General features: G+C 37.2%; 1 long non-coding RNA gene across 1 annotated transcript; it reads right to left on the bottom strand.

Moving 5' to 3' along the window:
* Positions 1 to 38,239: 38,239 nt before the first annotated feature.
* Positions 38,240 to 58,929, bottom strand: LOC118900151. The gene is made up of 3 exons (XR_005021049.1): positions 58,761 to 58,929; positions 42,441 to 42,640; positions 38,240 to 38,319 (listed from the first exon to the last, which is right to left on the bottom strand). It is a non-coding gene; the product is annotated as an uncharacterized LOC118900151 (long non-coding RNA).
* Positions 58,930 to 72,089: the final 13,160 nt, after the last annotated feature.

Below are 72,089 nucleotides of genomic sequence, written 5' to 3'. Positions count from 1 at the left end.
GGTATGATAAATATAATTAACATGCTGTGTTATATATGAAAGTTGCTAAGAAAGTAAACCCTAAGATTTCTCATCACAAAGAAAAAATTATCTTTCTTTTATTTTGTATGTATATGAAATGAGATATGTTCACTAAACTTATCGTGGTAATCATTTCATGATGTATATAAGTCAAATCATTGTGATGTACACCTTAAACTTATACAGTGTTGTATGTCGATTATATCTCAAAAAAACTGGAAGGAAATAAATTTTAATAAAAATTATTTTAAAAATTTGAAGGACACACAGTTGTCATTAAACCAATTTTCACTCATCATGTTATATTTCATGTTTAAATTTTTTATTTTTAACTTATTTTACACTTACAGAAAGGTTGCAACAATAGCATGAAGTTTCCATGTAACCCTCACCCAGCTTCCCCTGTAAACATCTGACATAACCACAGTACACTAATCAGAACCAGGAAATTAACATTGGTCGAACACCATTAACTAAGCTACAGGCCTTATTTGAATTTCACCCATTTTCCCACTAATGTTGTCTCTGAGTTCCAGGATTTCATCCAGGATCTCACTTGAAATACCACATTGCAATTCTTATTTCTCCTTAGTCTCCTGCATTCTGTAACAGTTCTTCAGTTTTTTCCTTGGCTTTCATGACCGTGATACTTTGAAGAGCACTGATCAGATATTTTGTGTAATATTTTGTAAAAAAACAAAAACAAAAACAAAAACTTGGGTTTGTCTAATGTTTTCTTGTGATTGGAGTGAGGTTATGCATTTTTAGCAAGAATACCACAGAAATGATGTTGTGTCTTTCTCCTTGTGTCATATCATATCAAAGGGTTCATGATATGGATGTGTCTTTATTGCTAATGATGTTGATCCCGATTGCTTGGTAAGTTGGTGTCTGCTGCATTTCACCACTGTAAATTTACTATTTTCCTTTTGTAGTTAGTAAAAGAAGACATTTTGGTGATTTTCTATTTCCTTCCTCCCTTGGACATTTATTAACTATAATTCTACAGTAAGGAAGAGTTCTTCCTTATCCCTAATTTATTTATTTAACCAAAGACTTATTTATATCAGTGTGGACACATACATATTTATTTTATTCTACAGATTATAATCCAATACTGTCATTTATTTCGTTGCTCAAATTGTTCCAGCTTTGGCCATGAGGCACTCCTTCAAGTAGGCTCTTGAACAAAAGGGAAATTTCAATAGGCTCCATCTTTTATTGAGCATTTCCTTATATACCAGTACCATAAGATGTTCAGGTTCATCTTGTGTTTTTCTTGACTCAGGCCTGGAATCAACCATTTCTCCTTGGAGGCCTCATTCCCTTCATTGTCAAATGGTGCTTAGAAACCAAGATCTCTTTTGTACTTTGCTTTTTAATGTAACAGTATGCCCTGGAAATCAACAGTATATTTTAAAATATGGGGGGAGGGGGAAGATGCCGTGTCTTATCAATCAGCTTAATCCTCTGCACCTATAACCTAAATACATGATAACTCTGAATTACAGAAAAAATGTTTCAGTATCATGTGTCCTTTAAAGCACACTGTTGAAATTTAAACCTTTAAAATGTTCCTATTTTACATCCATCTGTATTTCTGGCAGAGGAGCAAGTATTTGAGATGAGACCACAGATGTGCATACTCTGGGCAGTGTTCACCATTGTCAAGCTCAGCTTTCCTTGAAGGTCAGCAGGCCTGACATCTGACATGAAGTCAAGCAAATTGTCTTTCTATTTCCGCAGTTGGAAACTATGCACACTGATGGAAAAAACTGGAAACGACTGGCTGTGTTTGGTTTGGACAACTCATTCGAACGAGAGAGAGCCCAGCACGAGTTCTGCCCGAGTGATGTCTGAAAATCTGGCTCTTGCGTCTACCTTAACAGCCTACCTATTTCACTTTGACTGAAGTTCAGATGCATAAACCAAATATTTTTGCTTTGGCTTCTCTTGAGTCATATCAATCTACACCTCATCAAGAGTATGAAGTTTGGAAGAACAAAGAAACGATTGAGCGTCCTAAATTCAGCTGTTAATTTTGGCCTCTGAGAATGTCAACGAAAGGACTTCTAGTTGTTTGTTTAATGGTTTTTCATTGGTACTTTCTGTGGTTAGAGGAATTTGAGTAAGAGGAGTTGTCTTTTTTATTGTCAATATGAAGAAATCACATCTACAAGTGCCAACTTTTAAATTTAGGGGTTTAAAAATTACACTTTTATAAAAGAAAACACTTATCCATAAAAGTAGATGTCAGTTAACATTTTAGGAGATTGATTTGTTTGAATATTGAGAAAGCCAATTATACTTTTATCTGTCAGTTAAAGAAATTTTTCTGTGTTTGTAGGATAATGTTTCAAAACCCAGTTTTAGCAGTGTATCTGCAAATGGAAAGATGAACAGCTTGAAAATTACATCTTCATGAAGAAAGAAAAAGGAGAGTTTAATTTAAGAGTTACAGCTTTTCAACCAAATCTGGAAATACTATATTCTTGTCTACTTCCATCAAGAACAGGGGAAATTCTCTCGATAGAAAGGCCTTATATAAAATATCTATATCTCTAAGGAAAGAGTGTTAGAAATTAGAAAACCAAATTAACTGGATGATCTCCTTTACTCTCTACCTGCCCTTTGCATGCAGATACCTTGGTGTGGTCAAGCTCTGACTTCTAAACCTATTTAAGATACCCGTTTTGGCTCCAGAACAAATTTATTGTGCATAAGAGTTTGTGAAGCATTAAAAGGGCAAGTGCCTGGGCTCCATCCCCAAAGACTTTGACTCAGTTGGGTCCTGAAATTTGTATTTTTAACCAGGGCTAGTAGTTAAGAAACTGTCTTATTTTGGAAGAGGCCAAAAAGATCATCTAGCTCACCCAGCTCATTTTACAAATGAAGATGCTGAGAGTAAGACAGAAGTTATTGCCAAATGCAATTTTTCAAAAAATTCATGCATTCAAAAGATATTTATGTATATGTATGGCTGAGTTGCTTTGCTGTGCACCTGAAACTATCACAACATTGTTAATCAGCTATACTCCAATATAAAATAAAAAGTTTAAAAAAAAGACATATTTAAGGGACACATGCTCAACACAGTAAGCAGTGGAAATACAGTGGCAAATTAGATAGGCTTGGGCCTTGCCTAGCGGGAAAATAGGGTTAATGGCAGAAGTAAGATTATGAGGTCTAGATTATGTCCCAAATCAGTGTTCCTGCCATTATGACACACAACTTTTGCCTTAATTTGGGTTGCCATTACAATCCCAGTAACTGAGAGAGACATAACATCATTGAAATGAGAGTTATCTTTCAAAATATTCCTGTGTTTAAGAAAGATGTTACATTTCCAATAGCTGTATCTCCTTACCCACTCTCACCCCTGGAAAGTTTCAGGGTTGCATTGAAATGTTAAGATCTGGAAAGCATCTGCCTCTTACCCACCTTCAATTTCTATAACCCACACTGGGGCTAAACTAATGTGAGCCCTAAATCCTAATGACGAGTTCATAACCTTTGCTGATAACCTTTGCTTATACTGAGGAAGGCAAGCCCTTCTGTGGTCAATTTTATGTAACTTTTACTTACAGAAAAATACCTTGTTCTGCTATCAAAGGGATAAGTACTGCAGAAACTGATGCTTAAAACAGTTCCTTCTCATTTTCCTTTGAAAGATGGCTTGGTTGATATATTCTGCATGGACTTGAAAAATTTGGGAGTGAAGCAAATCTCAAAATGAAGATTTTGGCATATCAAACCTCTGTTAGATATCAAAAGAGCTAAAAACTAAAAGCTGATTGTTTGGAGGTTAGTTTAAATTCCAAGGCTAAATATATGGTCTCACTATTGCTAACTCTAAAATCTGGACTAAATAAACATCCACTTTAAGGGTCTTTATCAAGACTCATTAGGTCCCATTTGTTTATTTTTGCTTTTATTTCTATTGCCTTGGGAGATTGACCTAAGAAAACACTGCTACGACTTATGTCAGAGAATGTTTTGCCTATGTTCTCTCCTAGGAGTTTTATGGTGTCATGTCTTATATTTAAGTCTTTAAGCCATTTTGAGTTTATTTTTCTGTATGGAGTGAGGGTGTGTTCTAACTTCATTGATTTACATGTGGCTGTCCAGCTTTCCCAGCACCACTTGTTGAAGAGACTGTCTTTCATCCATGGTATATTCTTGTCTCCTTTGTCAAAGATTAATTGACTGTAGGTGTGTGGGTTTATTTCTGGACTCTCTATTCTATTCCATTTATCCATATGTCTGTTTTTGTGCCAATACCGTGTTGTTTGGATTACTGTAGCTTTGTAGTATTTTTTGAAGTCTGGGAGGGTTATGCTTCCAGCTTTGTTCTTTTTTCTCAGGATTGCTTTGGCAATTCCTAGTCTTTTGTGATTTCATATAAGTTTTAAGATTATTTGTTCTAGTTCTGTGAAAAATGACATGGGTAATTTGATAAGGAACACATTAAATCTGTAGATTGCTTTGGGTAGTATGGCCATTTTAACAATATTAATTCTTCCAATCCAAGAGTATGGGATATATTTCCATTTCTTTGAATCATCTTCAATTTCCTTTATCAATGTTTTATAGTTCTCAGCATATAAGTCATTCACCTCCTTGGTCAGGTTTATTTCTAAGTATTTTTTTATGGGATTTTAAAAGGGATATTTTTTTACTTTCCCTTTCTGCTATTTCATTCTTAATGTAAAGATTCATTTCTTAACATGTATCCCTGTCTTCGAGGCATTAGGTACCCAATCAAATACTGTTGAATGAATGGTGAATTACAGTACCACAGTTTTCAGCAAATTTTAACAAAATTTCTGTTGAATGATTAGTTTAACATCTACCATTTAAGTTGTAGATTTCATTGTATGCTTATAGTGGAGATTTCTCAAGCATACTAATAATGGTATTAACTTTTAATTTCATATTAACGTAACAGATAATACAATCTATTAAAATAAATTTTAAACTTCAGATTGCTTCACTCTTTCCAATTAAATTGTCATTTGTACTTGAATACAATTTAGATGGAATTTCATACAAAACTTTTAAAAGGCCAAAGGCATGAGACAGTATTCCTTTTGGTATCATAAAGTTTCTTCTTAACCTTGCAAGTCTGATGAAAGTGGTATGGAAATTGTTCATGAACAGGCTTTCTCATTAGATTTTTGGCATCTCTACCTCAGTCTCAGCCAGAAGCCTGAAGAGCAAAGGCAAAATTGGAACACATTTATCTGAATATTTCAGAACATCCAATGAGGTTACTTCCAAAAGCTAAGGAAGGGTCATGGGGATTCTTTTTTCCCTGCTTCTTCTTCTTCTTCTATGAAAATCTTTCATTATCTAAATTCATTAGGAAAAAAATCGTTATCTCCAAATGTGCTTTATTTGTAGAATGTCAATGCAAAAACTTCTTGGTTGAGTTTCAGGTCCTGAAAACAATTGTGTTAAACACAGTGACCATCCAAGTGCAATTTAAAGATCCCATGGCAATTTTCAAAAGGAGCAAGGATTAATCCCCAATCCTGGCCAATATCAATAAAACTGCCTCTAATTTCCACAGTCCCGTTTGAGCTACTGTCAAGAGCATAATAGGTTTCTCCCATTAGCATACATAGTTTCTCACTACCAGCGTTTAACTCATTACTTTGTAAAGCACTTTAAAGTCCTTTAAAATACCCCAAGTATGAAAACTGCTATTTAAAAACAATTCTCCACTGTTCTACACTATATCAGAATAACCTAGCTAACCCACCTGAAATAACACTAATGACTCTTAAACTTGGGGTTTTACAAAAAGCCTTTTTTTCTCCACTAATTCCAAATAAAGTAGATGGCACCATGTAGATTACTTTCAACCCATATCTAATTAACATGCTATATCTTACACTTTTGTTTGAAAATGACCATGGGTGATGCAAGTCCCCTCCTTGACCACAAACATCTTGAGAGCGGGATCCACTTTTAATTTGTCTCCCCCCAGAGCCAACCATGGTACCTTAGGAAAGTAGATAATAAACCTTTGGTATAAACATTATCATTTACTTGTTAGTCCTTTCAAGCATCTGTCCATTCATCTATACTTCATACGTGGAAGTCATGAGTCAGGAACTAAGGATAAAGAAATTTTTAAAATAAGTCAATATAAGATAAATAAATTGGTTGATTGGTTTTGTCCTCAGGAGCTCTTAGAATAATGTTGGAAAACAGAAATGAAAACAGAGAATAAAGTTCAATCAAATTCATAAGAGTCCTAAGCAGAGGGTCTATGACAACACAAAGAAGGAGTAACTGGAGCTTTACAGAGGATTTCCTGGTTGAGAGACACCTGAGGTGAGTCTTTAGGGGTGAGTGAATAGTAGCGATTCCAAGTAGAGGAAGAACATCCCATGCGGAAAGAAGAGAATAAGCAAAGGCTGGCTGCTCAGAGAACTGCAAGTACTCAGTATGACTAGAGCAGTATTCTCAGTGGCTGCAGGGCCACCCCCAGGGGACACTTTGAAAAAGCAATGGGGATACTTTAGTACTAGGTCCCAATGACTGGTGGGTACTACTGGCCTATAAAAGATAAAGAACCAGGGATGCTAAATGTTCTGTAATGGGCAGGGCAATCCCGCATAATGAAAAATTGTCCCAAGTTCTACACAAGTATGGAATGTCCCTTCAGACATTCATGTCAATGAAAAATTTATAACTCTCTTGGCTTAGAGCCTAACCCCACATTACATATGATACAAAATATGTTTTGCAGAGTTTTAATGTACATTGAATTTTACAGAAATGCAATCATCATGTAAATCAAGGAAAGATTATACTTTACTTTGTTTGGAACTTTATCAAGAGTCATTCACCATTTCAGAAAATAAAAAATGATGCAGAACACTTCTTGGTATCTGAGTTGTCAATTCAGCAACCTGTATCAATCCATATCTGTAGTTATCACAGTCAAGGTGATGTTATTTATAAGCACAAGCGTCCGATGACTTCATTAAGTCCAAGCATTTTATATTATTTTATTATTTATTACTTTCTTTTTATTTTTCCTTCGTGTTATAATTAGGGCATTTAAAAAATTATTTGCACAGATAGATTTACTTTATGAGCTTCATTTCAGGATAGTAAAAGTGCGTTACAAAATGCTTGTTGTAACAAAGGGAGCTTTAGATTGCACAGAAGAGAATGGACTGATGTGTTGATCGCATCTCTTTCCCCGAAGACCTCAGTTGTTACACATGAACCTCTAATTGCCATGAGATGTTCCCAGTTGTAAGGGTCTGATTATGGTTTAATGCTTGCTGGAAAAATAAATGAGCAAAATCAAGTTAGGGGACCACTTATTTTTCCCTGCATGAAACATTTTAATGTGATTTTACACTTATATTTACCTGGCTATTTCAGCAACGTGAAAAGCCTATCCCATCTCAGGGCCCTAGTGAATAAATTCAAGAGCTGTTTTTATCTTAATTTTCCTAATTGGTCCTTCAGGATCATTCAGAGATGGTAGCAATAATACCAATACAAATAAGCTAGCATTTATTAAGCACCTACTACATACTAGGTACTATGCTAAGTATTTTCCATTGGTAATCTCCTATCCTCACAATTAACCTGTAAAGGTACATAATTTTATCATCTATTTTATAGATATGCAAACAGAATTAAGTGACTATTCTGAGGCCACACCAGATTTAAGTGGGAGAGGCAGGATCCAAGGCCAGATGTGCTGAAATCCAGAGCTCATAGTCTTTCCAGGAAAGTAAACTTTGCATATGCAAAAACAGTTTTTCTCTTCTGGATTTCTGTGGTTTCTCACATTTTAGACAGAGAAGATTTCAAATTGACAAACTGCAACACACAATTTGAGTCTATTCCCCCTTGAAGCTGTGGTGGGGAAATACCTAAGAAAGGAAACTTGACTACTCAACAATTGCTATATGACATCATGAGAAAATGACAAAATCACAGGCCACTCTCCGAAATGTCATGAAAGCATATCAGATATGAATATATTGTGTTGGATTTGTCAATGGATAATTAATATTACTCAGAATTTGGAATCACTGAATAGGTGTTATTAGGTCTAACTCTGACATTGCCCAATATTGGCTGAAATATGGGACATGATTGTGACATATAGAAAGAAGAGGCAGTGCCTGAGCATATTGTCCTTGGGAAGATAGTACTTTCTTCCTGATCTGTCATTGTTAAAAATGTATTGTAAAAAGAAAACGTAGCAGTAAAATCTTACCATGTGAAGTGACGGATTCCTTTACACCAGGAGTAAGTTACCCAACACATAGCCACTATGATAACTAGCTCCCTTTTCTGGTCAATAATGCTTCAAATAAAGATTTCAAGTTAGCTATGAAAGAGATCTGAGCAGTACTGGCTTTAAATTTGCTCTAATATACAGAATTTAAATGCCTGCTAAGTTTTACTTTGATTTCATTTTCTTTTGCTTAAAAAGAAAAAAAGTCTCCTGGTTCATCTTCCTCATGATCATCACCACTATTCACATGTGGAGGCAGTGGCATTGAATAGAAAGATGGCTGGTTTTGGAACCAGAGACATTTAGATTGCAATTCTGAGTCTAGATGGGAAGCCTGGAGCAAGTCACTTTTTTTTCTTGCACTTCATTTTCCATATCTGTAAAGGGAGGATTATGCCACATATATAAAAAAACCATGCCAGGCATATAGCATGGGTTTGATAAATAGTAATTATCACTGAATATGGTGAGTGCCAAGGAGGGGAAGAGGTATAAAACATGGTCACTGCCCTTGAGCAGCCTAAAGTCTATTTGGAATAAAATGACTCACACATAAATGATAATAGAATGTGGAATACACTAATTGCAAAATGAGTTAGACAATAACTATTGAAAGAATTCCCACAGACAGGAGCAGGAGGGCTTCATGGAGGAGGGGGGCCTGTGATAGGACTTAGAACATAGTCGGGAAAACAAGAAGGTGTTTCTAACAGCACGGCTGACATCCAGTGCTGGGGTCTAGAACCCCCAGTACTTTTAGGGATCCATGAAATCTTTTCATCTTAATTTCTTTTAAAATCAGAAGAACGAAATGAATATAATAACAATGAATGTATAATAATCAACACAACCTGGATTATATTTGTCTTTATATGAATACAGTCGTAAAATATTATTATTGAGATTTTTTTTCTTTTGGTGGACGAAGGAGCCCATGAAGGCAGATATGCCCAAGGTCCACGTAAGTCATAATGCAGCCCTGCCAGAGAGGGGACTGGGAAACTTTTTCCAGAAATTTCTCTCACTCTGTTATTAGTTTACTCTTTGCTATAAATTGAATGTATCCCCCCCAAATTCATATACTGAAACCTAAGCACGTGTTTGTATTAAGAGGTGGGGCTTTGGGGAGGTGCTTAGGCAATGAGGGTGGAGTGCAACTGAATGATATTAGTGCCCTTATAAAAGAAACCCCAGGTTTAGCTCCTTCTACAATGTGAGGTTACAGTCCTCTAGAAAGCAGGCCCTCAGCACTCACCAAATCTGCCAGCACCATGGTACTGGGCTTCCCAGCTTCCAGAACTGTGAGAAATAAACTTTCTTTGTTTATAAACCACCAAGTTGATCCAGAACTAACATAATATTCAGCAGTGAAAATCTGAAAGCCTTCCCACTAAAATCTGGAACAAGACAAGGATGCCCACTCTCACCACTTCTATTCAACCTAGTATTGGAAATCCTAGGCACAACAGTCAAACAACAAAAAGAAATAAAAGGCATCCAAATTGGAGGAGAAGAGGTAAAATTGTCTTTATATGCAGATGACATCATGCTATATATAGAAAACTCTAAAGACTCCACACACAAGAGGGAAGAGATATGGGAACATATGTATATGTATAACTGATTCACTTTGTTTTAAAGCAGAAACTAACACACCATTGTAAAGCAATTATACTTCAATAAAGATGTTAAAAAAAAAAAAGACTCCACACAGAAACTACTAGAACTGATAAAATAATTCAGTAAGGTAGCAGTATACAAGATAACATACAGAAATCTGTTGCATTTCTTTACACTAACAATGAAATAGCAGAAAGGGAAAGTAAAAAAAAAGCAATCCCTTTTCAAATTGCATCAGAAAAATAAAATACTTAGGAATAAATCTCACCAAGGAGGTGAAAGACTTATATGCTGAAACCTATTGATAAAACATTGATAAAGGAAATTGAAGATGATTCAAAGAAATGGAATGATAACCCATGCTCTTGGATTGGAAGAATTCATATTCTTAAAAGGCCCATACTGTCCAAAGCAATCTACAGACTTAATGTGTTCTCTATCAAATTACCCATGACTTTTTTCACAGAACTAGAACAAATAATCCTAAAATTTATATGAAACCACAAAAGACCCAGAATTGCCAAAGCAATCCTGAAGAAAAAGAACAAAGTTGGAGGCATAGCCCTCCCAGACTTCAGACAATACTACAAAGCTACAGTAATCAAAACAGCATGGTATTGGCACAAAAATAGACATATGGATGAATGGAACAGAATAGAAAGTCCAGAAATAAACCCACACACCTACAGTCAATTAATCGTCAGCAAAGGAGGCAAGAATATACAATGGAGAAAAGACAGTCTCTTCAGCAAGTGGTGTTAGGTAAGCTAGACAGCTGCATGTAAATCAATGAAGTTAGAACACATCCTCACTCCATATGCAAAAATAAACTCAAAGTGGCTTAAAGACTTAAATATAAGACACGACATCATAAAACTCCTAGAAAAGAAAATAGGCAAAACATTCTCTGATATAAATCATTGCAATGTTTTCTTAGGTCAATCTCCCAAGGCAATAGAAATAAAAGCAAAAATAAACAAATGAGGCCTAATCAAACTTATAAGCTTTTGCACAGCAAAGGAAACCATAAGCAAAATGAAAACACAACCTATGGACTGGGAGAAAATATTTGAAAATGTTGTGACTGATAAACAACCCAATCGAAAAATGGGCAGAAGACCTAAATAGAAATGTCCCCAAAGAAGACATACAGATGGCCAATAGGCACATGAAAAGATACTCAACATTGCTAATTATTAGAGAAATGTGAATCAACACTACAATGAGGTACCACCTCACACTAATCCGAGTGGCCATCATTAAAATGTCTACAAAAAACAAATGCCAGAGAGGGTATGGAGAAAAGGGAACCCTCCTTCACTGTTGGTGGGAATGTAAATTGATTCAGACACTACAGAAAACAGTATGGGGGTTCCTTAAAAAACTAAAATTAGAGTTTCCATATGATCCAGCAATCCCACTCCTGGGCATATATCTGGACGAAACTATAATTCAAAAAGATACATGCACCCCAATGTTCACAGAAGCACTATTTACAGTAGTCAAGGTATGGAATCAACCTGAATGTCCATCAACAGACAAACTGATAAAGAAGATGTGTATATATATACACTATGGAATACTACTCAGCCATAAAAAAGAATGAAATAATGCCATTTGCAGCAACATGGATGGACCTAGAAATTATCATACTAAGTGAAGTAAATCATAAAGAGAAAGACAAATACCATATGATATGACTTATATGAGGAATCTAAAATATGACACAAATGAACTTATTTATGAAACAGAAACAAACTCACAGACATAGAAAACAAACTAATGGTTACCAAAGGGGAAAGGGGATGGGGGAGGGATAAATTAGGCGTTTGGGATTAGCAGATACAAACTACTATATATATAAAATAGATAAACAACAAGATCCTAGTGTATAGCACAGGGAATTATATTCAATATCCTATAATAAACCATAATGGAAACAAATATGAAAAAGAAGATATATATGTATGTATAACTGAATCATTTTGCTGTACACCAGAAGCTAACACAACATTTTAAATCAACAATACTTCAATAAAAAAAATTTTTTTTAAAGACCACCCAGTTTTTGCTTTTGTTATAGTAGCCCAAATGGGCTAAGACTCTCTTCAAGGTGTTTGTGAATCAAACCAAAAGCAACAGTACGTTATATAACAAAACCGACTATTATTTTAAAGAAAGGTTTTAATAGCACACAAGATTCCCTCTCTTTCAGTTCATCAAACCTTACTTGTCAGTTTACCTCATAAAAATCTTCCACACTTATTCTGGATTCCCAAGGGCTCCAGAGGCAAGCTCTTCAATCCACGGGAATCCAGAAAGATGCGCCCCCTCTTTGTGCCTGTGTGTTCTTGGTCTGTCACCAGATGCTCACTTAGACTTATGTCACTAATTCCTTTCCCACAGAAAAAGTAAAGGGGCAGTCAGAGCCGCTGGCTGGAGTCCCTGAGCCCCTACCTAGATTATTTACTACCACTGGGAAAGAGACAGTCATATCATCCACTGGAGAAAGGAAGAAAAACTAAATTTCAGAATTCTTCTTGTTTTATGTAAAGAGCTCAAAGGTATCTATCTTGTTTCCTACTTGGTTTCAAAAAGGAGTATTATGCTTCCCCACTTACTGTTCCCAAATACAAATAATATCAATAAATTGATAAGTGGGTTGCATAAATCAGAATCTTGTGTCTGAATTCTTTCTAGGTAAGAATCATAGAATTTCAGAGTCAGATGAAATCACAAGCACTATCAAATCCAATCATTTTATTCTGTTTCTGTCTCTAAGCTTATAACTAACTAAATATCCATCACCAGATTTTCACCTCTTATTCTTCCATCCAACCTTGTCCTCTTAGGCTGTGATGATCTTCCTTAAGATATTTTGTGTTTTCTTTTCTTTTGCCTACCTTGTAATGATGGCATTTACCAGGTTTTTGTGTTTTTTCATTTTAAAAATAATTCTATCCACTTTTGAGGAGAACTTCCAAGTTGTCCTTGCCTCAGCAGGTCAGGGGATGTCAGCACATGACCAGAGTTTGGAGCTCATCTTAAAATAAAATTATTTTTTTAACTTTACTTTTTATTAATTTTTATTGGAGCATAGTTGCTTTACAATGTTGTGCCAGTTTCTGCTGTACAGCAAAGTGAATCAGCTATATATATATATACATATACCCCTTCTTTTTTGAATTTCCTTCCCATTTAGGTCACCACAAAGCACTGAGTAGAGTTCCCTGTGCTATATAGTAGGTTCTCATTAGTTATCTATTTTTCACATAGTAGTGTATATATGTCAATCCCAATCTCCCAATTCAGCCCACCCCTTCCTTATCCCCTGGTATCCATACATCTGTTCTCTATATATGTGTCTCTATTTCTGCTTTGCAAATAAGATCATCTATACCATTTTTCTAGATTCCACATATATGCATTAATATGCGATATTTGTTTTTCTCTTTCTGACTTACTTCACTCTGTATGACAGTCTCTAGGTCCATCCACATCTCTGTAAATGACCCAATTTCATTCCTTTTTATGGCTGAGTAATATTCCATTGTATATATGTACCACATCTTCTTTATCTTAATTTTATTTTTTATTTTTTTTATGTTATGAAACTGCAGGTCAACCTTCTGCAAAAGTTGTAGGTCAATTTTTTTTCTCCTAAAATTTTTATTTCTTCAATATAATCAGTGAAGGATGAAATTAAGAAACTCTTGATTTTATGAATGGTTGCTCATAGGCCCAGTCTTACCAGTGGATTTTACACTTTCTTTGATGATAGGTTTGGAATTTATTCTCTGACATAGGATGATTCACACTCTGCACACTGGAAGACTCTGCATTTGGGAGACTTTGAAAATGTCCTTCCATCCGATGAAAGAGCATTTTTTATCAATTAAATGTGACAAGGTGAGCTCTTCTGGAATACAACTAATTCTAAACCTCTAGTCTCTATAAAACTGCTATCAAACACATAATGGCTATTGAATGAACTGCATGGCTTTAACAGTTTGTAAAATAAAATATAAAATGCAATACATAATAAAATTCACTTTTATTTAGTAATCTGGTATGTGGTACAGTAAGATGGTATGATAAAATAATTATGGGATTTGGAGTTAAAAGATCTGGGTTCGAGCATCCGCTTCAGAAGACTTACTTCTTTGAGACTCAGTTTCCTTAGTTGCAATGTTGGAAGGATGATAATACTGATAATAATACATCATCAGTTTGGCAACAGAGAACTTTTCATATATTAAGTATAAAATGTTATGCAAATATTTCCCTTCTATCTCATTGCATAAGTAGCTCATAATTTTCTTTATTGAAGTGCTATAAATTCTTTGAATATGGGAAGAATACTGAGATAAGTGGCTCTATATCCATTCTGATCATTTCTATTATTTCTGACCTTTATATTTATTCACTAAGGAAAAAACTTATCTTTGTTCACTTGACTCAGTAAATTAGCTTGTCTCATCTCTACTACACTGGCACATAAAAGATGCTCAAAAAGTGTTTGCTGGAATGTTGACAAATGTTATGAAATTCCAGTGGAACACCCAGAAAATGTTAGTGATGAAAATAAACACAAGAAACTCATGGTAAAGAAAGTACTGAACAGAGGTAGATAATCTGGGTGAAAAGATGAAAACCAAGGCATTCATGAGATTTGCCAGGAAGGAGTCACTGCTCTCTAGAGGAGGCCCAGGAGAAGTCTCTCCATCCTCAGTAGGGAGTTATCTGGTTCTGATTTCCTCCTTCTTCTGACACAACATCTATGGCCAGCTTCTCAGCGGATCATTGATAGCTGACTTGCTTCCCTCTCTCTGTCCTGTTTAGTTTTCATTTCTCTTATTTCCTCCTGCCTCTTATCATCTTTCTGCTGCCTTCCTCTTATCTGTCCTTCTTCTCTCTTTCCTTCATTGTCTATGAGTGTGTGCATGTTCATCTCTGTATGTTGTATAGGGATACACATGCACACACATTCAGACAAACTACACTGACAAAGAAAACTTTTGAATTCAACCAAATTTCATTTAAGGAATAACTGGCTGATATTGCAATAAGATAATGTTTTATCTATGAACTATTGTTTTGTTTTTAATTTCTGGATACTTTTTCCATCCAAGCAGCTGCTAAGGTATTCTAGACTTCCTGCATTAGGGAAGGGAAAATACAGCTAATGAGTCAGGTTTTTGCAGAAGTCTTGGCATAGCTGGTAGATTTGGAAGAATACATAATCGGTCAAAGTTGGATTTTTCCTCCAGTCCAGAGTTGATAAAGGGCTGGGGAAAGAAAAGAGCATAAGAGGGAAAGTACAAAGTATAAGTTTTGGCAGGGTCCCAACATGATGCCATCAAGGGGACAAAATAACAGAATCTCCTAAGTTTTGTGATCTGAGAGCAGAAGTGACTTTTGCACCCTTTTTCTGTGTAGGGTTAAGCAAAGGAGCAAATGGGTAGAAAAGCCCTCCAGTCAATATTGGCAGGGACAGTAAAATAGAAATGGCTGAGTATATTAGTTTCATATTGCTGCCTTAATGAATTACCACAAACTTAGTGACTTAAATCAACGAAAATTTCTTCTTTTACAGTTACAGAGCTCAGAGTTTCAAATAGGGTCTCAATAGGCTAAAATTAAGGTGTTTGCAGGACTGCATTTCTTTCTGAAGGCTCTCAAGTCTTTTCCAGCTTCCCAAGGCTGCCTGCCTTCCTTTACTTGTGGTCCCTTTCCTCCATTTTCAAAGCCAGCAATGGCCAGTCAAGTCTTTCTCACACTGAATCACTAATGCCGACTATTCTACCTCCCTCTTCCATATTTAAGGACTTTTATGATTACACTAAGCCTCTCTGAATAATCCAGGATAATCTCCCTATTTTAAATTCAACTGATTGACAACGTTATTCCTCCTGCAACCTTAATTCCCTTTTGATATGAAACATAACATAAATACAGATTCTGGGGATTCAGACAGGGACGTCTTCAGGAAGCCATTATTCTGCCAACCACAGCTGTGCTGTTTGTGATGACTGACACAACTCCACTGGGTGTCTAAGGTATCACAGGGAACAGCAAAATGTTTCTTCCTCATACACTTGAGAATAGCATGGACATGGCATAGGGTAGGTACTGGAGGTCCTCCAGAGAGACTGGAGGTGCCCAGAGAGGTTGTACTGTCAAACTCAGGAGAATATAGCAGGATATTTATACAACAGACCAGGGACTAAGAATAAGAAACCAGATACCATGTTCATTTCAGTGGCTTCCAGCACAGAAAGATGGCAGCCAAGAAACAGATGACTTTTTTCTCCTGACTCCAATGACTTTATGATACATAGTGCCCTGTAAACTTGAATGCAACCTCAGGGAGAAAAGAAATGGGAAACCTCAAATTAACTGAGTTTCCCTAGAATTGACTAGGACTAATTTTCCACTATCAATAGATTGGGGGCTCTACATATAAATTAGGTACATTTGTACGGGTATAAAAAGCATATTTCACATTTGAGTTTATTGTCTGATATTTAATGCACATTAAACTTTCAACACTTTTTAAATTAGAATGAGCATTTTTGCTTTCTTTTGTAAAACCATTGTGTGTGTGTGTTCTCAGCTGTGCTTGTACTTCTTCTCACATTCAAACTTTAGAGACAAAGATCTGGGGTGACAGACCCCAGAGCAGAACCCTGTGTCCCATGGTGTCATTATCTCCTTCCCCGTTTCATTTCAAAATGGATTACTTTACCAAAGAAGAGATTTTTCCCTTCAACATATACTTCTATTTCTAGTCCCCTTGGGTTATCTTAGAATGGTAAAGTTGAGACCTTCCCTCCCAGAAAAAAAATTTTTCAAAACCACTGCCTTTCCCAGAGCTCATGTGAAAGAACTTCTTTAAAGGACCGTATTTTGCCATCCACATGGAATTTTGCCTTAAGAAATGTCAGGGGAGAAGATAATCATGGCTATGATTATCTGCTAGGAGTTTTATACATTCTCTCTAATTCCCACAACAACACTTAAAATAGATATTATTATCCCCAATTTACTTATGAGAAAATTGAGATCCATAAAGGCACCTCACTTACGCAAGGTGCCTTAGCTTAGGTCCCCCCTAAAGCGGAGCCTGATAAAAAGGCTTATGTGCAGGTAGTTTATTTGGGAAGTGAGCCAGGGAACCAGCCTGAGGGACACCAGGAATGGGACAGGGAAGAAGGAAAAGCCAATACAAGGATGCATTATGAAGTCGGCCACCTCCAAAGTGGACAGAGCTTGACTCGGCAGGGCCCTTCCAAGGAGGTCTGTGAGTGTGTCATAGAACTGTGCACCTGGGTTTGGAAAGGAAGAAGAATTTATCATTTTCTACCCTGACAGGTCAAGGTGGTCCCACAGGTGCTAGCTCCTGTGCCCTTCTAGTTTTGCATATACAAAGCCAAGAGTATTCCCATGGGTGCCCCACAGCTAAGCCCTAGGGTAAGAAGCTAGAGATATGGGTGGAGTGTGGCAACGCACTGTCCTGTTTCACCTGTGCAAAGCTGGCTGAAGCCTGTGCAAAGCGGCCAGGACAGCAGTGGCTAAACAAGAGGTGGGGCTGGGAAGATGTGAAATGATACACAGAGGTGGCTAATACTCAAGGTCATAAGGCTATTCAATACTTGAAACCAGGCTTGCATGACTGCAAGACCTGGTTGCCTTACATAATTCAGATGAGTGCCCAAGAAGAGATTTGGCTTTGTGTTACTAAAGCATGAGTTTATTACCCTTGGCAATTAGACAAGGGTCTGGTATTGATTTTACACTATATCAGAAGTGGACCATTATACAGTCACTCTTGGTATATCTGAGGGCATGAATTCTTCCCCCATTAACCTCAAAAATGGGTCTGAAAACAAATACGTTAAATATAGGATTCCAGAACAGCGCTATCAAGCAAAAAATAAGGTGAGCCACATGTGCAATTTTAAATTTTTCAGTAGCCACATGAAAAAATGAAAACAGAAACAAGTGAAATTAATTTTCATAATCTATTTTATTTAACCCACTGTTTTCAAAGTATTATTGTTTCAACATGTAATCAATAAAAAATGATTGTTGAGATATTTTCCATTCTTTTTCTGTGATACTAAGTCTTCAAAATCTGGTGTGAATTTCACACTACAAGTACACCTCAGTTCGGACTAGCTATACTTCAAGTGTTCAATAGCTAACGGGTAGCTAGTGTTACCATTTTGGAGAGTGCAGCTGTAGGACATTTTCCACTTGTGAACTGAAGGAGAAGGCAGAGCCACTGCACATTTCTTTGGGATGAGACAGAGTAGGGAGGATTTCCATTGACTCTTCTGACATTATGACTTTGGTCTATATGATTTCTCTCTGAAATAAACAAAATGTCAAATTGACAATGTTCATGGCCAGAAGTGATTAGAAGAGTAATTTGAAGACAAAACCAAGCCATATCTGAATCTAATATTTCAGGCTTTATTTCTTCTGTTCACTTGCCTTTAAACAGCAGGACAGGTAATTTTTAACTTAGAAAAAAAAAATAAAGACAGTTTTAGGCATTCAAGCATACAGCAAGTGATGAACAATATAAGATTGTGATTCTAAAGGTGAGTTACAAACAAGGTATCCAATCCACCTGAATTATGATATGCAAATTTCTTTGCCTTTACTCCTATGGAAAGTATATTTTTTTATTTTCATGGGTTTATATTTCACATAAGGCATATGTACAATTTATACAAAGTCTAATAAAACATTTGGCAGATGTAGGTATTATAAATATAGTGGTTAAAAGCACAAGATTTATTCCTTAGAAAACTAAAAATAGAATTACCATATGATCCAGCAATCCCACTCCTGGTCATATATCTGGACAAAACTCTAATTTGAAAAGATACATGCACCCCAATGTTCACAGCAGCACTATTTACAATAGCCAAGACATGGAAACAATCTAAATGTTCACTGACAGATGAATGGATAAAGAAGATGTGATATATATATATCTATATATATCTATATATCTCTCTATATATAGATATAGATATAGTTATACACAATAGACCATTACTCAGCCATAAAAAAGAATGAAATAATGCCATTTAAAGCAACATGGATGGATCTAGAGATGATCATACTAAGTGAAGTAAGTCAGACAGAGAAAGACAAATACCATATGATATCACTTATATGTGGAATCTTAAAAAATGATACAAATAAACTTATTTACAAAACAGAAATAGACTCACAGACATAGAAAACAAACTTATGGTTACCAAAGGGGAAAGGTAGGGAGGGATAAATTAGGAATTTGGGATTAACATATACACACTACTATATACTACTGTATAGCACAGGGAACTATATTCAATATTCTGTAATCACCTATAATGGAAAACAGTCTGAAAAAGAACATATATACATATACACGCACACATATATATATAAAAAAACCTGAATCACTTTGCTGTATACCTGAAACATTGTCAATCAACTATACTCCAATTTTTTTAAAAAGCCAAGATTTAGAGATGAATCTGGGTTCAAACCCCAGCTTTACCACTTACTCTGTGTAACCCTGAGCCAATTACTTACTCTTTCAGCCTCGATTTTATCCTCTCTGAAATGGAGATAACAATACCTGTGTTATAGGGGTATAGTAAGAATTAAACAGCATAGGGTATGTTAGCAACAGTACCTGGTGTGTGGTTAACACTCAGTAAATGGCAGCTTTTACTATTAGTGAACAAAAATCTAACAATGAGGCAGACTGTAGAATGCTCACCTTGCCTTCAGCATTTCTCACAGTCTATCAGGTAAACATTTGTAACCCATGTATGGAGCCATGAATTACTGTGAGTGCCACTAAACTCTAGGTGTTCAGAAATTTACCAACAAAAGGGGCATTTTCTCAATGTTAGGCAAATTGTTCATAAAAATCCACAGGCTTAAAGCAACCTAGCTGGGAAGATTTTTTTTTCCTGTTCTTTTGTCTCTTAATCCCCACACTGTGGCCTGATTCCCATAACAGCTGAAATTAGCACTTTAATTTCCACATTATCTCCTTTATATTACAGATGAATAATGTGCTAGAATAAAAGGGGGCATCTTAGGGGGAATTACCAAAGATGAAAAAAAGTATTATGCTTCTTCCTGAACCGTCCTTTTATATCCTGCACTGAATTATCACTGGACTACATCTCCAGCCATTTAGTCTAGAGTCAAATCAGAAGCTATCCCTTGGGGAGACAGAAGTCTCCTGAGATAAACTTCCTGCATTACTCGCCCCACATCTTCTTTTCACTACCCACTTCAAGCCAAGTGGTTTAAGCACACTTGTCTTTGAACAAAATGCTCTAGATTGCATGGTCCTAAGGATAATAACAGCTAAAATTTATTCAAACATTGCTTATGAGCCGAGTATTGTGCTAAACAATTCACATGCATTAGCTCATTTAATCAACCCTATGAGGTACCTGGCAGATGCAGAAGTGGAAGTTAACAGAAGTGTAATAGTTTGTGCCAAATCACACAGCTAGTCAGAGGTAGAACCGGGATTCCAAGTGAAACCCTTTGACCCCCGTGCCCACACCCGGTAACAGTGCACAAAACACAAAGGAGACTCAACACTTGTACAACATACCAGCAAGTTCTGCTGCCTCTACTTCCAAAACCTGTGGCCGGTCCACTCACTCTTCTCCATCTTCACCAACCTCACCGTAGTGTAAAGCACCATCGTCTGCTGCCTGGAGAACCGCAAAGCTTCAACTAGTCTCTTTGCTTCCATTCGTACCCTCCTACAACCCGTGTTCCACACAGCTGCCAAGTGAACATTTTAGGCTATAAACAGACTTTCTTCTAATTTTGCTCCCCTGCGTGAAGCTCTCCACTGGCTTCTCCATCCCTATTCGAATAAATCCAAAGTCCTGACCATGGTCTTTAAAACCACATACGGTCTGCCGACCTCCTCACCTCATCTTCTCCTCTCCTGCTCATTCATCACGTTGCCCTTTGTATTGTTCCTCAAGAATGTCAAGTTCATTCTCTCTTTAGGGCCATTGCACCTGCCGTTCCCTCTGCTTGTCACACTTAGGCCTCGCATCTTCACATGGCTGAATACTCCTTGCCATCGGACCATCAGTTCAAAGGTCACCTCCTGAGAGAAACTTTTCCTCAACTCCCACACTAACCCATCTGCTCCATTCTCCACTTCCCCATCTGCTCTTCACGCGACCCTGTGTTACCTCCCTCACAGCACATCTCTATATAAAATCATCTGGTACTTACTTGTTAACTTCTTCGTTCCCTACCTCCCCTCTGTCGCTAGCCAAATATAAAGTTCCATAAAGCAGAGACCTGTCTGTCATATTCACTGCTCCGTCTGCTGGGCCTAGAATACGACCTGGCACATAATAGGCATTTACTCAGTAAAAAACGTGTATTGAGTAAAAATATGAATGAATTATGTAATTAATTATGTGACAGAAAGCACATAGTTCTCTGAAGTCCTCCTATGTATATAGGTATATGTATAACTTTACATACATAAAAGTTTGCTGTGCACCTGAAACTAACAACATTGTAAATCAACTATACTCCAATAAAAAATTTTTTTTAATTCTAAAAAAATCAATATGGTGGTGAGAAATGGGATATAGGGATACAGACAGAGAAGCTATAAACAGTAAACTTCAAAAAGAAATAGAGAATCGGACAAAATGTGGTTTAGGTTGTTGACACTCTTCCCAGGCCTCCTATTGTATCTCTGCCACAGTACTTTATCATTTCCGTTCTTCTTTTTACTTCTCTTGAACAAAAAGTTTTGAGAGCTTATATACCAGGTACTGTGCTAGGTACTTGGTTGCATAAATACATAAGGAATTCTAAGGGGGAGCTCAAGGTGTTCACCCAAATAATAATGATACAAGTGTCCTTTTTGTGGTTTATAAGAAGTGTTTTTGAACAATGGAACATTAAATAATTATTAAGAAAAATCTAAAGGTTTTTAGTAGCAGGGGAAATAATTATACAATGGAAGTTTTTGTGAAAATATGACATCTCAAATATTAAAAACATGCATTGAAAATTACTACTGATAATTTTGATGAAGAAAACAATAATTACTAATTCCCTTTCCCTCTCCCTCTCCCTCTTCTTCTTCTCCTGGTTCTAAATCAGTCAGCTTAGGTTCACTGATGCTTTAAGAAGAAACGATCCCCAAATTTCATTTGTAGTTCATCTTCACGTCCACCATGGGGTTAGACACAGCACTGTTCCACGTTCTCTTCTTTCTTATCCATGACTAAAGGAGAAGCCTCTACCTGGAACATTCCAGTCTCAAGACAGAGGTCAAAACAAATGGTTTTTTCTTGAAAGTGCTGCATGCCATTTCCCTCACCTTTCATTGGTCTAAGCAAGCCACATGGCCATGCCCTATGTTTGTGATGAGGAACTGCATTCCTCCCATAAGGAGAGGCCCCAAATATTTAAAAAAATAAAATAATCTACCACAAGTTCTCCTGTATTTTCCAAATTTTCTGCAATGAGTGAATATAATATTTGTTAAAAGAAAAATATCAGAGCCTTTGACTTTTAAGTAATTTTACTTCTCTTTAAATAGAAGTGCATTTAGCTGCAAATAATAGAAAATTTGACTTTCAATGGCTTAAAAAGGAAAGCCTTATTCTCTCACATAATAAGAAGTACCTGTGTGAGGTTAGGTGGCTTCAAGCATTGGTTCAGCAACTCAGTCGTATTAGAGTCAACTTCTTGTCAGTTCTCTTGACTTTTCCCTCATGTTTGCAGCCCATTTCACACATGGCTGCTGCTACTGCTATAGACCTAACATCTTCAATGAAGAAAAGAGGAAAAAGAGGTAAGAAAAGCAGTAGCCACACAAGTCCCTGTAGCAGGAAAGCAAAGGTTTCCTCAGAATTTCATCCAGATGACTTGCCCTCATAGCCTATTGGTCAGAAATGGGTCACCTGACTGCTCCCAGCTATAGTGAAGTTTGGGAAAGTGGGAAACAGTATTGTTGTGATTGGCTTAGAGAAATCATGATCTTTCCTGTGGCTTGGCATATTGCTGCTTTAAGCAAAGTCTGGGTTATGTTAGCGAAGAGGAGTTGGGGACAGAATATTGGCTGGCTGGCTGCCACAGAAGCCAAGAGAAGGTGGAATTTGTTCTGATAAGTGAAGTACGTAGACATCTTAGCTAGACCTGGAAAGACAATAGAATTATGCCCGGTAAAGTAGAAGAACACTATTTCATAAAAGAGGTACGGCATGAGCCCCAGTAAAAAGGTGGTTTGGAAATGTCAACTAGTTCATCTGATATAACTAGAGTATACAGTGTGGAATTGCCAAGAGAAAGTAGAAGCTGGGGAGACAGGAAAGAGTCAAATGATGAATAATCATAATAGTTTGCATTAATTGGATGTTTACTATAGATCAGGTACTTTTACTCCTATTGTTTCATTTAATTTTTCTCAACTCCATGAGTGATCTTATTCCCCCCGTTTTATTTTTTATTTTTAATTAATTAATTTATTATTATTATTATTTTTTTAGCTGTGTTGGGTCTTCGTTTCTGTGCGAGGGCTTTCTCTAGTTGCGGCAAGCGGGGGCCACTCTTCATCGCGGTGCGCAGGCCTCTCATTATCGCGGCCTCTCTTGTTGCGGAGCACAGGCTCCAGACGCGCAGGCTCAGTAATTGTGGCTCACGGGCCCAGTTGCTCCGCGGCATGTGGGATCTTCCCAGACCAGGGCTCGAACCCGCATCCCCTGCATTGGCAGGCAGATTCTCAACCACTGCGCCACCAGGGAAGCCCCTTATTCCCCTCATTTTACGTACGAGGTTAAGTAACCTGCTCAAGGTCACATAGCTAATAAGGGGTAGAGCTAGGATTTAACTTGGTCTACGCTGTAGTGATTAAGAGCACAGCTCTGGAGTCAGCCTGCCTGGAGCCCACATTCACATCCTCACTTCATTTACACCCTGATACCTACCTCACTTCCTCCTACAGTGTCCTCCAGGGAAATGTTTTGTAAGCATTCCAGGGCCTGGAAAAGGGAAGATTAATACAGAGACTGAATCATGCAAGAAGATGCTTCTCCTTGTCTGTACCTCTCAAATCACAGCAAAGGGGAGACTGTTAGTAAGTTCAAAATGTTTGCTCCGCCCCCCCAGCCAATTTACATTATCTGACATAAACAAGAAGGCATATGAGCCAATGGCTGGGCTATATCTCATCCCCTATCAGAGAGGAGACGAGCTTAACAATACGGCTTCCCAGAAACATCTTTCAAGCACCAGTTCAGCTGCTTAAAAATTATTGCCTGAAACAATAATAAATACTGGTGATCCAGACAATATACTTCTTCATACCAACTTTAACCATGATGTAATTTCTTTTGGCTTCCACTTTCTTCATCCGGATCCATATGATTTCTTTATAAAAATCTAACTTCTTCCCCCACCACTTTTTTTTAAAGCAAAAGACATATATACATGATTAAAATCCATAAAATAAAAAATGTATGAATATTCAAATTGTCACTTCTAAAACATAAACATTTTCAGTGTTCTACCTTATTTTAGGGTGTCATAGGTCAGTGTTCTTAATTGGGCACTATTGTGTTGGCATCCTTGGCCACCAATAGCCTTCCCCAACCATGTGACAATCAAAAAAATAAAGCCCCACACATGTTTCCAAGCATCCCCTCTGGAGACATTTTTCCCTCTCTTTCCTTCTACCCTCTTGAGAAACACTGGTTGAGATGCGACAGAATTAGGAAAGTAATTTGGTTCTATCTATCTATTCATGGGAAATGAATTGATTTCCATACCTGTAAAACGATGTACCTACTTTATTGTATAGATTAAATGAAACATGTGAAACGCAATGCTTGATACATACTAAAGTACATAGGCCCATCCAAGTGAATATGCTAGCTTGAACTAAGCATAGCATCTAAACTTTTTTTCCTCTCTCCCCAGGAAATACTTACGCAGGTGAATAGAGTTTTAATTCACTGTTCATTCTGCATCACCATATTCTTGCTCCTGTTTATTTAAGAAATTAGATGAGTTGAAGCAATATTTTTAAAAAATTGAATATAGCTGTATGATTGGTGTAAAGTAAGATACATAGAAATAATAGTGGAAGAGAGGGAAAAGTCCATTCTGGAAAAGGTGAGAATTATAGATCAGTCATGTCATAGGGTCCCAGGAAGTTCTGTTCCCTTGATTTATAGATTTATAGATTTAAAAATTATCTTATAGGATTTCTTATAGAGAGCCTTCCTTCAATGAGTGGGAAGTTAAACCAGAGAATCCAAAAGGTTCATCCAATTTCTAAATACCTGTTGAAACTTCTGTGATTTGATCAACCTGATTTCTAGCACTAAAGACATGAATGACTTTCAATTCCTCTAACCTTGAGCATTCCTTTATGTATTGTAATGACTGTACACAATAGCCTAAAAGTGAACCACTATTCCTAAGTTGATGACTCTTTGGGAACAAAATATGGTTTCTATCCACTCAGTTACATACACATACTCAAAGACATATAAATATTTTTGTCACAGAGATTTAACTAAGCAGACAATATGCAGGGGCATTTACCAAAGCCTAGCTCCTTTCCCAAAGTGATGAAAATAAAGAAAACAAAGGGATTTTTTAAACACCTTGTTAAATATGCTAATTTTACTGGAGATTTCAGTTTTGTACAAAACTATTCCGGGAGCTAAAAGATTTCCTTAACAGAGAAATTCACTTTGCTGGATATTTCCTATTCCTCTTCCAAGATATTCCCCATCCTGCTCTGGACCCTGGGAGGCAAAGCTTTATAGACTGTGTCAACTGGGTTCTTGGCTCTCTGTGTTCCATTTGGGTTTAACCAACAGGAGAGAACAGCAGGAGATGGGTGGATTGGAAGAAAATGAGAGGGAAGTATTTCTTCTGGCTCCCTCATTGTGTAGTCAGGGAAGGTTGGCTGTATTCCTCAACCAAATGCCACAGATTTTACCTGGCAGCCCTCACATTTGGCTGTATCTAGTCTCTCTACATCCTAATAACCATTTCCCTCTTTTTACCCTTTTAGGTCTGGCTAAGCAATATTTTTTAAAAAATTGAATATAGCTGTATGATTGGTGTAAAGTAAGATACATAGAAATAATAGTGGAAGAGAAAAGTCCATTCTGGAAAGGTGAGAATTACAGATTAGTCATGTCATAGGGTCATATTAGCTCCCCACTCTTACCAGCCCTTGAAGATTACACCTTTCTGTGTTGGTTTCCCCAAACTCCTTTATTAAACACTCCTCAGTTAGCCAGTTTTGAGTATGTCATCCATTTCCTGCTGGAACTCTGACTGGTACATTCACCTTTGAAACTGGCTAAAGTCTTTTCATAACTACAGTGTTGGGTCATTTGGAGCACAATGGTTCCAAGCGCTAGTGTGAGAGTCCAAACGCCTGGGTTGAAATTATGACTCAACCCTTCCTACCACGTGATCTTGAACAAATTTCTTAACTTCTACGTCTCAGTTTCCTCACCTATAAAACAGAATGGATACTAGTAGAAACTACCTCATGGTGCTATTTTGAGGATTAAAATAGCTAGAAAGATGCCTGGCACATAGTAAGTGCTTACAAATGTTGACTACTTTTATTATGTCTTCATATACTCTGTATTACTCTTGGTAGTAGGCACAACATTTGTACATTACTATTAACTAAACTCCAGACTTCCTTTGGATTTTGCCAGTTTTTCCACTAATGTCATTTTGAGTTTTTTAAGAAAAAAAACTAATAAAAGGGGAAAAACACTCCAGCAACTGATTGAGAAAAAAATAACACAAATAAACAACAATGTTAATTTCAGATAATTAAAATAAAGATTTTTTAAAAATGCATAAGATTAATCTTTCTGGCAAAGACTCTTGCCCACTACAATTTCTGGCTTCCCTTACAGTTATGTGTAGCCCTGTGACCAATTTCTCCCCCAGTGCAAAGGGAGGGGTATCTACATATGTAACTTTGGGGCCTGGGTTTTAAATTAAGATCTTGGGCCTCACCCTTCAAGTCTTTCTTCCCTCTTCTCACAATGAGAACAGTGGCCTAATGAAAGGCAGAGCACTTGCCTGGTCCTTAAACGACCCCGAGGAGCATCATTCAACCACCTGTTTGAGCCATTCACATGGTAAATATTCCATAAGAGAGAAATAAACAACTCTATCCCTTTCACTTATAATTTAAAAAATGGATTTTTAGCCAACTAGAAATAAAAGGGAATTTTCTTAACCTGATAAGGGAATATCTAACAAAAGCCTATAGCAAACTTCCTACTTAATAGTAAAAGTTTAAAAGCATTCTCATTAATGTAAATAATGAGATAAGGACACCAACCATTTTCACTACTATTCAACCTTGTACTAGAGACTTTGACACTACAACAAGGCAAGAAAAGGAAATATGGTCTATAAGACTTAGACAGGAATACACAAAATTGTCATTATTTGCAATACTATGGATTTGTTTACATGGAGAATAGAATAAAACTATGATTATTAAAATGTATGAGAATGTGGTAATTTTTCTGGATACAAAAATCCATAGCATTCCTGTAACCAACCATTAAGTAGTTTCAAACAATTGGACTTCCATATAGAAAAAAATTAAATTAAATTTTTAAATTACGCATGCCAAAAAATTAATTTCAGATTGATCAGATACCTACAAGGGGAAATAAAACTATCAGAAGAAGGTATATGAAAATAGCTAACTTTATGAACTCAAGGTAAAGATGCACTTTATAGGCAATATACCAAAACATCAAGGCATAAAGGAAAAGTTTGATAAATCAACTTCTGTTTATCACTTCTGTCACTTACTGTCCATCAAAAGATGCCCAAAGTAAAAGGAAATGATAAACCACAGACAGGTAGAATATACTCACGATGCACATAACTAACCAAGAATTGGTATGAGAATATACAAATCACTTCAAGGAAATATGGAAAAGATAAATAATCCAGTGGAAAAAATAGGAGGCTATTACGAATAGACAATTCACAGAAGAAATAAAAATGGCAAATAAACTTATGAAAAGATGCTTAATGCAGAAAAATAGGGAGAATATTATTCTCCCTATATATTAAACCCACCATCAGAATTTTTTAAATGTTAATTTTGTCATCATACCTTCAGATTTTTTTTAATGTAAAAAATCTAAGCCATTACTGATAAACCTGAAGTCCCTTCATTTCCTCTCTAGTACTATCTGGTTCCCAGATTCACCTCGGAGCAATAACAATCACACAGTGTGTGTGTATAGTCCAGTCCATGTTTTTATACATATATTTTAGATATAAACATTGTTGTGTTGTTTTCAGAATGTACTTCTGAATGAAATGTTTTTTTTCAAAAAGTGAAACTAGAAGCGGTCAGAGCCTGACATTCAATCCCTGAATAAGCCTGACTTTAAAACCCACACTTTTCCCATTAAGAATGATCATGTGGTACTTTCGAAACAATGAAAATCTCCTTCTGGATCTCAGAACCAGACTGTTGTCCTGGGTGCCAAAGCTCTAGGGCTTTGCTGGCTGGGATGGGTGGAACATGAGGCAGAGCAGAGCCGTGGATGAATTGGGGTCTCTAAGAGCTGGAGGTGCAACCCTTGTGAAAACCCCTCAGAGAAATCCAAGCTTTAAGACCTAGAAAGACTAACAATAAACCTGCAACTCATCAGAGGCAGAACATAAATCTGCGTAGCAGGACCAAGAGTCCACCATCAGTAGAGATGGTGGTCGAAAGAGGAACTTGCAGCAAATGAGAGCACTGTCTCAGGGCCTCTGGCCTTTGTAAATTATAGACATATGATATCACCAAGTCCAGCTGGCTTAAAGGACCAGGGAAGGAACCAACATTTTCCCTCCTGAAATTAATGATTTATGGCTATGGAAGACTTTTTTTCTCCCTTCATGTCAAGATTAAAAGAAAATACATCTTTCCATCCCTACCCACCCCCCTTTTCCCTGTCATCCCCTGGCTTAAGAAGAAGCAGATAATAGGGCCCCAAGGCAGAGTAAAGGACAGGAAGTAATCCCACCCATTTTTGCCCTCTCCAAGAAAAAGTTGCTATCGTAATGGTAGGGGCACAAGGCTGTCTCAGCTTTTTGATGAATAAAAGGATCATAGAAAACCAACCTCACTGTGGGGCCTGCCGATGGATGCTTGACTGAGGAAGAAAGATGAGCAGGTGAAAGTGGCTTGCAAGGGGGTCAAAAAAGTCGATATAAAAAATAAGACAGAATCCTAGGAGCGCAGTAAAATTTTTCAGCTTTCATAACCCCACCACAATCGTGTCAGATTCACTGGGTCAATTAGCTGTCTACTCTATCTTCCTCTACTGTTAATAATGGGCAATATCCTCTCCCTTTAAAGAATGAAAATGAGGGATTTGTGGTTATAGTAAGCTATCATTAAAAGCACATGAATTCCTAAAAGCCTCTGAAAATAAATTAGTCTTCACATTACCATCTGCAACAATTTCACCTCAGCTAGTGATCCCATTAGCCCTGTGCACTCTAAATAGGAGAGGGCTTGGATATTACTTAAGGAAAGTTCTCCAAGGGAATCAAGTGGTTGCAGAGATCAAAAAGAGAAATTCCAAAGATGACATCTGTACTCTCACATCGCTCCAGAGCCAGGACCCCAGTGCCACGCGAGGGACACCAACTGAGCCATCTCTCAAAGATGAAGACAGACTCTCTAGTACAAGTCATCGATAAAACTTCAGGATGACTGAAAACAAGAAGGGAATCTGCACATTCAGATTTAAGGATAACCCACTATAATTTTATCTGCAGACCTCCGCTTTCCAATAAACCAGGATAAGTTTGAAACCATTCTCTGGACCTCCCTGCAGCATCACATGCTGCTAACACTGCCTCCTTTTGGAATTTATCTTTTCCCCTGGTGTACTGGGTTGGATAGTGTCCCCCTAAAATTTACGTATACCCCAAACCTTGAAATGTGACTTCATTTGAAAATAGGTTCTTTGCATATGTAATTAGTTAAGATGAGGTCATACCAGAGTAGAGGGGACCCTTAATCCAATACGACTGGTGTCCTTATAAGAAGAGTAGAAGAGACACAGAGACAGAGACATATAGGGGAGAACTCCATGTGACAACAGAGGTAGAGACAGGAGTGATGCGTCTACAAGTCAAGGAACACCAAGGATTGCTGGCAATACCAAAGGCTAAGAAACAGGCATGAACATTCTCTCTCTGAACCCCTAAGAAGGAACCAATTTCTGCCAACACCGTGATTTCAGACTTCTGGCCTCCTGAACTATGAGAGAATACACTCCCGTTGTTTTAAGCCACACAGTTGCTGCGATTGCAGCCCCTGGAAAATAATACACCTGGCTTCTGTAATGCCACATTCTTTGGTGTCACACACTGTCTAACCACTAAACTACCTGACCCTCAAATGATAAGAGTTTCTCCAGCCTCTGTCCTAGGCACCTTCGTTTTCTTTCTCTAATCTCCCCGCAGCTGACCTCATCACTTTTCATGACTTCCATTACAACCATCATACAGTTGACTCGTATTGGATGTTGAGTTATATTAGTTCTTTCCATATTTTGCATATTAATCCCTTATCGGATATATTGTTTGCAAACAACTTCTCCCCTTCAGTAAGTGGTCTTTTTGTTTTGTTGATAGTTTCCTTCACTGTGCAAAAGCTTTTTTACTTTGATGTAGTCCCAGTTGTTTATATTTTCTTTTGTTTCCCTTGACAGAGACACATCCAAAAAAATATTACTAAGACCTGATGTCAAAGAGTGAACGGCCTATGTTTGTTCTAGAAGTTTTATTGTTTCAGGTCTTACAGTTAAGTCTTTAATTCATTTTAAATTTATTTTTTGTGCATGGTATGAGAAAGTAGTCCAATTTGATTCTGTTGGGTATTTATCCAAGAAAAATGAAAACACTAACTTGAAAAGATATATGCACCCCTATGTTCATTGCAGCATTATTTACAATAGCCAAGATATGGAAGCAACATAAGTGCCCATCAATAGATGAATGGATTAAGAAGATGTGAGATACATATATATATATATACATACATACATACATATATATAATGCAATATTATTCAGACATAAAAAAGAATGAAATCTTGCCATTTGTGACAACATGGATGGACCTAGAGGGTATTATGCTAAGTGAAATAAGTCAGACAGAGAAAGATAAATACTGTATAGTTTTATTTATATATGGAATCTAAAAAACAAAACAAATGAATGAACATAACAAAACAGAAACAGAGTCATAGGTAGAGAATAAACAGGTGGCCGCCAAAGGGGCGGAGTGTAGGGGAAGGCAAGAAGTAGGTGAGGGAGATTAAGAGGTACAAGCTTCCAGTTGCAAAATAAATGAGTCACAGGTATGAAATGTACCGTGTGGGGAATACAGTCAATAATTATGTAATATCTTTGTATGGTGACAGATCATAACTAGACTTACCATGGTAAACGTTTAGAAATGTATAGAAGTAACAAATCACTACGTTGTGTAACAGGAATTAACATAATGTTGTAGGTCAGTTATACTTCAAAAACAAACAAAAAAACAAACAAACTCATAGAAAAAGAGATCAGATTTGTGCTTGCCAGAGGACGAGGCAGGGGAAGAGGCAATTGGATGAAGGTGGTCAAAAGGTACAAACTTCTAGCTATAAGATAAATAAATACTCGGGATGAAATGTACAACATGAAAAATATAAGTAACACTGCAATATGTTACGTATGAAAGTAAATCCTAAGGGTTCTCATCACAAGGAAAAAATTTTTTTCTATTTCTTTAATTTTGAATCTGTATGAGGTAAGGGATGCTTGCTAAACTTCTTATGGTAATAATTTCATGATGTATGTTAGTCAAATCCTTACGCTGTACACTTTAAACGTACACAGTACTGTACGTCAATCATATCTCAATAAAACTGGAAGGAAAAAAAGAATGTCTTAATATGTTTGACAGCCATGAGCTAGAAATTTCTTTACCTCTACAGGGCTTCTGGGTCTAAAGCCAAAGCTGAGTCAGCAGACACCCATGCAGGAATGTCATTTCTACAGAAAGCAGCTGTACTCGAAATTTGAAAAACTCTTACCTTTTGTTCATACTACAAGAGTGTAAATTTTAAAATTTGGATTCTATTTTTTTTACCTTCTAACTTAATTTTTAAAGGCATGACAGCTTTCATATTGATAAGTTTTTCACAACTACGAAAGCATTACAGAGATTTTTTTTCCTACCCTAAAGGTCAAATGTCTTACTGGACACGGAATAACATTAGATAGTTGCAACAGTACAACACTTTTGAGAAAAAACTCATGAAGAAGTTGAAAATATGAAGACAGGCCAAGGTGAACGGTGGGGATAAGATTTGATCAGATATTGAGGGAGATCAGATATCCAGGGTGGGATTTCTTGCTAAAGTGACTTAGCAAGATTCTTGCTACCATTGGGTAATGTAAAGCGGAACACAGAATTCCAAACATTGAAGCCTCCATGAGAATAGGATTTGGAGGAGACTGACAAAGCTTGGTCAAGGAGGTAATATTGTCATTTGAAACATACACATCTAAGTCAAATGCAGAATACTAAGGAAAGCTTGACAGTACTTTGCTAAAATCTCAAGAAAACCACAAATGCCACTGTGAGCATTCAGTGATATCAAATGTTATACATTCATCTTTGGTTTATCTTTAGATATTTTTATGGAAAGTTTTTTTCCTGCCTTTCTGAAAGGTTCTATGAGTCTTAAGTAATTAAAAGCTGATTAATCATAAAAAAAAACTATCATCTCTCCGTGATGAGTTAATTTGTCCACTGTGCTTGCTTTGAAATGTCTATTTTCAGAGTAATGATGAAATTATGCACCTTTCCTCATTAAATCCTGGCATCATATCAAAATTAAATGTGTTGAGCCTGACAAAGTGGAAAATTCTATTGGAGTTCACTTTTTTACATTAAATATTATACATATGGTGATTTTTTTAAAAACTGACTTTTTCCCACATATTTATGAAAGCTTTTGAAGTCTCCAAGAAAGAGCTCTGAATAGGAATTGAGACACTCAGTCTCCACCCTGCCTATGCCACTAACTAGTTGGCTGACCGTAGAGCCTCTTCACATATAATAATGATTAAAAGAGTACATTTCCTACCTCCGTACTTGGAAGGGTTGCTATGACACTCCAAGAACATAACATGTGTGGAAGAGTTTAAAGAGTTAAAGTTTTATGCAAATACAAGGAATAATTATTGTTACTATTTTTTATCAAGTTTTTTTAAGAAGACAAAGCATTAACACCAAGTTCATAGATACAGTGAACAGATTGGTGGTTGTCAGAAGCTGGGGTGAGGGGTGGGTGAAATGGGTGAAGGAGGTTAAAATAAAATGATTAAGTCCTGGGGATGTAACGTACAGCATGGTGAATATAGCTAACAATACTGTACTGTGTATTTGAAAGCTGCTAAGAGAGTAGATATTAAATTCTCTAATCACAAAAAAATAAAATTTGTACCGATATAAAAAAAAAAGAAGACAGAGCATTACATGGAGAACAAGAAGAGCAAGGCAGGAACAATCTACAAAATATGGATGAATCATAGTTAATTAATAAAAGGTTTCAAGTTATTGATGGATAACAGTTAATTAGTGGTCATCATCACAACCATCAGTGATCACCAGTATGCAAAATATGAAACACTTCCAAATAACGGAATAATTGCCGTAATAAAGGCAAAATATCCAGATGTTGGAAACCATCAAGTGAATGATTTAGAATAATTTAGACTTGTCTAAAAGGAAATGAAAAGCCAAAGTAAAAAGGATTCGTATCACTGCTGATAGCATAAATCAGCATAACCTTTCTGCAGTGAAGTGTGACTATGCATGTTAGGAGACTTCAGAATGGACAGAACCTTGTACACAGGAATTATGTTTTTAGAAACTTCACCTAAACACATAATCAGGGATATGTTCAGAGTTATGTACAAAAACTCACAAAGTGGAAACCACAAGGAGATTCTGCTTCATACCCAGTAGGATGGCTATTATCCAAAAACAAACAAACAGAAAACAGTAAGTGTAGTAAGTGTTGGCAAGGATGTGGAAAAAATGGAATGCTTGTGCATTCCACGGAGTAAAAAAGTAAAATGTGGCAAACAGTACGGAAGTTCCTCAAAAAATGAAACATAAAATTACTGTATAATCCAGAAATTCCATTTCCATTCATACACCTAAAAGCGTTGGAAGCAAAGACTTGGAATAGATACTTGTATACCAATGTTCATAGAAGCATTATTCACAGTAGCTAAAAAGGGGAAACAACTCAAACATTCATCAATGAATGAATGGGTAAACAGAATGTGGTATAGACATACAATGGAATATTATTTAGCTTTGAAAAGGAATTAGATTCTGATATATGCTGTAACTTGGGTGAACCAGAAAACAGTATGCTAAGTGAAATCAGACACAAAGGAACAAATATTCAATCAAAGTATGATTCCACACATATGAGGTACCTAGAACAGTGAAATTTACAGACAGAAGGTAGAATAGTGGCTACCAGGGGCTGGGGGAGGGAGTTACTGTTTAATGAGTATAGAGTTTCAGTTTGGGATGATAAAATATATCTGGAGATATATCTAGGTGATGGCTGCACAGCAATGTGAATGTACTTAAGGCCACAGAACTACACAATTAAAAAGGTGAAATGGTAAATTGTATGTTATGTGTATTTACCATAATAAAAAAGAGGGGGCAAGAAAACTCACAAAGGTTTACACCGTAGCATTCTTTATGCTAGTGAAAACAGGAAGTAATTTACTGACCAACAATAGGGGTTAAATTAATAGGAGTTGTATATATAGTATACAGATTCAATGGTATACTACGCAACCACTGAAAATCATTTATATGTTCCAAAAAGACTTGTACAAGAATGTTTCCAGCAGCTTTACTCAAAATAGCAAAAAAACTGGGAAATAACTCAAATGTTTATTAACTGGAGAATGCAAAACCTAACCAAATTGTGGTATATTCATATATCACATGAAGATCCACTCAGCAATAAAAAAGATGGAACTATGTGTAGCACTATGAACAAATTACAAAAGCATTATGTTGAGGAAAATATGCCAAACCTAAAAGACTACAAACTGTATGATTCTATTTAAATAAGCTCAAGGACAGGTAAAACTAAACATGAGTTATCTTTGAGGCAATGTTAAGAACTCACTGGAAGGAGGAATAGTTCTCTGTCTGGATTGTGTTGATTATGTGGTTGTATACATTTGTAAAACTCATCAAATTTTACAGTGCATTGTAAGATTTACTTTAATAAACTTATTGAGAAGGAATGTGCCTTTATGTGGAAGTATTTTCATAGTATGTTCCTGAAGGTAAAACAGAGACAATAAAAACAATAGATGCTTCATGATGCTGGAAGGAGAGAGGGAGGGAGGGAGGGAAAGAGGGAGGGAGGGAGGGAAGTAAGGGAGGGAGGAATACTAAAGGACATAAAAGTGTGATAAGCATGGCAAATTTGGGGTGGAAGAAATTTGAGTCACTCTTTCCCTTTCTATTTTCTGTGTTGTTGAAGTTTTTCACATTACGCATTGATGATATTTTTGAAGAGAACAAAACAAATTTTTAAAAGTATGAAATGACCCCCCAAAAAGTGTGAGTTTAGGAAGATAGTCAGATTTTTCTTATAATTCAACTATGTATTCAATATATATTCAATACTGGCTTTTTTCAAGATTGTTTGTTGGAACAAAATTCAAAACATGAGTTAGCCTACATTTCTGCAGACTTTGGTGTCATAGGCAGAGGGTAAGATTATTCAAGATATGTTAATAAGCTTTAAAAAAATTAACTGGGTGTCACCCTACTACAATTTTCCAACATGATGCATAATTTGGGAAGTGCAACTTTCTGTTAGAACAAAGAGGAGAGATGCAGATGATCTTTGAGAGAAGGGTTGGTTTTTGTGTTTTGAGGAAACTTGTTTTCAAGGCTAGATTTGGGTTCTGCTTTAGGAAAAAATCCAATGAAACAACAATAAATTTTTAAAAACTATCATGGTATCTTCAAAATGGATTTACAATATGACATATATGGGAAAGGAAAAAAAGCTCATGAAATTGAATATTGGTTCCCTGAAATCTATATATCTGATAATGTGGTGGTTAGCCATGTCAGAAATCAATTTTCCCCTTCATCTTGAGAAAATTCAATTTAAATGTCTTTTTTGGTTTCCCATGTTTAGAATTTTGAAAAGTAGATTAAACAGAACAAATATCTCTATTGACTTTTTTTCTAGAACTTGAAGTAATTTGATGTGAGTGTCCAGGTTATATATAATATGCCACTGTTTGCGTCATCTCCTAAAGCAGAGATGGAAAGAAGCATTTAGATTTTTCCATATTAAGCATGATGAATTTTAATATTCCAAAGGTTGTTTGCGATAATTTAGTCTAGGGTAAAGGAAGAGGTTTTCATCTCAGATGTTACCTCTACTGTATTGATGGTGTTTCCTGGATTGCTAGACCAAAGGAGATTCAGAAGCTACATCCAAGCTGAACAGGACATAGCTGAATGGGCTATAACTGATTACCAAACTCTGACCTGGTCATGGAAAGGGAGAGTGGTAGTAAGCATGCCAAAAATGTGCTGTCCCAGCTTTAGTCTAACTCACTGATTTTACAAAGGAAGAAAACAAGGCCCAAAGAGTTGAATTTATTGATTCATAAAATGGATGAAATGCCCAATAGAGTCCATTCTTTTCAGCATCTTCCTCCACTGTTAATGCCTATTCTTCATTAGGTTTACGAGCTCGTAAAATTTATCTCCCTTTCCCATTATCCCCATATTATTTCTTTCTTTTTACCTCTACCACCACTTGAAGGTTATCACTCCTATCTCTTCTCTGGAAGGCACTGAAATATATCTATTGGCATCTCATCTCTTCAGAACTCAAGGTGTCAATTATTTAAAAATGAAAAAAATTCATCATTATCACACAATTGTTAGATTGAGTCCCCACAATTATAGACATTCTTTAATTACAGCCTATTTGAACCAAACCTTGTTCATTTTTTTGGCTTGAGTATTTATCAATATTTGGGGGAGTATGGCCCATGGCAGATTGAGGGGAAGATATTTTTTAGACAGAGAAGTTTGATTAAATTGTCTAGACTTGACTATCCTTCATCATAAGGTTTCCAACTTGCCTGTCATCATTGCTGCTGTCCATCCAAAAAATATTTCAATCCTTTAGATTACAACTTTGAGACTTGGTCCCACTCCCCCTTATCCTCTTCTGCCTCTTTCTCCATATCCTAACCATTAATGTTAGCTGTATTTTTTTTTTTTAATGAAGGTAAAGTTCTTCAAAGATGAAGAAGCCAAATCATGTAAGGAAAGCATGTCTGTAAAATCTCTATATGGACACTGAAATTCTCAAGGATAATGATAGAATTTATATATAAAAAGGAAAAGATGATCCAAGTACCCCACAACCTAGTAGCTAAAAACCACAATTATTTATTATCTAGCTCATGTTCTGTGAGTTGGCTGAGATGACAGGGACAGCCAAAAAGGCTGGGGCAGCTCTTCTAGTCTAGGTGGAATCAGCTGACTTTTGTCATTGGTTGGCAGCTCTGCTGGGGCTGGATGGTCTAGAACGGCCTCACTCACTTGTCTTTGGGTGAGGCAGTTGACAGAGGCTTTATTACCTATGGAGAATGAACAGGAGATGAGAAGTTGCCAGCAGAGAAGGGAAGAGTGTGGTAAAGACAGGGAATGGGCTCTCATGGGATTTGGAAGTTACAGTGAGAATGTCCCCTCTGTGTCCTCGCTCCATAGTTCTTGGAGTAACTCACAGAGAGTGGTCTCCACTTAAGACAGCTACAAAGGAAGTAAGATCCTCAGGGAAGAACAGCGTTTCCATTAAGAGAGGAGGAAACTCAAACATGTAGATAAACAATAATGAACTGTGGACTCCTGGACACACTGTGGGAAGAGCTGAGAGAAGGAGAGGAAGAGAGTGGCTAATAGGAGGGCAGTAGAAGGACAGAGGCGTTTAGGTATTAAAACATGAAAGAGAAAATATTTGCGGTGGTATCTAAAGATGACAGGGGTAAGAGGCAAGAAATAAACAAACCTCAAGGCTCTTAGCAGAAATTTGACCAAGGGGCAATTTTCAGACTGACACTGACCTTGGCCCCCATGTTTACAGAACCTCTGCATCTTCCTGCACGAAGCTCCAGATATCACTGTGGGTCAGGGCGGTAGAGTTGCCAGATCTAGCAAAGAAAATACAAGATGTCCAATAAAATCAGAATCTCACATAAATATGGAATACATTTTTTAGTATAAGTATGTCTCATGCAACACTTGGGCCATATTTTTACTAAAACATTATTCTTATTTGTCTGACATTCAGAGTTAACTGTGCACCCTGTATTTTACCTGGCAACCCTGGGGTGAGGGAAGGAAATGGAGCAGGTGCTGAGCAGGACTGATTACAGCTATCACCCCTGGCAGCTAGTTAGGACAGAACCCGATCTAGAACCACCAAGTCCTGTGACTTCCATTTGGGTGCCCTTCCCTGCTTCCATTTACCAGAGAGGTTTTCTTTTTCTTCTCTCCACCTCCACCCCGACCTCACCTCTCTCTCATTCATCCCATCAACACTCCCACATTTTCTTCCTTCCCTTTTCTTAGCCTTCAGATCTCCTGGTGCCAAACCGCGGCTCTCCCCTCCTCTCCACCATTCTCTGACCTTGCCAGTCAATTTCATGCTCCTTCTAAAATGAGCATTTCTACTCCACCATCCACATGTGCAGATTTTTGTCTCCAGAAGAAGGGGAGGGGTAAAACTGCCATCTACTATAAATAGGAAGAAGGGGTACTCCTTCAATCACACCCTCAATCCCCAACCCTGATGCCAATGCTGAAAGAATATGTCCCTAATTTTGCAGATCAGGAATGAAGGTGACACCCACTAAGAAACATCAAATAAAACATTTAAATGTATTTAGATTTCATATCCTCAGGTTGAGGAAAGTTATAATATAACTGATTATGGAAACCCTCAGGGTTTGTAGGAAAGGCTGCTTCTTTTAGGAAGCAGTGAATAAATAGCAAAATGAAGTACTTAAAATTGGTTTACAATACACCTCAGCACAGAGCCAATAAATTAATAAAATCTGATAAGTTTCCAGATCCCTTGAGGGGTGAAATGCAGCTTGCAACACAGCGAATTTGCAGCAGTATCACCGAACAGAGAAAGTTAATTTTTTCATTCCCTACGTGGCAAGGTCTAGCTAATTTTTCACTGCCAACCCCCCTTTTAAAAAATATATAGTTCTTAGTACACAATGCTTAATCGTGATTTTCACATCATTCTTTTTTTTTTCCAATTGTTTTCGAGGAATTCCAACTTACAAACGAGGTGAACAGCAGATGACTTTTATCTTTTTTACTCAAGTATTTTCAGTGCACTCAGTAATCAGTGGGGTACACTTATGCTGGTGTTAGGCAGGGAATTGCATACCCAGCTCCTATTACTGTTCATAAATTATTGTTCCCATATGCACCATCCTGAAAATGTACCTCAATGGGCTTTGTTTGGGCTGTGTATACTCCTGTCACCAGTGGTGGTAGGAATCTCACCAGAAATCTGGAAAAGACCAATTAAAAGGCAAATCCACTCTTCCCAATCCAATAACACTGACCAAAGCAACTGAACATAAGGAGATAAATGTGAATTATTTTCCATGTTTTGCATAATCGTTGTAAATTTTAAAATACGTTTCAGCATTGAACACAACATAATGTCCCCTGGAGAGTTCTGTTTACAAACCTTTTTAAAGGTACAATGATCTCAGATATTTTGCATTAAGGCAGTTCTGATGGTTGGTGCTTCAATGGCCACAAAATTAAGTAATAACAAAGAACTCCCATCTTTATTTAGAGCACAAATCAAACACTTTGACACAGCTAAGAGCCATCACATAATGCCACAGTAGGACATTTTAGTTAACTCCCTTGTCTGATTAAATAATGTTACTGTATGGTTATTGATGATTTCCAGGATCTCAACTTGGGAGTGGTCCCATCTCACAGAGGCCCATAGGGGCATCCTATAAAGGTCTGTAGAATAAGACAGTCTTCAATTCATTGACTTTTGAGTACACCGGATGGAGTAGGACACCATCCCTATCCTTAAGCAGCTCCCAATCAAGTGAGGGAGCTTGAAAGATGCATCTAGAGCAAAAAGGATAAAGATACCTGGAGTACAGAGGACTCCAGTAAAAGAGGCACATGTGACCCAGGTTTTCTTTTTTTCTTTTTTCCCCTCTTTTAGGAGCACTGATCTTAATTACTATTTATAATTTATTTATAATTTGAAAATATTTCAAATGTTTTTCCTTTTGTTTTATTTACAAAAATTTTCTTTTCTTCACAGATAAAGATTTCTTTCAGAAGGGGTGTCTTCAGTAAAATAGCTACCACTTCAGTACAAAACAAAACAAAATAATCTCATGACACAATAATATACAATGGTTGGTCAAATAAAAATAAACACCCTAGATGAAAAATGAAACAGAGTTGTCACTCACATGGAGGAAAAGTGAGATAGTTCTGTAATAGTAGCAAACCTGATGATCTAAAATATGCTGCCAGATTCTTGAGCAGTTTGCTTCTATCTCCGTATCTATTTTATCTTTATTAGGGAAGTTGATGCAGCCTTTGATGTTCCAAAAATGCAATATGGGATGAATTAAACATCATTTTCACAGTCATGTGTGCAGATTTGGACTTGAGATTTTTTTTTTAATTCAGCCGACCAGTGTCCAAAGCACTTCTCCTTATTATTAACATCTTCTCCCACCAATCTCTTTCCCAGCCTGATACCTCATCCGGATTAAGGGACTCGTAGCAGGCACAACTTTTTTTAAATGATGTTTTGCTTAAAGCATCTGTTTATGTTTCACCAAAACAAATAAAGTCAGGAATATGGTGTTTTAGAAACAAAGAAAACAACCAAGATTAGAGGAAAGTTAACTGTTCCCTCGGGAGAAACCCTGTTGGTTAAACTGATTCATCAGCAACAATACAGAAATTGTTTTAATGGTGTTTTGAACATCTTATTCTGGAAAAAGTAATACCCAGCCTCACAAACACAAAGGTTGAAATCAAGGCTATCCATTTGGAAGACTGACAATAATTGAGAGCGATATTTCATAAAGTCTGTTAAAGCCAGTAGGGTGAGCATATAGACACTTAATGAAGTACCTTCCTCCTATCAAATATTTTTCATGCTAAACTGGTTAATACCACTGAGAACAATTAATAATGATTCAGGAAGGGGAGAGAGATTTACTTTTTAGGGCTGGGTTCTTTGGGCAAAAACCATACTTCAAAGCTTATTTAATAACAATTGAAGAGAAATCACACAGGAAACAAAACCAAAGTCTTCTGTCTATAGATGAGCAGAAGGGCACCTATGGAGTTTATCTCAGCTTTCTCTTCCCAATTAAAAATACAACATTCCTGGGACTTCTCTGGCAGTCTGGTGGTTAAGACTCCGTGCTCCCAGTGCAGGGGACAAGGGTTTCATCCCGGGTCGGGGAACTAAGATCCCACATGCCGTGCGGAGCAGCCAAAATAAATAAATAAATAAAATAGAGTAAAATTTTAAAAAAATACAACATTCCATTCTTTCTGTTTTTATTTCCCAGGCTCAATTTAAAATTTTAACTCTCCTAAATATTCTTTTGAAGGGTAGGGAGAAGTCCTTTCTTCACAGAGTGAAATCTGTGGCAGCTTTTCTCTGTCCTTTAAAAACTGTAGTCATTAAATGCACACTGCCATCACTAGACTATGTCAGAGAAACTTCAAGATTTGTCACAGCAGCAAACTCCATCATGAGCACGGGAAGGTATACACAGGGCAGGATCCACCTCAGGCAGAACATCCATATTAGAGGCTTTAAATTTTTTTTTCTCCCTTTGCCCAAACTACAGATTAGTGTCCTTCTATTAAAGGCTTTGGTTTGCCTTGATAAAGGCTGTTTGTTACAGCCCGTGTTGGGGGCAGAAGTTCTTTAGTAAAACTTGTCATTATTTATGTACCAGAAAGGAAAACCTTGTCTATTAAATTAATTAGAATGTGACCTGAAAAGGAATATTTTTGATCAGTGAAAACAGAAGTCTTCGGGGAAAGGGGAAAAAAGGCAGAAAGGTTCATAACACAGAGCTGCATTGTTTGCAGAAAGCCTGCTGCTTCCTTTATGCCTAGCTGAACCATGCCAGGAGCCCTCTTGAATTTCTACAAGAATACAGTTTCAGATCATCTGCATTCAGGGCCAGAGTCATGGCCCTGGAACCGATAATTGCCTCTGACAGGATTTAATTACCTTCTCTAGGACCTTTTCTCTGTTTGATTGGAGACCACCCCCTGCCTCCGATCAAATCAGACAGTAATAACACGCTGAAGCGCAGCAGCCAATCACGAGTCAAGTCTCAACAGTGACCTTGCTGAGTCGAAGCTGATTGGTGGTGTCAGCCTTGTCAACGGTGTCAGGGAACCGTCAGACAAGAAAGAGCGAGGGGGGAGCTGAGGAGAGCGAGGGGAGATAAGAGAACAGCATTAATGCTAATGGAGGTTGTCAGCATTCAAGACTCCAGGCCGCCTTACAAGCGGCCTTGCACAAAAACAAAAATATGAGAGAACTCATACAAGTCTAAAATATTCAGAAGGGGAACATTTGCGCTTCTCCAATTTGGGGAATCTATTCAAGGTATAATTCACATGCAATTCAGATCCAGAGACATACACACGCTCTTGATGTGACAATAATTTTCATGAGAAGAAAAAGCCCCACAAAACTTAGCCAGATGAATTGGGGGCGGGTTGGGGGGAGGAATAAACTACTGCTCTGTGACTTTCTGTTGTCTTTATTTTTTTAACTAGACCCCTGAGAATGCTGGTATTTAAGATGCACCACAAAATTCTGGTTTTAATAGTAACCTGCTTTTAATATTAGCAGTTGCTGTATTATTTATGACCACTTTAGTGCGGGATATAAATCCACCTATAATGTTAACAAAGAATAATACATTCATTAAATGGCCAATCTTTATGTACGTACAGTTTTAAGATAATTTATAGCAATGGCATAATTCTGGTCGTCTTCAAAAATTAGTTTAAGCTATAAAATTTGGTTAACCTTTATCCCATCAAAAAAGAAAAGAAAAAAAGAGTTCTTTGCTGCAGAAAACAACACCAAGGCATCAGTGAGTTATAATATGCAGAAAGTCTGTTACAAAACAGTAATCAATCGAGATTTGGAAGAGAAGTAGAACGCGTTATTAGGGCTGTACTAATTTGGAGTTTAGCTTATTCATTACTTTTGTCTATAAATAACCTTCCCCATAGCATTTATTTTGTTTCTGACTCACTTACCTCTTTACAAATGTAGCAACTACTATGAAAAAATACATTTACAGAGATGTATAGAAAGACAATGTTTATAGGAATTAACAGTATTTTTCATAAGTCTTTCAATCATTTAAGAAACTGGTCTAATTTAACTTCTCTCACAATGAAAGGGACACTTTGTTACCTGATTCCTGGACTTTACCAAAAGGAATATTGTTTTTGAAAATAGGGGCTTCCAAAAAAAAAAAAAAAAAGAAAAAAAAGAAAATAGGGGCTTCCTTTGGTGGCGCAGTGGTTGAGAATCTGCCTGCCAATGCAGGGGACGCGGGTTCGAGCCCCGGTCTGGGAAGATCCCACATGCCGCAGAGCAACTGGGCCCGTGAGCCACAATTGCTGAGCCTGCGTGTCTGGAGCCTGTGCTCCGCAACAAGAGAGGCCGCGATAATGAGAGGCCCACGCACCGCGATGAAGAGTGGCCCCCACTTGCCGCAACTGGAGAAAGCCCTCGCACGGAAACGAAGACCCAACGCAGCCAAAAATAAATAACTAAATAAAAATTAAAAAAAGAAAAAAAGAGTCAATTTGTATTAAAAAAAAAACAAATAAACAAAGCAGATGATTCAAGTTTAGTACAAACTCCTCCACATGTATACAAATACACATTTCTTCAAGTGGTTTCCAGCTTCACCAAGGAATTTTACCTGAACAGCCGTTGCACAAGTGGATTCAGTGTTTTTTGACTCCTATTCTATACTTTACATACCTCTCCCCAACAAAATATGTTTTAAAATTAAGAATGGAATCTTTTCCTATATATCTACAATTCTTTTCCTTTATAGCCATGGAATTTAAAACATAGTTAACATATAAATATAGCATATTTTTCTATACCGGATCAAAATTTATAATGGACTTGTTAAGATGATCATAGTTATTTCAATTTTTAAAAGAGCTATCTGCAACAACCTATAGGGATGCAGAGTTACTTTGAAAAGATTGAGTATTTTCAGAGACCCATGGTTAAAATAACTCATTTAGGGGGAAAATGTATCTTACACAGAAAATCAGAGGCTTAGAGTCTGGTTCCAGCTTTGCTATTGACAAGCTGTCCAGTTTGAGCCAACTCACTTTGTCTTCATGTGTTTTGGTTTCCTCAGCTATAAAAGGCAGTTAACAGGAAGTTACCTAAAGAATCAAAAGCATGTAGAGTACGCATGTAATTAGAACGTAGACAGGATAACAGAGTCTTTTCGCTTCTTGGAAACACTATTCAGGGTTGGTTTCTCTCTGCCTCTATTCCCTCCAGCTCCATCCTGTCACATGTGCTCACCACCACCCGACACACACACACTGATAAATATTTTGACAAATATTGAGAGGTATGTAACATGTAGTCACTAGCAGCGTCAGGAGTAGAACCCAAATTTGCTAAATCTTATCCCTAGGTTCTTTCTGACTCCACTTTTTGCCACTTGGAACTAACACATTTTTTGGTACTCAGATAAGTGCTGATCTTTTACTGCACTGGTTTTAAGTATAGTTCATTGGTAGACTCCATATGCATCATGCATCCTACTTGGGCAAGGGAGCAGATGCTTAACAAATGCTTTTAAAAGAGACTGTGCAGAAGTAAACAGGTCTAGTCATTGTGTGACTATCATCAACTTGAATTTTTGGCCACTTTGGCTATTATCTCTAATTCTAGCATATATGTAACTCTGAAAATTAGGACAAACTTTAGCTATTTTTCAAGTGTTAAAAAGAGTATAACAAATGAGTGTGTGTATATTCCAGACATAAGAAAGAAATATAAGAAGGTTTATTATGTCTCAAAGTGGATAGTCAATAACATTTTATTTCAATGGAAGATACTATGCTTTTCAAAGACAATCTACCCCCAGTTGTGAAGGGAAGGAGAAATTTTCATTCTGTCCCCCTGCTATCACATCTTCAGCCAGTTCAGATCAGAGCAGCAGCAACAGAAAGGAAAGGAAAGAAGCCAGTAGCATGCCTTATTCATTTCTTTAGCAACGCTATTCTCGCCCTGGAAAGGTGAATAATTAATACCCATCTGACTCCACCTAATTAAATCCACATTTGCTTGTTCTGTTCATTTGAAAATGCTTTCCTTTAGAGAAAATAGCCTTTGCTTATCTTCACAGTTTATATTTCTTAAATGGACACTTTTGGAATTAAAGAGATTCTATCTTGGTTTTGAAAAGCCTTTCCCTTTTTGTGCTAATCATTAGGAATAAATTACAAAGCTTACTATTTTTTGAAATGGGAGACAGGATATTAACCAATTGCTAGGTTTAGATTCTTATCAAACAGATAGTCAAGCCTAGATTACATCCTTTTTTTTTCTAGAGAGATGAAAAAAAGTCTTTTGCTCTTTTAAAAACTGAATACACAACAACAAATAAAGAGAAATTAAAGAGAAACCATGCACTACATCCTGTGTTAAATCTCAGGTGCTGTTTCAGAATGATCTTTGCATAATCTGAGTTACACAACAGAGTGACTCTAATTGCAAATTCAATCACTCCTTGACTGAGCCTCAGAAATCAATTCCCAGTAAAATATGACGCTCAGTCATTCAAAACAATAGAATAGTCAATATTTCACCATCAACAGTCTAGTTAGGACCTATTTCAACACAATACAAATTCAATTTTTTTCTGTGCCTAGCAAACCTCTTCTATTCCATGTAAACTTGCCTAACATTTTCAGTAATTCAAACGATGATGGAAAGTTAAATAGAATCATGAGATTTCCAAGACTTGTAGAGAGAATTTCACTCAAAGACTTCTGATCCAGACTTCTGATCGTTTCCTTAATTAGTATTGATTGTCAACTTTACTTCCGTCCTTGTGGCCAGTCAATTTAAACTTAGACAGGGATCATCCAAGTGAGGCAGAGAGTACTGCAGACTGGGGGCAAGGGACATGGAGGGTAGTGAAGATCCAGGTTCAAGTAGATGGTCCAGAATCAGATCTGAGACTGCAGAGTCCTGGAGTTTACTGCATTTACAGCAAACGAATGGAAATTGCGATACAATTTTCCAATAGACCTCACTTTGGAATCATTTTCTCTAGCTCTGAAAGACTAGGATAGAGGAAAGATAGAACTCAGATATAGAATTAGAAACCAAATCTAGATAGAAAACAGGTAAACAGACAGTTTTCAGCCAGTAAGTGTTTCCAAGACTAAAATTCCCCAGTTTTGACTTTTAGCACTGATTTTACTTCTCACTTGGTGATCTTATCAATTCATCTAACTGCCAAAAACTCTATTTCTCTTTTTCAACCCTGGACTCCCAGATATTAAGGCATGATTCTCATTTTTCAGCTTGAATTTTTACTATCCCTAAATAAAATACCCAAGGTTTAGATTGTTTTGTTTAATAGTTTGTGTGACAAACTATTAAAACAATATTGGGGTTTGTCTGTATTTGGGAAGGGGATGTTTCTAAAAAAGAATACCTCTGATTAAGTGCACTGTTTATTTACATTAGAATCCACATTTTAAATGACCAGCACACAAAAGGCTTGGAAATGCATCCAAAATGAGAAACTCCAGTCAACGGATTATTCAGCTGGCAAAATGGAAATTTCAAGTTGCATAGACAGCTAATTGTGGCCTGCCTCTGGAATGACAGGTCTATAATTTTTAGTTTTGTGTTCATTGAAAGCCAGTCACCTTGACACTCAGTGCTCCATTATCCACCGGCCACCAACCATATGATGATATTCAAGGAGTGACGGGCACTTTCCATTATGGGTGGTGAAACACACTGAGTTTTATTTGGATAAAGCTGTACTGAGAAAAAAAGAAATCCAGGTGTCTACTCCTCCTCATGAGCAACAATGACACTGAAACACCTTTAATTCCAGAGAATCAACTTCTTTGTTCTTGTATCATAACAACCATCAGTTATTCTTGGTATTCATTGCTGACCTCCTGAAAGTGCTTTAATGTGTCACCATCCTAGCCTTTTAAATACAAATTTTGCCTTTTAATGTCAAGAGCTCTCCCCATTAAATTATATTATCTTAGAAGAACTTGAAACCTAGTTAAAGCCTGCATCCCAGAGAAAGTGTAAGATGTTTGTTCTTTGCCTTTTTTTCCCCTCCAAGTTATCATTTCAGTTGTTCCAAGGCTTCATGGGTAGGGGAAATATTGTTGAACCAGGAGCCAGGAGATGAAATTGTAATCCTAGTTATGAATGAATTTTGGCTGTTGACTTTGCAGAAATCTATCAACTCTCTGAGCTTCAAATTAGTAATCTTTAAAATAAAGAGGCTGAACCAGATGTTCTCTTCATTCTCTTCTGTCTGTGCAGATTTCTGGTTCTATATTAATATTAAGGTCTATATTATTAAAGTCTGATCCACATAATATTGAAATAATATAACGTTTTCCTGGCTACAAACAGCACTGAACTTCATTTGTCAAACGGAACCATGAGGATGTATTCAGCTGCAAGTAACAATACCTACTAACTGTGGCATCAATAGAAAAGTCAGTTAATTGTCTTCACTAAAGGAAATTTGGAGGCATATTGTTCAAGGTTCTGTGCAGTAGTTCAACATTGCTATCAAGAGCCCAGCCTCTCTCTGTTCTTAGTGTGGGGTTTTCATCCTTTGATGTCATTTACCAGTTATAAAATGGCTGCAGCAGCTCCAAGCATCCGAGCCTCCACAAAAATGAACCTGGGGAGGACATTATGCTAAGTGATTGAAGCCAGGAAGAGAAAGAAAAGTGCTGTATGATCTCACTTATGTGTGGAATCTAAAAAAGTCACACCCAAAGAACCAGAGAGTAGAATGATGGTTGCCAGTGGCTCAAGGGTAAGGGAAATGGAGAGCCTGTTGGTCAAAGGGTACAAATTTTCAGTTATATGCTGATTAAGTTGTGGTGATTACAGTGAATAATACTGTATTGCATACTTGAAATATGCTAAGAGAGTGGATCTTAAGTGTTCTCAACACACACACACACACTCACCAAAAAAGTAACTGTGTGAGATGATAGATGTATTAACTTAATTGTGATAATCATTTCACAATGTATATGTATATTAAATCATCACATCTTACACCTTAAAAAAAAACATCACACTGTACAGTCTAAATACATACGATTTTTATTTGTTAGTCATACCTCAATAAGGCTGGAAAAAAATTTATTTTAAAAAATTTTAATTAAAAACCATGGCTACAAAAAAAATCTCTCCCATGAATTCTTAGCAAGGAAGGGGGAGACTGAAAAGAGGGCTCTCCAATTATCAGAAAGCAAATACTTACCCAAAGACCTGGTAGGTGGAATAATAGCCACCATATCCTCATCTTAGCCCCGAGAACCAGTGAGTGTTACTTTATATGGCAAAAGGACTTTGCGGGTATGATTAAGGATCTTGAGATGGGAGATGATTCTGGATTAACTAGGTGAGCCCTATATGTAATCACAAGGGTCCTTATGAGAGGGAGGTGGAGAGAGTTTGACACAGAAGAAAAATAGGTCATATAATGACTGGCAGGAAGTTGGAGTGATGTGAGGAAAGAATCACAAGGCAAAGATGCAGTTGGCCTCTGGAAGCTAGAAAAGGCAAGGAAACTGATTCTCTCCTAGAGTTGCCTGAAGGAACAGCCCTGCTGACATCTCAAATTTAGCCCAATGAGATTGATTTTGGACTTCTGGCATCCAGAACTTCAAGAGGATACATCTGTGTGCTAAGGCACTGAGTTTGTGGTAGTTTGTAATAGCAGCAGCAGGAAACTAATGCAAGCCCTGAGCATACTTTCCTTTACAACTGATTGGCCAGATATAGGCCATTCCTTGACATGAGGGAGGCTAGGAGAATAAGTAGCTGGCAAACAGGAAGAAAACAGACATGATTGTATTAGACCTATTTTGATTCATGCCCTGGGGTTGGGTATATTGCTAACCTCAAACAAACTGGAGTTCTGTTAGCATGTAAGTAGGGTCTGCTATATCAAGGTTCAAGGAAATTTATGAACTTTGAGATTATTTCTCAACTTTGAGATTATTGTGATATTCAATCACAATATTTATTAAGTGCTTAGTCACTCAGTTTAAAACTTCAGTGACTTGTAAAGTTCTCCTTGGTCTAAACCCTGCTTATCTTCCCAGCCTATCTCCCATCATTCTCTAGGGATCCAGCCTTACTGGTTTTTCAGCTTTTGTTACAAATTAGGCTTTCTTCCTCAAAGTCACCCCAGTATGCATTCAATTTGCTTTCCATGAAAATCTCCACCACTCAACCCAACTCCTGTATTCTTTACTTTGCTAAATTCCCCTGACTTTTCAATTCTCAACTTAAACAGCAATTCTTCAGTGTAGTTCCCCCAACCACCCCTAAGTTAGCAGCCCTTATTACCTGTTCACTTAGCATCTTTCATGTAATCATAAGACTGACAACTACTCCTTTGATGTTGTATTCTCCACTAGTCCAGGGTACTCCCCCAGTTCTAACAATAGGAGAACATCCTTGGGTCTAGGCCAAGAAATGAGGTCAGCCCTATTGGCTTGCAAGGGAGCAAAACAGAAAGAAAGCAACACAGTTCTTCCTATCTGTCTCACAGCTATGGTCTGAATGTTTGTATCCCCCCAGAATTCGTAAGTTGAAACCCTAATGTCTGATGTGATGGTATTAGGAGGTGGGGCCTTAGAGAGGTGATTAGGTCATGAGGATGGGGCCCTCGTGAATGGGATCAGTGCTTTTGTAAAAGGCCCCAGAAAGCCAGCTAGCCCCTATGAAGTAATAGAAAATACATCAGTTGGTCTCTGCCCCTGGTTCAGGGCACAGAGCTCTTAAAACCCTCGTAATTTCCTAAGTGATAAGAGTACTAGGAGCATCTAGAATAGCATCTTCTGTTCTAATATTTGGTCTTTCCAAGGAGGGGGAGTCATGGGAACCTCTGATTTGTAGCCAAGTCAGACAGAAGTTGTGGGTGACCTGGGGACCTGCTACTTGCCATTGGCATCTGAAGGGAGGGGGTGGGCTGTCTCATGGGACTGAGCCCTTAACCTATGGAGTCTGTGCTAACTCCAGCTAGTGTCAGAGTTGAATTGAATTGCAGGACACTCAGCTGGTATCACAAAGAACTGTTTGGTGTAGGGAAAGAACCCATACATCTGGCATCAGAAGTGCTGTCAGTATGGCTGTAGCATGAGAGTTAAGGAGAAAGACAGGATAAGTCAGTTTTTCCTTTCTACCCCCCTTCCACCATGTGAGAACACATTGAAAAGTCACCCATTATGAACCAGGAAGAGGGCCCTGACCAGAACAAAACCACGCTGGTGCCTTGATCTTAGGCTTCCAGACTGCAGAACTGTGAGAAATAAATTTCTGTTGTTTATAAGCCGCCTGGTCTATCGTATTCTGTTATAGCATCCCAAACAGACTGACACTTACCCTGAAAACACTGATGTTTCCATTGTGGATTGAACAGTCTAACTCTTGGTTTCAACTATATTCTTTGACATATTTCTATCATAGTCCCCACCAGAATGTCAGCTGTCAAAAAAGAGCCACTTTGAGAGAGTGTCCTAAGAGATGAGGTGTTGAAAAGGGCTCCTTCCACCCACACAGTCAAAGCTCTGTCTGCCTTGCTGTCCACTCTGTGCACAGACCTAGGCTCAAGTGCTCTTTGGAGAAACGATGTTTACTGAGTGAAGGCACCAAGCTAAGTTTAGAGCTATACACGTGAACAAGACAGGGACCTGGGTGATGTGGTGGTCAAACACATCAAACCGCACAGGCCTGTGCTTCTTAAAATTTGGTCCACTAATCACTTGCATCAGAAACATCTGCAGTGCTCATTTTAAAAGAATATTGTTGGGCTTCACCCTAGACCTATTAAATCAGATTTTCTTTGGGGATAAATGATTTGAGACCAACCAAAATTCAAGAATCATTGCCATAAATTGAAAACCAAAATAAACAGTTCTATTTTTTTTAACCCAAGAATTTTTTTGTACTGATTTGGTTGCTTCACATAGACACTCACCCTTTCTTCCATATATATTTAGCACAATGCTTTATACACACCTACTCCATTAGCTGTCACATCAGCTGAGCAATTCCATAATCCTCATCTATACAACTATAGAACTAACACACCATTTTTGCCACAAAATAGCTTGCACTTGGGGAATTGTGTTTCATCTAATTTCTTAAAATTAATGAACAAGTCCTATCAGTTTTAATGGCTTTATCTCAGGCCTCCATTTTGACATAAATAATAAATCCTACTAATTTAATGGCAAACAGTCACCAAGGTAAGCTTTAGTCAGTGATTTCACACGTATATTGGTTATAGTTTAATTATTTAGGTGCCACAACTAGCTTTGTGATAATGAACTGTCCTGGGAAGACCCCATAAAATACATTCCTCAGTTTTTAAAAAAAAAAAAAAAAGAGGTTTAATGTTTTAAAGTTTTTCATGCTGAGGCTTATGTAACTTCTGAGTTATAATGAAATTTTAGGGAAGAGCCAGGAAATGTTTGTGCTAAGCAAAAGACAGAGAAGAGGCCAGGATCAAGGAAGAAAGAGCAGGCATATTTGCAAAATCTTTACATGAAAGTTCTGAAAATTAGTGGCTGCTTAGGTCAGAGTTATGGGACTTAAAAAATTAAATGCCCACATTTTAGAGCATGCCATATTTTTTTAAAGTCCTTTAAATTCTTCCATTTGTACTATATAGACTTAATATTTACAGTATCTTATGCTCAATTCAAATGATTCATTTATTTAACTGTAATAGTAAAAAAAAAAAAAAAAAGCCCAACCATTTTGATAAATCAGTGGTTCTCAGCCACTATGAGGTGACATTGGTATACTCTGAATCTTCCAGAGGCACGTACCAAAGTTTGAGCACTTCAATTTTTATTTATTACAAAGTAGGATATATACAATGAGATGAAAGAGGGATTGAACAGTTTATGCACTGTGGCATATTGCAGGAAAAAAACCATGAGGAGTAAGAGATGCGATATTAAGCCATAGCTGTTGAGAAATTGTGCACTTTACTGAAAAGTTTGAGAAGTTTTCCTCCTGAGTGTATAAATCAGCAGGTTAAACGTCCCTCTCAAATAGCAACACAAGACTGAAGTGCTACCCAATGAACACAGTGACGTTGATAGATACGTGTTAATGTCTTCAAATATTCTGGCAAAAATTCTATGCTCAAAAACCAAAAAGTTGAAACCTACTGCCATACAGAGTGATAAGGGCTATGACACAGATATGCACAAGTATTTAGGGACACAGAAGAGAAATTCGTATTCTGTTTGAGTTTGCGGACAGAGAGTTTGCCTTGAGGAGTTGAAATTATGAAGAACATAATGCAATCTATGTGGGTAATTAACTTCTTTTCCAAATAACCAGGAAAATAGTGAGCAGAAAGTCAGGCAGTTCCCTGGAGAAGAGAACAGACACTCAGTGTCCTGCGGAGGAAAATGAATGGCCAAAGATCCATCACCCCATCACTTGGATGTCCACATCATCTCCACCTGTTTTCCCTGCATAATAATTAGGCATATATTCCCTTGTCTTCTGAAGCTAAGAGACATATTAGATTAGCAGGCTGACATTTCACCTCTGCAAATCTGGGTCCATTTAGACAATGTGTGATATGTAAACTTTTCAACAGCTGATGTCACTATAAATCCAAAAACACCCATATCTGTGTCATTCTCTTGACCCATAATCTTCAGGAAATCCTTTTAGTTCTTCTTCCCTGGTGAGATCATTGTTTTCTTCATTGTGCCTTTGCTCCACTCAACACTTAGAATGAATCTCAAACCTATGAACCCTCTCCTTTAAAAGTCCAGCTGCCTTTCATGCCTCTATACCACTCACTCATACTTACAGAAGTTTCTGTGAAGGTCTGATATAGTCTCAGTTTTCTGATGAGCAACAGATGAGCTCTGCAGTTTATATGGTATCTTTGGAGCATTCTATATTCATGCCTTGTTTTAGTTTTTTGTTTGTTTGCTTTGTTTTTTGCTCATGGGAAAATTCATGTTTTTCAGAAACTGTTTAAAGTGTTCTTAAAAAATGAACTATCATTTCAGTTCTCTGTGTTTTCTAAGACTCTCTCATTGTGACTTACTATAGAATTAACTATCTATGTAATTTTTTCATCCCATTAAATAACACCTGCTGTACGTTAAATATCTTATAATGGGTAGTAGGATCACATAAGATTTCAGCATTTATGTAACTTTAGACCTAAAATGAACATAGTTCTTTGATGAGCAGCTATTGGTCTCAGAGAATGAATCCTGCCCAGCTTCTCTGTAGGATTTAAGATCTAATTTCGGCATGAATAATTGAAAAATTGCCTCCATATTTGCTTCTCTTTGGTGTATTCAGTTTAAATTATAAATGTATACATTTTCCATGAGATGAGATAAAATAGTTTTCATTTTGAATGAAAAACAAATGTGTCTTTAACATAATTTTTTGAATGTCCTATTTACTTTAAAAAAGTTAATTACTATAGAGGGTGCAGATGCATTCATTACTGTATAATGAAACTGAGCCTCTGAATACTAAATGTAAGGAGATTGAAAATCTTCATTCTAACAACAAGTAGAAAAACTGAACAAACTGAAAAATCAACAACTCTTCTTAGATCCGTCAGAGAAGTAGAGTGACAGGGCAAACTACTGCCCCACAACTGGAGAGACAAACAGGCAGATACAGAGAGTCATAACTTACCAGAGCAGACACTTATAAGCAGGAACCAATATTAGGGTAGGAAAACCTGAAGTATAATTGACAAATTGCTGGAGGCATTAGAAATTACCAAAACTGAAAAATAAAGGGAAAGAAGACTGAAAAAGAAAGAACACAATATCCAAGAACTGTGGGACAACTACAAAAGGTGTAACAATACATGTAACAGAAGGAGAAGAAAGATGGAAAGAAACAGAAACAATATTTAAAGCAATAATGACTGAGAATTTCTCCAAATTAATGTCAGACACCAAGTTAAAAAAAAACAAAAACAAACAAACAAAAGCAACTCCACCTAGGCATATTGCATTAAAACTTCAGAAAATCAAAGATAAAGAAAGATTTTCGAAAAAAGCCAGAGGAAAAAAACACCTTGCCTAAAGAGAAGCAAACAAAACAGTTATGTCTGACTTCACCTCAGTAACCGTACAAGCAAGAAGAGAAGGAGTGGAGTCTTTAAAGTGTTGAGGAAAAAAACTAGCAACATAGAATTCTGTACCCTGGAAAATTATCCTTCAAAAGTGAAGGAAATATAAAGACTTTTTCAAAAAAACAAAAACTGAGAGAATGTGTTGCTAGTAGATCTGCCTTGAAAGAAATGTTAAAAGAAGTTGTTTAGAGAAAATGAAAATTATATAGGTCAGAAACTTGGATTTACATAAAAGAAGAACACTGGAGAATGAATAAGGAAAAGTAAAATAAAACTTTTCTTTTTCTTATTCTTAATTGATTTATAGGATAACTGTATGTTCAAAATAATGATAGCAACAATGTATTTGATTATGTATGTTCATGTATGTATATATGCTTATATATAAGTGAAATGAATGACAGCAATTATATAAGGGGTAGGAAGGAGGAACTAGGAACATTTTGTTTTTATAAAGTACTTTTATAGTACACTATATGTGAAGCAATATAGTGTCATTTGAAAGTGGACTTGGATTAGTTGTAAATGTATATAGCAAACTCTAGTGCAACCACTAAAAAAAGTAAAAAAAGAACAACAGATATGCCAAGAAAGGAGAGAATATGGAATCATATAAAATGTTCAATTACCGTTTCTCTCTTTTCAGAGTATCTGATATTTCTTCTCAGGTGCACGCTGCCTTCAGAAGCTTCAAGTAGATCATTCCCATGCCAAGAGTTGTTCGATGCCATAATTTTTAATTTCTTGATTATCTGTTTAAGCATAATCTGTATTTCATTAGTATTACTTATTTCTCCCTAGAGAAAACTCCAGACATCTTACATCTGTTTCTCATAGTCTGATATAAATAATGATGATAAACTGTACATATGAAAAGACAGTATACTGTTTCACAATATTTTCTACTATAAGTCTTGTCAATTCAAGCTCTCTTTTATTGAAGTTAACGTTCTATCTTTTATAATCTTAGCTGCAGCAGGAATAGTAGACAAATATTGTGAATGGGCATTATTTCCTATCTTTCATATTCAGCATCTGCAGACTGTTTACCCTCCAACAGGAAGTTAGCTAATGTAAATGTCTGGTGATTTGGATAGAGTTCTCCAGAATTCTTTCAACTGAGATTTGAATAATTAAACTAACCTCTACCTTAAGGCAGGGACATTATTATGCTGAAACTTGAGATAATGGGCTTAATAGAAATAATGTTACTTAACATCCTCCTGAACCTAAACACGAAAGAAAGAAATGTGGAGTCCAAGTAATGTTTTTTTTAAAAATGAAGTAAACCACATTTGATATAATTCCCTTTGAGAAATATTATCTGTGTGATTTCACTGCATGCTTAAAATTGCAGTTTGTAGGAATATGGAGAAAGGGTAAAGGAAATACAAAAGAAAACAAAGAAGAACCTTGGTTTGTTTTTAATCCTCTCAGAAGTCATTAGTTTGGTCATAAAGCATAATAGGATCATGAAACAATCTGAGGGATAGTGTTAGGGAAAAAAAAGATGAGCAGAAAAAATCCTGAGGACTGGACAGTGTTGTTTTCCAGAACTTTGTTTCCTGGGACTCAGCAAACCAGGAGAAAATCATAATTTGCCTTGGTAGAGAAGATAAGAGTAGTTGATAGGTTTAGGTTTTGTTTTGTTTTGACTTGTCTTGTTTTGTTAAGAGGGTATAGAATGAGGTGTTTCCTCTGAGATGGTGTCCAACCTAGAATTAAAATAGCTTCATCCATTCATTCATTCATTCAGCAAAATGTCTATTTAGGAAATGGTAATTAAGCTGAGATCTACAGGATGAAAAGCAAGAATAAAAGCATTCCAGGTAAAGGAAACATCACATGTAAAGGCCCTATAGGTATAAAGAGTTTTGAGAAGGAAAATGATCAATGTAGCTACAAAATAAAGTCTAAACAGAAAATTGGCATGAGATGCAGTTAGGAATGTAAGCAGTAACCCTTGCATATAAGGCCTTGAAAGGCTTTACAAGAAGTTTGAATAATTGCCTTAGAGCCACTAAAGGGCGTTCAATGATGAGGGGCTAATGACTTATATACTTTTTAGGTTGAACTTTGTATAATAAATAGATTAGAACAGTGGTTCTCGATGGAGGGTGATTTTGTTCCCAGGTGACATTTGGCAATGTGTGCAGACATTTTTGATTGTCATAACTAGGGAGGAAAGGGGGAGAGTGCTACTAGCATCTAGTGGGTAGAGGCCAAGAATGCTGCCAAATATTCTATAATACACAGGACAGCTCCTCTGTACCCAGCTCCCACAGTCCACAACAAAAAAATTATCTGGCCTGAAGTGTCCATAGTGCTGAGGTTGAAAAACCTTAGATTCAAGGAGTCAACCAAGGATACAGGAAAATTAAGTTAAATGACTATTTCAGTGGTCTAGGTAAGAGACAATGGTATTTACTCAAGGATGTTGGTAGTGAAATGGAGAGAATTGGATGGATTCCAGATACAGTTTAGAGAAAACCTGATGGAAGTAGACTTCTGGTTTTGGTTATGGCAGACTTGATCATTCAAATCATTACTGAAGACTACTAATAAAGGTGGAATATAGGGTTTCTAAAAAAATCTTTTAAGGATAATCAAAGAGCTAACAAATAAGTGAGAAGTCAGTAGACTAAGACCAAAAGAGGATGGAAATCCAGAGAGGTAAGCCCAATATTTGAGGCTATTTTTGCCCTATATTTGTCCAGCCAGAAGAGGAGGTCTGGAGGTTGAGTTGTTCTTTTAACATCTTCGAGAGGATTAGAGAATAAAAGTCAGAGTCCAAAATTTGGCAAGACTTGGAACTCTGCTGAGCCATTTCTACCTTAGCCTGGAACCCCAAAGGGCTGTATTATAAGAGTTAGGTAAACTGGAAACAAACCAGCACTTGCACAGATAGAACCAGCTTCCAGTCATCTGGGAGACCCAGAAAAATTTCAGGCATGGAAATTGAATTAAAGATGATCTTCAATTGCTAATGCATAAGTGCCTGTGTAAGACAAATGACAATGCTCTCTAGAGAAAAATAGTGTCCTCCACAAATTTTTCTACAAATACTGCTTCAAGCCCAGTATTAAATGAGATCTGATTAGACACATGAGAATACAAGACCAGCAGATGTAAAGTGTCTAGAAATTGACCAACCGATACTCTAAATCCTGGAATTTTCAACCGCAGACTGTAAATCAACTATATTCAAGGGGATAAAACTTAGGCTTAATAATTTCAAGTAGGAAATCAGAAGCTCTTAAAATGTGACAAGACAAACTTGAGAAGAAACCAAATAGAAATTCAGCAACTGAAAATTCCATCAAAATTAAGAATTCAATGGACAGTTGACATAGTTGAAGGGATAATTACTGAACTAGAAGAATATATCCATAATGAAGCAGGGAAAGACAAAACAATAGAAAATGCAGAAGACAGCATATGTGTCATAGAATAAAGTAGGAGAGGTTTCACATACATTTAACTGTCATCAGGAGAATAGGAAAGAGATAATAAACAAAAGCAATATTTGAAGAGAGAATGGCTAAGAAATTTTCAAATCTGATGAAAGATATCAATCTATAGGTTCAAAAAGCCCAACTAATCCCATGAAGATACATGAAAATGCTTCATAGCTAGACACATCACCAAAGACACCAAAATGAAAGCCTAAATGCCATTCACTGGGATGAAGAAAATTGGGGAAGGACTGATGAGAAGTAAGAATCTATTCCTACCAGTATTATACAGCTGGAATATACTGAAATTCTTTAGCTAAGTCTGCATCATGACCAAACAACACAAGATTTTTCTTTAAAAGAATGCCCCACATGAGTTTGCGTATCCCTCCACAGTGCTCTCCTAACACACTAAGCACTCATTACACATTATTGTAGTCATCTATTTGCTTGCAATAGACTAAGTACTTTGAAAGCAAGAGTGATGTCTTTCATTTATTATCTTCACAACAGTGCCTGGCAAAGAGAAGTTTCTCAATAAATTTTCATTATGTTCCTTGTATTACTTACAAATAGTATTTAGTTACTAGGAACAAAGACCCCAAATATGAACAACTTGAACAAGATTCGTGTTTACTTTACCTCATGGAAGTGAAGTTTAAAGGCAGGCAGATTCAGGCTGGTAAAACAGCTCCCATTTTCACAAATTTTCCAGGCTCACTCTTTCTTCTTCTGCATCTTTAGTACATGGATTCTATGCTTAAAATCAGCTCATGACTATGAGATCATCACTGCAGCTCCAGCTATCATATCTGCACTTTGGGCAGGAAAAACAAAGAAAAAGAGCAAGTAGAATGTTCCTTTTCCCTTTTCTGGAATAGCTTTCCTGGAAACGCTACTCAGTTAATTCTACTCACATCCATGGTTGCAACTTCTGCTGCCCCTACCAGAGTCCTACCCTTGCAATTTCCTCTGTCTCTACTTCCTTCTGTTCCTCTAGTTTGAGACCTGTTCGGCATTTCTAACCCTAGAAGACTACTAAAGCCACCTCCTGGATTAAGGAAAATGTATTTCTAGATTTCCAAGGAAGAGAATAGAATGCATTTTCTTGGAAACAATATTATCAATAGTGATTAAATTGTATAGTATGAGTATGTTATCAAGTTGTTAACTATTAAGTGGGTTTCTTTGGTGTAAACTTAGAACACAAACACCATTTATAACATGCTTAAATTAGCAAAGTTATTTCTGATTACACATATTTGCCCTAGAAATGAATTTATGAAACACAAACCTTTGTTAGGAAGTGTTGACATTGTTAGGTGTATTAGAACTCTGGTAGTGCACAGAGTGGGGGCCAATGCACTTTTGAATATTTGGTCATCTTTTCTTTTCCCCTTGTGCTTTATTATCTTTCTTGCTATACTCTTATTGCAATGTGTTTGTTTTGTTTTATTTTGTTTGCTTTTTTTTTTTTTACCCAAGGACATAACTGGGTCCCTCTTATGATCTGAGCCATTATTATTTTTTTCTCTTGAGACACAACAAAAAATGATTTGCTGGTGTCTTCAATGTGGCATACGATCCAAACTTTGGTTTCATGTCACAGAACTCAGCTAGTAGTTGAAATGACACCTGTAACATTTTGCATACCTTAGTAAACCCAGTAGTGAGAGTTTAGCCTTTCAAAGCAATCTGAATACTCTGCATAGTTCTATCTTGAAGTAGTGATGAATAAGTACTAGTTTGATTGCGATAATTTCCCAGAATCTGAGATGAGTACTCAGGAATTATTTGAAATAAAGCTAATCCTATATTTTATCAAGTCATCTGACATAGAACTTTGTCTTCATCTTTTTATTTTTACCTCATCATTAAGGCACATTGTCAACTAGTAAAATCTCAGTATAAATGCTGAAAGCACAAAGTTAAAGGTGTAATAACAAGTGGATAAATTACTTGTTATTAAAATAACAAGTGGATTATACACTCAGTATATTTTATCATTTTACAAACATGATACTATGTGAATATTAGATAAATGCTTATACAAATTGCTGTGCTTTGGAATGTTAATTCTCCATTTCAGATGCTCTTCCATGGTTGGGAGCTTTGTTTTTTATCATAAGTTCATAGAATTTTTGACTTTTTAAATTATGTAGTGTGATATATTAATTTTTATTTTCTAAAAATGGTATAAAAATAAACTGTTAGAATTTTTCTTAATATCTTCTTACAAAATTAATGGAAATAGTATGGATTTTGGAGCAGGTGGATTGGGTTTGGTCTTGATTTTTCTTATCTATATGACTTTAAATGTGTTATTTATTTTTCTGACATTCAGGTTTTTTGCCTGCAAATTGGAAAAAATATTTCCAAGAGTCCTGGTGAGGATTAATGACATTATTATCATTAATGTCATTAAACAAAAAAGGTCTAGTAGAATGTAGACCCTCAGAGGATGTCCATTTTCTCTGCTTTTTCCTTGGGTATGTTGTGAGCTGCTTCATAAGAATTTATTTAATTCCTTAATGTTTGGAACAATGTGAGTTACACAGTAAGTGTTTACTAAATTCTCGTTGAGATGGAATACCCTACAGAAATTTTGGAAGTGAATTGAGATTTTTTTTTCTTATTCATTCTTTGGTTTCTTAAATACCTCTGTGTTTTTGCTTAAAGGATACCTTTTATAATAAACTTCTCACTTTAATACTGCCAGGCTGGGTTCGATAGCTGTGCCATGCGCTCCCACAAAGCCTCTAATGCAGGGGTCCCCAACCCCCGGGCCGTGGGATGGTACCGGTCCATGGCCTGTTAGGAACCGGGCCACACAGCAGGTGGTGAGCGGCTGTCGAGCAAGGGAAGCTTCGTTGGCCGCTCCCCATCGCTCCCCATCACTGGCATTACGGCCTGAACCATACCCCCTGCTCCCCCCCGTCCGTGGAAATACTGTCTTCCATGAAACCGGTCCTGGTGCCAAAAATGTTGGGGACCGCTGCTCTAATGTGTCTCTATTATACTGTTTATCATGTTACTTTATATTTATCTATGAATTGGTTGTCCTTTTTACTAGACTGTGGGGTCTTTGCAAATCTTACTCATTTTTCTTACATTCCTAGAACTTTGCGGAGTACCTGGCATATAGTAGGTTCAATAAACATTTACTAAGTAAAAATATGAATGAATTTATGCTTCAGCATTTGAATCCAGCATTGCATATGTCATGGTCTTGCAGTTCATCAAATGAAACATCAAAGGAGTGAAATTTAATACAGAGAGTTTTTAAGCACTTGTTCTTATCTTCCTCTATTTAAAAAAACATTGACAACAATGGGAGGGGGTACTTAATAAATTTTATGATGTAAAGAATATAGTGGCAAACGTATAAAGATTTTATATTAAAAATCAGAGTTTATAATAAGAATAGTAAAATCATAGAATTAAGCATAAGTACAATGTATTAATAAAGCTAGACAGAAATGTCCCGACATCAATCAGATTCCAGTAGAAAAAGAGAATCCACTCTGAGTATTTCAAACAAGAGGATTTGAGGCAGGGAATTTTTTACACAGGTGACAGAGGAGCTGAGAAGCCAAAGGGGGAAAAATGAGGTAACCCAGAAATTGACAGCAACCAGGAACATCTACCACCTCTGCTAGAGAGACAAGTGAGGGGGCTCAGAAACTGAGCCCAGGAGCTGAAGTCTCCTTGGAAGTTGGATCCGTGAAGGGTTATCCTGTGGGAGCTGGAACCACCAGGGAGATGCAGCTGCTTCTGGAGGTGCCACCCGGACAGAGAGGGAGGGGGAGAAACTCCCAAGCTTTGCCCCTCCTCCCACCACCCATCTCCACCCAGTGGCTCCCATGAGCCAAAGCCAGCTGACAAGGGAACCTGGGAAACTCAGGCTGCAGGGGATCTAAGAATCCTAAGATCTAAGAATGGGATTACCCCCAGAATGAAGTAGATAATAAAGGGAAAAAAATAAAACTATGCTTTGGCGCAAAGCCCGTGCTTCAGCCTCTATCAACTTACTGAACTGGTCTTCAGTTTCATGCTTGATACTGTAGTAAGCACAGATGTTTAATGTCTAAATGACTGCTTATAGAGCTTCCCATCTTCCTCACTCCAATCAGAGGAGGATTTACAATGGAGCTAATGATTCTTAAACCTCAGGGCCCTACCCTTGCTCCAACCTCTTCTAGAGTTCTGAGAAAGATCTTAACTATTTTTTAAAATTTATGATTGTATATGCTTTCTGAAAACAGAGGATCCAAAAGGTTAAAGCATCTTGTCCCTTGTATAAAATCTGCCTCTTTCCTACCTCCTCTCTCCCCCTCCCCTTAATATCTAAGTTAGCTTCCTTTCTCAAATTTTCATCTTTAACTCTTAGTTCAACAAATGAAACCAGGACCTTGGATCAGGTGAGCTGGAGAAATTCTAATTCCACTCAACAAGGTAAAAAAAAATTATTCTGCTTATGGAAACTTTCTTTACAATACGAATCACAAACTCAAATTCTTCCAGGGATCCAAGCAAATGACAAATGAATGAAAAAGGATCAGTGAGGGCTAGAATGGCTCACGCCCAGGTTGAAATGAGCAACTGTTACCCAGCTCCATCCAACGGTTGCATGAAATTGAGCTCACTGGATCCAGACTGTCTTCTCTTTTCTTTTAAAGAGAAACCGAAAATATAATTTCTTTTTTCCAAGTCAAACTGTGAACTCTTTTGAGTTTTAAATGTACACTGAAAAAACTTTAATACAGTGCCGAGCAAAACAAATCACATTCAAGTGCTATATTGAATCCCTGGGCTGCCAGTTTACAACATTTGTTTTTTAGGAGATATGCATAACTTGAGAAACTTAGAACCAATCTTTGCAAGAAATCTGATTCTTTCTTTTCCCAAAGTCAAAATCAAGAGAAAGAAAAGGATAAAGCTACCCCAAGAAGTCTGTCTGAGCTCTAGAACAGGTTGATTATTATTTATTGTAGTAAAAAAATAGATTCAACAAAATCATTTTAGTGTCAAGCATATTGCTGATGCTGGTATATATAAGTGAGAGAGATGGGGCCAAAAAATTGGGAGGCCAACAGAGGTACAACTAAATAGAATACTTATGATAAAATAGCTACAGATATTGAGGACTTACTATGTGCCAGCCACTGTGCTCAGTGTTTTGTCAATCAGACTGTCAGTCAACAAACATATGTTCAACCAGGCACTGTTCTATGTGCTGGGATAAAGCAATGACGAGACAGAGGAGCCTGCCTTCCAGAACCTTAGAGTCCAGAAGAGGAAGAGAGTAAATAAATGTGTAAACAAAGAGATATGTGCAAGATGATTGCAAGTGTTCTGTGATATAATAAAGAAAATGGGGTAATGGTATAGAGATGGACTGCAGTAGGGGAGATAAGAGTTTTCAAAACTGGTCCAGGAAAGCCTTTCCGAGGGGCTGACTTTGCATAAAGACATGACTTAGGAGAAGAAGGCAGTCATAAAGCAAAATTTATGAAGTTTGTTCCAAGTAGAAAGAAGAGCAAATGCTAAAGATCCTGCAGTGGCTGCAAGTTTGGCATAATTGAGGGATGGAAATCAAGCCAGTGTGAGTAGAGCAGATGAGCTCAGAGGGTGGGCAGGACCATGTCGCACTGTAGACCATGATCAGGAGGTTGGATATTCATCTATGATGTGCAAGGAAGCCACTGAGACTTTTCAGCAGTGCCCTAGTATGGTTTGTTTGTTTATTTATTTATTTATTTATTGGCAGCGCGGCATGTGGCATCTTAGTTCCCAAACCAGGGACCACGCCCCCTGCATTGATAGCACGGAGTCTTAACCACTAGACTGCCAGGGAAGTCCGCCCTAGTACGTTTTCATTTAAGCATTAAGGTCACTCTGACTGGTCCATGGAGGTGATGTATTGATGTGAAAGCTGAGGTGATTGAGGGCTAGAATGGATTGTAGCAGCGCCGAGAGTGAAATAGTGGTAGATTTTAAAATCTATTTACTTATTTTTAATGGACTGGATGTGTGGTCTGAAGGCAAGACCTAAAACAAGAATGATGTCTTGGTTTGGAGCTGACAGGAGCTGCACAGGCCACCACCGCTGGCATCACCTCCACCACCTTCACCCCCTAGCAGTCACCATCGACCACCTACCTTCCTGCCAGCATTGCTCCTAAGCCCCATTACTCTCTGTCACAGCTGACCCTGTGCTAGATCGTTAGGTCTTTATAGAATCAGTAGATTATTCCTCTTTACAGGCGGTATGGAAGTATTTTAATATTCTAAAAACGGATACAGCCATGCCAGGTGATACCAGCTGAATATCAATCTGAGACTAAAAAGTCTGAAGTTTATCCTGTTGGATGTAGAACATCAGTGGCAGTTTTGGCCAGGGGAATGACATGATCAAAGTAGAGTTTCCAGAAGGTTGAACTGGCAGCTGTGTGCAGTGGAGGGGGAAGCTGGAGGCAAAGATCAGTTAGCAGGTTATTGCAGAAGACGCACAAGATCAGGAGAGGAGAATACATCAACTCCCCGAAGGATTGTGCTGTGAAAGTTAGACCTTGCCTTGATAGGAGGAAGGTAATATACTCCCTTCTCCCCTTTAAATTGATTTGTTGGAGCTTTGTTTTGTTGCTGAAGGTACCAAGTGAATATATCTTTGTCATCTACATGCCTTGTGGGTAAATGATAGAATTACCATCCCAGCTTCCTCTTTCCTGAAGGAATGAACTTTAGAACTCTATGGTATGAAGTGGGCTGGATTAGGAGCGAATTCCTGAAGTAACTTGGTACTTTCCAGAGACAGAATCTCTCTATGAATCTTTAACACATTGGTTAAACTGGGGAAAGGGAGAGATTCACATCTCACATGAAGAACATTAAAAAGTCCTTGAAAATAACCCTAAAATATATCTTTGCTTATTTATGACTGTCAGAATAGATAGAAAAATTGAGGGAGAGAGAAAAAAAGAGAGAGGGAGAGAGAACAAAATCATAACATTTGAGCAATTGGTGAACCTAGGTGAGTATATGGCGAATCACTGTATTGTTTTGCAAATTTTCTGTAGGTTTAACATATTTCAAAATAAACAATGGGGGAAAATATTTCGCTAGTTTGCTACTTGTTCTTTCTGGGAATTAGCTGACCTTTGATTTTTAGTAATGATGATTTTAATGACTCACTTTATTTTCACTCTTGGAGAGGTCTCTCTATATGTCTAAGTCAAGGGATTAAGGTCTTAAATATTTCCTAATGTACAGTGGTCTTTTTCTTCTTGTTTTAATTTCCCTAATCATTACTATGATATAAGCAAGGGACCCTTAACAGATTTACCTAGGAGGAAAAGCTGTCTGTGTTTCTCTTTGCCATTTAATTGCTATTCAGGTTGACACAGAAAGCACTCAACCCAATAACTAGATGTTGTGCCTTATCTATTTATAATGTTTGTTTGAGTCTCTGATAATTTTGAAAGTGTCTGCTGTGTTGAACAAATCTGATATAGTATTTAAGAATGTGAGAGGACACTAAATTTTACAGTTAGACCTCTGTATCTGCAGGTTCCAAATCTGCAGCTATGTAGGGCCAATTGTACTCTGCCATCTAATGTAAAGGACTTGAATATCCATGGATTTTGGTGTCCACAGGGGTCCTGGAACCAATCCACCATGGATACCAAGGGATGACTGTATTTATTTTTCAGTCCATCACATCAAAAATACAATCATGAAGTAAAAATGTTCAAATCTCCATAGCTTCTGTAAAGTGGAACAAATTCCAGTGTAACTCCAGCTATTGTTGGAATCCAAAAAATAATATCTTTGCCTGTGGTTTATTCACATCTTAAAATATTAGGTTCTACCATATAAAATTGACATTTCATAGATCAAAAACAGTCAAATACTGGCAATTTCATATGATTAATCCTATTAAAATCAACACATTTTCTGTAATGGTGACATCAGGTAAAAATATGATTCATATTGCCTATTATATATTATTTCCTCCCTGATGAAAGCTCACAGCTTAACAGAAACATGGAGACTTACAGTTCATAGAACCTCAGAACATATGCCCAAAGCAAGTGCTAGAATAAATATAAATTCACACATAAACTTACAAACGGTAGAGTTCCGTGTCATCCAACTTATTGTGTTCCAGCATCTCTAGGCTGGCAGCAATGGAAGAAAGAAATTTTTGATTAAGGTTAGCTGGGCTTTTTGCATATTTTGCACATATTCTGTACAAATTCTAAAAGTTATTTGAATGGCTTTGGATTCCCAAGATTGTCATCATCAACATGTGTCACTTTTTTGGCTATCGAACCCCACTATGGAGGTTGAAATTTCACTAAGTAGTATTAATCTATTGCACAACCTACATCTTTTCCTTTCATTTTTTTCCCCCTGAATTGCAGCTTCCGGTAACCTCTGACAGGTGAAAAACCACTCATAAAATTCTCTTACTCTTTCTTTTTAACAAGTGGATATTTTCAATTAAGCATGTATCATACTTAAATACCAAATCCTGAACGTACCACAATGATGTAATAGAGCATAGATTATCCTAACTGCTCTGGTAAGTGCTATACAAAAATAGTCTGTGAATAATTCTCATAATTTGGCTCACAACACAGGAATATCTTTTCTTTGACATAGAAAATGTATTTTTCCCCTCAAATAATGAGGGTTTCCCTTGGATATTCCTCATTAATATCCTTTAATACTGTAGTCCTGAGAACTGCAGTTTTTCTACAAGCAGAAAGTTACATAGACTTTTTTAACCAAACTCTCTTAACAGAAAATTAAATATTAGAGCTTCTGTACAACATAGCTTCTCTTTCAATTACCACTTGAAAATTATACTAGCAAAATGAAGAAAGAACTGAGATTTGGGCTTCTTTACTTAATGAGTTCACGTAACAGTTTTCTATTCCAGTTGCTTCAAAAGTTCACTATTCCAGTCAATAGAGGTTTTTTTTTTTCTTTTTTGGCAGAAAACCCACATACTTCCTAATGCTACATAAAGTATCCCGATAATAAAAATAAGCAGAGGAAAAAAGGAATTGGAGTCTAGAAGGACAAAAAGTCAACTGGAGAAAGAGAGGCATGAAGAAGAAAAGTATTATGGAAGGAGGTAGCAAAAAGACTCATGTTATGATAAGAAAGCTGCTAGAGAAATCCTTGTGTCCAGAACTGACCGATGCTCAGGCCTCACAGCAGTACTACCAGCCTGAATGCAGGTGTCACATTATCTGGGTCTAACTCCTAGTTGAATTTGGGTGATCTTAGATAAATTGTTTGCCCTCTGTGCCCCAGTTTACTTGTCAACGAAATGGATGTAAGAATGGCTTATATAGGATTGGATTAAAAGGATTGAGTGTGATATTCCAAGTAAAGCACTTAGATCCTTAGATTTTGATTCTGATTAATTGCCAACAAACATTAAGTATGAAAGCTGTAGCTATATCTTAGTAATTTCTTTTCTAGCTTTCACAGCAGAACCCTTCAAAGCATAAAACAAAATCATAATCCTTGGCAACAGTTTTGGGAAAGGAGTCTGAATAATTATATAGATTCAGCTGAAACCAAACTGTAAGGTAATGGGATCATATAATGATTGGGCAGCTATTAAAACTTCATTAGATGTGCCTTCAGAAATGCATTGTGCTATAGTGGAAAGACAGCAAGCTTTAGAACCAGGTAGGGGTGGATTCTACTTTTAGGTGTGTGGCCTTGGACAACTCATTTGACCTTCCCAAGGCTCAGTTTCCTGACCTTTACAACAGGAATAACAGCATCTCCGCTGTAAGGTTGTTGTGAAATAAGCAATAATAACTAGGCAGGTGCTAGGCATGCCATATGCTCTTCATAAATGGCAACTCTTGTTATTCTCAAGGGAGGGAGGCTATTTGATACAATCAGACCAGAATATCAGAAACTTAAACATATGACAGACTCAATTCAGCAAACCTTCACACTTGCTTTGAGATCCAACTTAGAATGCTTTTGTCATGAAGTAATATTTTTAATGTACTCACAGTTTCTTTTGGTCACCCTGCAATTTTTTATTGTCTTAAACATTTCAACTTTCACAGCTCCAAGAAATTTGAAACTGAGGTCAAGAAAGATTAAAGAAATCCACCCCAGCAACAAAAAATCTCTCCTGTTCTCCTAGTTATTGAGCCCTTACTATACATCCTATACTTGGGTCTGGTGGCAGACCAGAACTGGATACATTTGTACTCAGAGGATCTTAGACACCATTAAATTAAAATTCAAAAGCAACTACTGAGTTTCAGAGACTTGAAACAAATTACTAAAGCTAGTTAAATATATTTCTAATATTATTAAGCTCTTTTTCTGTACCAGTACTAAACTAAGTACTTTATGTGCATTATCTCATTTAATTCTCAAACTACGCTCTGAGGCAGATAGTATCATGATCCTTATTTTACAGATGAGAAAACTGAGCCTTGGAGCTGCACAGACTAAGTCACCACTAGCTACATATAGCTATTCAAATTAAATTAATTTAAACAAAATTTAAAATTCTGTTCCCCAGATGTTCCTCGGGCCAAATTTCAAATGCTCAATAGTGGCTACTGTACCCTTCACCTCAGATTATACAGACATAGAAAATCATCACTGAAATTTCTATTAGACAGGGTTGCCTTAAAGTCTAAGTAATCATCTAAGTTAATACAGCTAACACATGGTAGAACCAGGACTCAAATCTAGGTGACCTGACTTCTGAACTTGTCCTATTAAGCCCTCATTGCCAAAGTCAGAACCAAGATTTCCCAATATCCACACGAACTTTCTTCCTATTGTCCACTATTTCTTGTTAAGAATATCATTACCTCAGTGAATTATATGGTGACATAGCACTGATGATGACATAGCACTTCATGGTGACATAGCACTGATAGTCATAAAACCAGAGTTTTCCAAACCTCAGGCATTCATGTATCACTTCATGATTTTTGGTACATGTACACACAGACTGTACTAGTATTACTTACTTTTTAAAATTTACTCACATTTTTATTTAAAGCTATTTATTTCAAAAATTTATATTACTATAGTAAATGATTTACTTCTATTACTTGCCTATATTTATGTTTATAAAAATAAATACAAAGAAAGCAAAATATTTTGTTATGTTCTATCCAGATACTAAGAGATTTTCATTTCTATGTAAGAAGGAGTGTGTGTTATATAGGTATTAAATATAGACTAGTACAAAACAGATACTGTTACTTGTCCTAATCCCAAGTATTGAAAAACAGTCAAAGAAGGAATACATTTCTCACAATGTGATATGATGCTATTCATGGCTACATCTGTAAAACCACCTAAAACCTCCTGTATGCCCACCAGGAGTTTGTGTCACACATTTTAGGAACTCTGCACCAAACATTTAGGGAAACAGCAAAGCAGTATATAATAAAGAACAACTACAACCATGTGCAAAAACTATCACACGGACAATGGGAAATTCAGAAAGGAAGTGACTTTCAAGGAATAGCTTCATGGAAGGATGTGGAAATGGGCTTTAAAAGTGGAATAAAATGAGTAAGACTATTTTGGCCAGATGTCCACTAGAGTGGGGAGGCAAGAGAAGTTTTGGGGACAGTAAGACTATCAGCATGACTAGCACTACAGGAACACTTTGAAGAACTTTAGGAAATAATAGTTAAGTAAGTTTGAAGAGGCTCAATTTGGAGAGTTCTGATGCTAGATTAATACAAACTGAGAGGAAATCAGTTCAGAGTAGTGGCTTCAACTTGTGCACAGAAGGCTCAGGATGGGAGTGGCTGTGTTAATATCATCATGGAAATGAAGAGCAACGATGAGCTGGATAACTTCATAGAACCAGAATATTCTAGCCTTTATCAGCTGTGAGTCGAAATTCAGTCCCCTTTGCATGGATATCCCAGCATCCCTCCATAAGCCAAATCCCCTTCACTTGACTTAACAAAGTCCAGGCTTCTAAAGAAACTCATTCTCCCATATAGTTCTAATCCTCAGAGGTCTTATATGTCAACTTCTACCCCACTAGCCCCAAGTCTGGATGCCTGGCTCTGGGTTAGTTGTGAGAGCGATTCACAGCCACTGCTAACTGAGGGCTGGATGTGTGAAAATCCAGCCACAGCCTTTCCATTTTCATAATCGGTGCCCAGTGCAGTGGAGAAGAGAACGCGCCTCCCACTGTGGTACACCCTGCCACAGGCGTGGTTTTCAGAACCAAGTTAGCTGAGAGGGCTCTGGAGCCACGCTGCTTGAGTTCAAATCCCAGTGTAACCATTCATTTGTATTCCTTTCTCTTGTTTAAAATAGATGAAGAATAATACATATCTCATAATTGCTGTTAATATTAACCAAAAGTATTCCTAAAGCTCCTGATTGAATTCATACCAGATGTCTCCCTATTATTAACCCCAGATTATTATAGCTCTAAGTCACTCATACAGGCAAGTAAGCAAGTGCATACACACACACAGTCATAGACCCCAGAAGGCTCACATCCCAGTGGGGTGACTGTTTTGGCATGTTTCCCAGTATTAGCCATATTAGTTACCCAAATATATCTTCAACCATCACCACCCTCTGATACCTGAGCCTTGGTGCCATCTTGCTGAGGCAGATTGCTTCACCTAATTGCCTTCTCACTCCCAGACACTCCCTACATAGACTATCCTTTGCCACCAGTGTGCCAAGCTCTTTCTTTTTTTAAATTTTTATTTATTTATTTATTTATTTATTTATTTATGGCTGTGTTGGGTCTTCGTTTCTGAGCGAGGGCTTTCTCTAGTTGCGGCAAGCGGGGGCCACTCTTCATCACGGTGCGCAGGCCTCTCACTATCGCGGCCTCTCTTGTTGCGGAGCACAGGCTCCAGACGCGCAGGCTCAGCAATTGTGGCTCACGGGCCCAGTTGCTCCGCGGCATGTGGGATCCTCCCAGACCAGGACTCGAACCCGTGTCCCCTGCATTGGCAGGCAGATTCTCAACCACTGCGCCACCAGGGAAGCCCCCAAGCTCTTTCTTATCTCAGGACCTTTGTACCTGCTAAAACTTCTTTCTTCAGTGGTACTGTCCCTTCTCTGCCTAATTTTTACTCAACTTTCAGGTCGCTGAGAAGCCTTCCCTAAACTTCCATCTAAATGGGCCACTTATTTATCCATTTATATGTATGTATGTATATCCTTCCTTTGTGAAGTACAACTTAAGAAATTCATAGACATTTGTATACACAAAGTTTTGCCCTGGAACAAAGCCAAGTTAATTCTGTTTACCAATGACTTAAGACAGACGTGGTCATGTACAGTCATTTTAATCTTAGTCATCTTGTTTTCATTTTTTTCTTGGTTCTCTAGAGCTTGCTATGTTTGTGTGTAATTTTGAGGTATTTTATGAGCATTATTAATCTCATTATGCCCAATGAATGTACAAGCAGTGAGAATGATGAAAACTACTAAATAGTGGCATAAGATTATGATGAAAAGAAAATGAAACCTAACATTAATTGATATGCATATTTTCATCACTTTTATGGCATCATTTTGGACTTTGGAACAAATAGACTTATGAATAGTCTTTGGAAATTTAACTTATTTGTACCCAGAGGAGGTTCGATGTTTGGTTTCCTGGTTATATTTTTATCTCTGTCTGCCTCTCTCTACTCTAAACTCCATGAGGCTAGGAATCAATGTTTTGCTCACCATGGTATTGCAGAGTGCCTCAGGGTGACTGTGATGACGCCAACTACCTAGAGTTAAGCCAAACTTCACAGATTAAGGGCAGAGTCCTCCACAAGACTGCCCTCACTTCAGACACCAGTCACAGGAGTCCCCAGGCCATACTCACTTCTGACCAGCTGGCTGCAAATTCAAAATTTCTCACTACCCTCTCAGATTTGATAATTCATTAGAATAACTCCAGGAACTCAGGAAGGCACT

This window comes from Balaenoptera musculus, chromosome 8, assembly GCF_009873245.2.
Source record: "Balaenoptera musculus isolate JJ_BM4_2016_0621 chromosome 8, mBalMus1.pri.v3, whole genome shotgun sequence".
In the NCBI taxonomy this organism is placed as follows: domain Eukaryota; kingdom Metazoa; phylum Chordata; class Mammalia; order Artiodactyla; family Balaenopteridae; genus Balaenoptera; species Balaenoptera musculus.
This window is presented reverse-complemented; position numbering and strand designations above follow the sequence as displayed.